Raw genomic sequence first — 72,089 nt, 5'->3', positions numbered from 1 at the left:
GTGTAATCGGGACACAAATACAGCCCTACGAGGTGGCACGGCAGTCACCTGCAAAGGAGTAGCGGATAGCGCACCAGAGAGCTGGGAAGGTGCGGCCGTTATAGCGTTGGTTATCGAGCCCGTACTATTTTTTTCAGGTACACTTGTATCGCTAGCAACAACCCCAGTATCGGTAACTGTTATTGTTGGAGCTAAAAATACCGGTGGAGGTGTAGGATGAATTGGGGAGTCCAGCGAAATCAACATTGGTGACGTAGAACAAACAGCCGCAAAGGTACCACTATTAGTTCGTGCATCGTTTAATTTGCCAGAGAACGTCTCACTGCAAGTCTCGACACAACCTTGTGGAGATTCTTGTGCAGATTTCTGAGCTGCATTGTTCATAACGTCTTTGGTTAGCCTGTTCGTATTAGTCAACGCGGTTGAAGGGACATTCGTAGGAGGACAGCTTTGCCCCTGACTCGAAGACAAGTTGGAGTCATTGTTGGGCATACATTTCTTTCGTTTTGGGGATTCAGATATCACTTTCAATTTTTTAAAGTGAGCCTCCATCGTTTTGAATCTTTCGTTAAGGTCACAAAACCCAATAAAAATGTTGTTGAACTCTTTCTGAGTTTGCCTCATAAAAGCTCGCATGTCATTTTCTACGGAACGACAATCATGACATGTCCAGTTCAGTCCAATTTTGCTGGATATTAGGTCAACCACCCGACCACCTATGTGAGAGAAACCGGCACAGATAACATGAGCCATATTATCACAGAGCCAACAACAAACATAAGGATCACCACGGGAAATTTTCTTTTGATTGGTGCACTTCTTGACACAGCAATCCAACATAATTGCAAAGTTAAACAAACCCAAAAGAAAAATAGGCAAAAGAAACTATAAGTATAAGATAAATTGAACAGCTGTTCAAAAATTATGGGCAAGAGTTATTTTGAAGCACTGGATGCAAATCGCAAGACAGCGTATAGCTAGCAGCGAACACAACACAAAGCAAAAAGGGCACACAATGACTTGCTAATAGCAGCTACCAACAAAAAGGTATGCAGTTATCAAAAATTTTTGTGAAAATCTATGATATATGAATACACAGACTGAATGTTTAAATTGCACAAAAAGCCACTATGTATATTGCACTGTGTAAAGATTTAATACGAAATTAAACTTTTAAACTATTTTCTATTCTATGAATAAATATTTATAAAAGATAAAACTTGTTTACAAAGTAAAAAGAATAACAATTCGAAGAGCGATCAAAACCACGTCCGCGCACGGCAAGGTTACCAGATCATGTCAGTACAAAGTAAAAATTGTACACTATTTTCATAGATAAAAAGTAACCAATGGGAGGGGCGAAATTTTGCCAAGAAAAATAACATTATGTCGCAAAAGAGCAATAAATTCGTTTATTTTAATATTAATAATAAATTCACCTCTTAACCACCGGCGACACATAATGTGGCTCGTGCCTATTGTATTTCGTTGACTAATTGCTACGAGCATTCATATATATATATGTCTGTAATACAGACTCTGTATACGCGGATTTACATTAATGCTTTGGTCGCTTTAAAACGTAGAAAGCGGCAAGTTTTTTTCTTGTTATCTTAAAGCTGTAGTCATTGGTGCCGTTTGTCGTATCGCTGTATTCGTATCCCTAACGTAATCAGCTTTTTATCGTTACGACGGTAAACCAAACACCAATTGGTTTGCTACGATACGGTTACGACCTTAAGCGCCAAGTATACGACACGAACATTTCCTCGAACATTCCCGTTATGTCATCTTTCTGCGACCTTTTCTGTTGTGTATGGTGGTGTTTGCCAGTTCGCGCAAATATTCGCCAAAAATAAAAATATTACACGAACAGTGTATGGCGAAATAGCTCATAATCGTATTAATTTCTGAACGGAACAGACGTGCGCGGAAAAGTAAAATGGACAATAAAAAATGTATAAATTTTTTTTACGCTTAATTGCCACAGCGAGCAGTATTGCTGCAGCACAATTGTTGTCCGTATTCATCACTGTCTGAAAGAGAACTAATGTTCGGCCAAAAGTGCGTATGGTGTATGACCAAAGCTGTGAACAAGATTGCGGAATGTTCGGGGGAATATTCATGTCGTGTATTTGGCGCTTTAGCGGCACCAATAATCGATTACATTGATTCTCATAAGGTTGGTCGAATCAGCTGTTATAAGGCTACGGATACGGTTACCGATAAAGCACCAATGTCTGCAGCTTAAGACGCTGCCAACGCATCAAAGCGACCAAAGTGTTTATGTATATCTGCCTTTACTTTGGAGTATTATTGAATATGTATGTATATTCATTACTTTGGTTCATATTTTCATACATATATATTCAATGATACAATACTCAACAGCTGACCGACAGGCACATGCTTCTGTGTAAATATGTACATACGTATTTAAAGGGGGAATTGATGCTAGTCAAGTGCATTTATCTTTGGCTTGGCTGATCAAACCTGCTTTTGAGAAATAGTTGCCCCCCGACCTTCCTACCCATAAAAAATAATAAATGTAAGGCGCGATAACCTCCGAAATGATTTATAGCAGAGCTTCTCTTCCAATTTGCGTCGTGCTCCTCTTGATTTTTCCTACAAATGGTCGGACGGGACCTACATGTTTTATGCCGACTCCGAACGGTATCTGCAAGGCAGATGAGTTTTCACTGAGAGCTTTTCATGGCAGAAATACACTCGGAGCGCTTGCCAAACACTGCCGAGGGCCGACCCGCTTAGAAAAATTGTCTTCTAATTGAAAAACCTTATTTCTAAAATTTTGATCTTTGGCTTGGCTGATCAAATCTGCCTTTGAGAAATACTTACCCCCCGATCTTCCTACCCATAAAAAATAATAAATGTAATGCGCGATAACCTCCGAAATAATTTATAGCAGAGCTTCTCTTCCAATTTGCGTCGTGCTCCTCTTGATTTTTCCTACAAATTGGCCGGACGGGACCTACATGTTTTATGCCGACTCCGAACGGTATCTGCAAGGCAGATGAGTTTTCACTGAGAGCTTTTCATGGCAGAAATACACTCGGACCACTTGCCAAACACTGCCGAGGGCCGACCAGCTTAGAAAAATTTTCTTCTAATTGAAAAACCTTATTTCTAAAATTTTGATGTTGCTTTGCCTGGGGTGCGAACCCAGGGCATACGGTATGACAGGCGGAGCGCGCTGTCATCACACCACGGGGCCTTCCTACCCATAGTCCAGATGAAAACCCAATACCTATTACATTATTTATTGAAGTGTTATCAAATTTCAATATTTGCTTTTATTTCTTCTGCAAAATCTTTAATTTCATTGAGAGTTGGTCATAACATTGAGCGAAAACCAAGCAATTTAAGTAAATTTGGTTTTTTCTTTTTAAAATACGTTTTAAATGGTTTTTGTTTTTCATGCGAAAAAAAATTTTTTTTTCGTCCACAGGTTTCGGAGATATCGCTAACGCATCTCAAAAAATCCAAGAACGCAGCAATTTGGAAGCACTAAAAGTACTTTTCCTATAACTACAAACGATAAAATTGATTGTAGTGAAATTCATTTTTTTGTAGTTTTTATAGTTACTCCGAAAGTATAATATATTTTGCGGAAACCAAGCAATTTAAGCAAATTTGGGTTTTTTCTTTTTGAAATACGTTTTAAATCGTTTGTAGTTTTTCATACAAAAAAATTTGTTTGGTTCACAGGTTTCGGAGATATCGCTAACGCATCTCAAAAAAACCAAGGACGCAGCAATTTGGAAGCACTAAAAGTACTTTTCCTATAACTACAAACCAGGAAATTGATTGTAGTGAAATTCATTTTTGGTAGTTTTTATAGTTACTCCTAAAGTATAATACATTTTGCGGAAACCAAGCAATTTAAGCAAATTTGGGTTTTTTCTTTTTGAAATACGTTTTAAATCGTTTGTAGTTTTTCATAAAAAAAAAAATTTTTTGGTTCACAGGTTTCGGAGATATCTCTAACGCATCTCCAAAAAACCAAGAACGCTGCAATTTGGAAGCACTAAAAGTACTTTTCCTATAACCACAAACGATGAAATTGATTGTAGTGAAATTAATTTTTTTGTAGTTTTTACAGTTACTCCGAAAATATAATAAATTTTGCGGAAACCAAGCAATTTAAGCAAATTTGGGTTTTTTCTTTTGAAATACGTTTTAAATCGTTTGTAGTTTTTCACACGAAAAAAAATTTCTTTTGGTCCACAGGTTTCGGAGATATCGCTAACTCATCTCAACAAAACCAAGAACGCAGCAATTTTGAAGCGCTAAAAGTACTTTTCCTATAACTACAAGCTATGAAATTGATTGTAGTGAAATTAATTTTTTTGTAGTTTTTATATTTACTCAAGTCGAGTTTTACCCGTTTCTGACCCGAATTAACACTGTGACGTCATATTGTATATGCTGACTTGTTTATCACATGTCAGTGCAAAGTAAGAATTTTACACTCTTTTCATAGATAAAAAGTAATAAATGGGAGGGGCGAAATAAATTAAAGAAATTTTGCCAAGAAAAAAAACATTATGTCACAAAAGAGCAATAAATTCGTTTATTTTAGTATTAAAAATAAATTCCCCTTTTAGCTGTGAGTTGATTAAAGCTACAAACGGATTTGGTGCTGTTATACAACCCATAACGAAAAAAAGGTTTGTCCCCGAAATTGTAGTGTAATTGGGAAGGCCCATACAAAGTTGTGAAACGGATCAACGATGTAGTGTACCGCATACATACCATTGGCAAACCACGAGCCAAAATGAAAGTGTTTCATTTGGAAAGGCTGGCAGCGTTTGGATCGAGAGAATTGTGTGATCGGGACGACCAGACTTAGGTGGAGGGCAGTGTAACGAATATTAGCAGCACTAAGGGATACTATCATCTCTAAGCTTAAGCTAAGCATTGACTGGTATGCACATCAATAATTCAATCATTATGTCTACACATATCTTATCTTATCTGAGATGCTCCCAAAAGTATGCAATTATAATTGTGGAAGTGTCGCTCACAAATACACGCGCATATGAGAGCTGTATACGTGCATCTGTAGTTATAATTATATAGCAGTAACTAAGTAAATTCTGGAAGAGCCTAGATGTATGCAAACGAAAAATCACAGAGTATAAAAGGCCGCAACATAAGAGGTACGACAATCAGTTTCATTTAAGCAAGCTATTGGTTGTGAAGTATCAGTGTTATTGTGAAGTACTTTAATAAAGGCCATTTTGCATTATTAAATATTGGAGTTATTTATTTAACAGTTTAGCGATACGAACGTTAGCAGAAGGTTGCAAATAAGAGGAATTGCAGTAAATTCGTTACAATATGTATGTTGTACATTCACATGTTCAAAAACAAAACAAATTTCTATTCAACCAACCACTTCCAACAAAAATTATTCTTAAGTACATGCATATGTACATACATACACACATATGTATATTCAAATGTAAATCACAAAATCCTGAAAACTAGCTTCCTCTTTTTTATTCATAATGCTTCTTCTTAAGTTGTCCAAATTGGTGATGCAATTTGGCAACATGGTATTTGATAAAATCTCCAAAAGAAAAATGTTTGTGATTTGATAAATTCCAACTTTGATGCATATTGAGGGCTTTCATTATAACGCACAGATATTGCCCAGTAAATGTCCAGTAACATATTAGCAATATAATCTAAAAATTGCATGCATTGTTCATATACATTTTTGCAAATAATTTTCCCATATGCCGAATTGCCGAGTTGACACAGCTTATGGCAATTTTAGTTTGCTATTTGAAAAACCTCATCTTACAGGCCAACCTAATATAAACGCACGCAAGTCATTTTCTGTCAAAAATGTCTCATGCACATACAACTTGTATGAGAGCAACCGAAATTGAATTTGCTGCGTGAAAACCTAACTCGATTTCCAATTTTTGTTCTGCGTGAAATTTCAGTTTGACGTTTGCACACATGCTTTACATTGTCGCAACGCATGCTTATTTCGGTTCGGGCAAAAAACGGCGGTTGTTTGCGTGCTCTAAAAAAACACAATGCGGTTTTATTAGGTTGGCTTGTTATTCTGTCGAAAAATTGTTCGCGCAGTCGAGCAACCAAGTTTTCAGCAGCTGTGTTGCATTTGATACATAAAAGTCGTGTTTTACCCGTTTCTGACCCGTCACTGTGTTCTGACCCTCACTGTGACGTCATATTGTATATGCTGACTTGTTTATCACATGTCAGTACAAAGTTAGAATTTTACACTATTTTCACAGATACAAAGTAATAAATTTGAGGGGCGAAATGAATTAAAGTAATTTTGCCAGAAAAATAACATTATGTTGCAAAAGAGCAATAAATTCGTTCATTTTAATAAATTCCCCTCTTAACTGTGAGTTGATTAAAGCTAAAAACGGCAACACTTTTAACAAACGACGACACTTAATTTGGCTCGTGCCTATTGTAGTTCGTTGGCTAACTGCTATAGCATTTATATGTATATATATGTCTGTATAAGCGGTTTTACATAAATGCTTTGGTTGGTTTAAAACTTAGCAAGCGGAAAGTTGTTTTCTTATTATCATAAGACGCTGCTACAGCATCAAATCGCCCAAGGTATTTATGGATATCTGCCTTTACTTTGGAGTATTATTGAATATGTATGTATATACATTTGTACTTTGGTTCATATTTTCATACATATATATTCAATAATGCAATGCTCAACAGCTGATCGACAGGCACATGCTTCTGTATACATATGTACATTCCTATTTAAGGGTGAAATTGATGCTAGTCATGTGCATTTATATTTGACTTGGCTGATCAAACCTGCCTTTGAGAAATACTTACCCCCCAACCCTCCTACCATTAAAAAATAGTAAATGTAAGGCGCGATAACCTCGGAAGAGATCTAAGACCGAGCTTATCTTCCAGTTTGCGTCGTGCTTCTCTTGATTTTTCCTACAAATTGGCCGGACGGGACATGTTTTATGTCCACCCGGACAAGAATCTGCAAGGCAAATGAGTTTTCACTGACAGCTTTTCATGGCAGAAATACATTCGGAGCGCTTGCCAAACACTGCCGAGGGGCGACCCCGCTTAGAAAAATTGTCTTCTAATCGAAAAACCTTATTTATAAAATTTTGATGTTGCTTTGCCAGGGGTGCGAACCCAGAGCATACGGTGTGGGAGGCGGAGCACGCTACCATCACACCACGGTGGCCCTCCTACACATAGTCCAGATGAAAACCCAATACCAATTACTTTATTTATTAAAGTGTTATCAAATTTCAATATTTGCTTTTATTTCTTCTACAAAATCTTTAATTTCATTGAGAGTTCGTCATAACATTGAGCGGAAACCAAAAAGTTTAAGTAAATTTGGTTTTTTTCTTTTTAAAATACCTTTTAAGTCGGTTGTAGTTTTTCATACGAAAAAAATTTTTTTTGCTCCACAGGTTTCGGAGATATCGCTAACGCATCTCAAAAAACCAAGAACGCAGCAAATTGGAAGCACTGAAGTAATTTTCCTATAACTACAAACGACGAAATTGATTGTAGTGAAATTTATTTTTTTGTAGTTTTTATAGTTACTCCGAAAATATAATACATTGTGCGGAAACCAAGCAATTTAAGCAAATTTGGGTTTTTCTTTTTGAAATACGTTTTAAATCGTTTTTAGTTTTTCATTCGAAACAAAATTTTTTAGTCCACAGGTTTCGGAGATATCGCTAACGCAAAACAAAAAACCAAGAACGCAGCAATTTGGAAGCACTAAAAGTAATTTTCCTATAGCTGCAAAGGATGAAATTGATTGTAGTGAAATAGATTTTTTTGTAGTTTTTATAGTTACTCCGAAAATATAATACATTTTTCGGAAACCAAGCAATTTAAGCTAATTTGGGTTTTTACTTTTGAAATACGTTTTAAATCGTTTATAGTTTTTCATACGAAAATAATTTTTTTTGTCAACAGGTTGCGGAGTTAAAGCTAACGCATCTAAAAAAAAAAACAAGAACGCAGCAATTTGGAAGCACTAAAAGTACTTTTCCTATAACTACAAACGATGAAATTGATGGTAGTGAAATTAATTTTTTTGCAGTTTTTATAGTTACTCCGAAAATATAAAACATTTTGCGGAAACCAAGCAATTTAAGTAGATTTGAGTTTTTTTCTTTTTGAAATATGTTTTAAATCGTTTGTAGTTTTCATACGAAAAAAAATTTTTTGCTCCACAGGTTTCGGAGATATCGCTAACGCATCTCAAAAAAACCAAGAACGCAGCAATTTGGAAGTAGTGAAAGTACTTTTCCTATAACTACAATCGATGAAATTGATTGTAGGGAAATACATTTTTTTGTAGTTTTTATAGTTACTCTGAAAATATAATACATTGTGCGGAAACCAAGCAATTTAAGCCAATTTCGGTTTTTTCTTTTTGAAATACGTTTTAAATTGTTTGTAGTTTTTCATACGAAAAAAACATAAAAACGATGAAATTGATTGTAGTGAAATTAATTTTTTTTTTTAGTTTTTATAGTTAGCCGAAAATATAATACATTGTGCGGAAACCAAGCAATTTAAGCCAATTTCGGTTTTTTCTTTTTGAAATACGTTTTAAATTGTTTGTAGTTTTTCATACGAAAAAAACATTTTTTTGGTCCACAGGTTTTGGAGATATCGCTAACGCATCTCAAAAAAAAAAAAACAAGAACGCAGCAATTTCGAAGCACTAAATGTACTTTTCCTATAGCTACAAACGATGAAATTGATTGTAGTAAAATTAATTTTTTTGTAGTTTTTATAGTTACTCCGAAAGTATAATACATTGTGCGGAAACCAAGCAATTTAAGCAAATTTGGGTTTTTTTTTTTTGAAATACTTTTTAAATCGTTTGTAGTTTTTCCTACAGAAAAAAAATTTTTTTGTTTGACAGGTTTCGGAGATATCGCTAACGCATCTCAAAAAAACAAGAACGCAGCAACCAAGCAATTCAAGTAAATTTGGGTTTTTTTTGAAATACGTTTTAAATCATTTGTAGTTTTTCATACAAAAAAAAATTTTTTTTGCTCCACATGTTTCGGAGATATCGCTAACGCATGTCAAAAAAACCAAGAACGCAGCAATTTGGAAGCACTAAAAGTACTTTTCCTATAGCTACAAACGATGAAATTGATTTTAGTAAAATTCATTTTTTTGTAGTTTTAATAGTTACTCCGAAAATATAATACATTGTGCGGAAACCAAGCAATTTAAGCAAATTTGGTTTTTTTCTTTTTGAAATACGTTTTAAATCATTTGTAGGTTTTGATACGAAAAAAAAAATTTTTTTGGTCCACAGGTTTCGGAGATATCGCTAACGCAAAACCAAAAAACCAAGAACGCAGCAATTTGGAAGCACTAAAAGTAATTTTCCTATAGCTACAAAGGATGAAATTGATTTTAGTGAAATACATTTTTTTGTAGTTTTTATAATTAACCGCAAATATAATACATTGTGCGGAAACAAAGCAATTCAAGTAAATTTGGTTTTTTTTTTTTTGAACTACGTTTTAAATCATTTGTAGTTTTTCATACGAAAACAATTTTTTTTGTCCACAGGCTTCGGAGATATCGCTAACGCATGTAAAAAAGACCAAGAACGCAGCAATGTGGAAGAACTAAAAGTACTTTTCCTATAACTACAAACGACGAAATTGATTGTAGTGAAATTCATTTTTTTATAGTTTTTATAGTTACTCCGAAAGTATAATACATTGTGCGGAACCCAAGCAATTTAAGCAAATTTGGGTTTTTTCTTTTTGAAATACATTTTAAATCGTTTGTACTTTTTCATAAAAAAAAATTTTTATAGTTCACCGGTTTCAGAGATATCGCTAACGCATCTCAAAAAAAACCAATAACGCAGCAATTTGGAAGCACTAAAAGTACTTTTCCTATAACTACAAACGATGAAATTGATGGTAGTGAAATTAATTTTTTTGTAGTTTTTATAGTTACTCCGAAAATATAATGCATTGTGCGGAAACCAAGCAATTTAAGCAAATTTGGGTTTTTTTCTTTTTGAAATACGTTTTAAATCGTTTGTAGTTTTTCATACAAAAAAATTTGTTTGGTTCACAGGTTTCGGAGATATCGCTAACGCATCTCAAAAAAACCAAGGACGCAGCAATTTGGAAGCACTAAAAGTACTTTTCCTATAACTGCAAGCTATGAAATTGATTGTAGTGAAATAAATTTTTTTGTAGTTTTTATATTTACTCAGGTCGAGTTTTACCCGTTTCTGACCCGAATTAACACTGTGACGTCATATTGTATATGCTGACTTGTTTATCACATGTCAGTGCAAAGTAAGAATTTTACACTATTTTCATAGACAAAAAGTAATCAATGGGTGCGGCCAAATTAATTAAAGTAATTTTGCCAAGAAAAATAATATTATGTCGCAAAAGAGCAGAAAATTCGTTTATTTTAGTATTAATAATAAATTCCCCTTTTAGCTGTGAGTTGATTAAAGCTACAAACGGATTTGGAGCTGTTATACAACCCACAACGAAAAAAAGGGTTCTCCCCGAAATTGTAGTGTAATCGGCAAGGCCCATACAAAGTTGTGAAACGTATCAACGATTTAGTGTACCGCATACAAACCATTGGCAAACCACGAACCAAAAAGAAAGTGTTTCATTTGGAAAGGCTGGCAGCGTTTAGATCGACAGATTTGTGTGATCGGGAGGACCAGACTTAGGTGGAGGGCAGTGTAACGAATATTAGCAGCACTAAGGGATACTATCATCTCTAAGCCTAAGTTAAGCATTGACTGGTATACACATCAATAATTCAATCATTATATCTACACATATGTATGTACACGCAGCGGAGAAGCAACGCACAAACACATGCAGATATCTTATCTGAGATGCTCCCAAATGTATGCAATTATAATTGTGGAAGTGTCGCTCACAAATACACGCGCATATTAGAGCTATATACGTGCATCTGTAGTTATAATTATTAGCAGTAACTAAGTAAATTCTGGAAGAGCCTAGATGTATGCAAACGAGAAATCACAGAGTATAAAAGGCCGCAACAGAAGAGGCACGACAATCAGTTTCATTTAAGCAAGCTATTGGTTGTGAAGTATCAGTGTTATTGTGAAGTACTTTAATAAAGGCCATTTTTCAGTATTAAATATTGGAGTTATTTATTCAACATTTTAGTGATACGAACGTTAGCAGAAGGTTGCAAATAAGAGGAATTGCAGTAAATTCGTTACAATATGTATGTTGTACATTCACATGTTCAAAAACAAAACAAACTTCTATTCAACCAACCACTTCCAACAAAAATTACTCTTAAGCACATGCATATGTACATACATACACACATATGTATGTTCAAATGTAAATCACAAAATCCTGAAAACTAGCTTCCTCTTTTTTATTAATAATGCTTTTTCTTAAGTTGTCCAAATTGGTGATGCAATTTGGCAACATGGCATTTGATAAAATCGCCAAAAGAAAAATGTTTGTGATTTTATAAATTCCAGCTTCGATGAATATTGAGGGCTTTCATTATAACGCACTGGTATTGCCCAGTAAATGTCTAGTAACATATTAGCAATATAATTTAAAAATTGGAAACATTGTTCATATACATTTTTGCAAATAATTTTCCAATATGCCGAATTGCAGAGTTGGCACAGCTTATGGCAATTTTAATTTGCTATTTGAAAAACCTCATCTTACAGTCCAACCTAATATAAACGCAAAAATGTCTCATGCACATACAACTTGTATGAGAGCAACCGAAATTGAATATGCTGCGTTAAAACCTAACTCGATTTGCAATTTTTGTTCTGCGTGACATTTCAGTTTGACGTTTGCACACATGCTTTACATTGTCGCAAAGCATTCTTATTTCGGTTCGGGCAAAAAACGGCGGTTGTTTGCGTGCTCTAAAAAAACACAATGCGGTTTTATTAGGTTGGCTTGTTATTCTGTCGAAAAATTGTTCGCGCAGTCGAGCAACCAAGTTTTCAGCAGCTGTGTTGCATTTGATACATAAATGTCGTGTTTTGTCCGTTTCTGACCCGAATTCTCACTGTGACGTCATATTGTATATGCTGACTTGTTTCTCACATGTCAGTAAAAAGATAGAATTTTACACTATTTTCATAGATAAAAAGTAATAAATTGGAGGGGCGAAATGAATTAAAGTAATTTTGCCAAGAAAAATAACATTATGTCGCAAATAGCAATAAATTTGTTTATTTTAGTATTAATAATAAATTCCCCTTTTAGCTGTGAGTTGATTAAAGCTACAAACGGCAACACTTTTAGCCTCCGACGAGGCATAATTTGGCTCGTGCCTATTGTATTTCGTTGGCTAATTGCTACGAGCATTCATATGTTTATATATGTCTGTATACGCGGATTTACATAAATGCTTTGGTCGCTTTAAAACGTAGCAAGCGGCAAGCAGTTTTCTTATTATCTAAAATCTGCCGCGCAACGCACAAATTTGCTTGGTGGTTACCATAGCAACGGGTAGTTGTGTGCGTATCGGGCGATGTCGTGCTGACACGTATTTGTTGTCGGCTTCGCGTTGATGAAAATCAAAATTTTTAGATTTTTTCTCTGGTCTATTTGATCGTGGCCGACGTGGTTGAAAAGCATTAATGTGATAGTTTTGTGAGAACGTGCAATGAGCAACTTCGCGGAAGAAAAAGATTTTACATTGCGGTTAGTTGAAACCTACGAATGCAAAGGTCGGATGGAAAAAAAAATTGCCAAAAATCAGATAATTTTCTTAGTGGCTTAAGATAAGCATCTTATTATATTAAAATTGATTACGGTACAAAACTTCATACCCGAAAAAATTCTACAAATTCTTAGAAAAAAGTTGAAATATGTTTATGAAAATTCGCAAAATTTATAAGCAATAAAAAATCGTCATCAGGTGACATGTATATGTCCGCACGCTACGAATTTTCAATGCAAGTGGCGCTTGATGCTTTATGCTTGTGTGGTGGCCGGGCAAGCGACAATCACCCGATACGCACACAACTACCCGTTGCTATGATAACCATCAAGCAAATTTTGTGCGTTGCCCGGCAGCTTAAGACGCTGCCACAGCATCAAAGCGACCAAAGTGTTTATGTATATCTGCCTTTACTTTGGAGTATTATTGAATATGTATGTACATATATACATTTGTACTTTGATTCATATTTTCATACATATATATTTAATAATGCAATGCTCAACAGCTGATCGACAGGCACATGCTTCTGTGTACATATGTACATACGTATTTAAGGGTGGAATTGATGCTAGTCATGTGCATTTTATATTTGACTTGGCTGATCAAACCTGCCTTTGAGAAATACTTACCCCCCAACCCTCCTACTCATAAAAAATAACAAATGGAAGATATCTAAGACAGAGCTTCTCTTCCAATTTGCGTCGTGCTCCTCTTAATTTTTCCTACAAATTGGCCGGACGGGATATGTTTTATGCCGACTCCGACCGGCATCTGCAAGGCAGATGAGTTTTCACTGAGAGCTTTTCATGGCAGAAATACACTCGGAGCGATTGCCAAACACTGCCGAGGGGCGACCACGCTTAGAAAAATTTTCTTCTAATTGAAAAACCTTATCTCTAAAAAGTTGATGTTGCTTTGCCCGGGGTGCGAACCCAGGGCATACAGTGTGGGAGGCGGAGCACGCTACCGTCACATCACGGTGGCCCTCCTACCCATAGTCCAGATGAAAACCCAATACCAATTACTTTATTTATTGAAGTGTTATCAAATTTCAATATTTGCATTTATTTCTTCTACAAAATCTTTAATTTTTTGAGAGTTGGTCATAATATTGAGCGGAAACCAAGCAGTTTAAGTCAATTTGGTTTTTTTTTTTTGAAATACGTTTTAAGTCGTTTGTAGTTTTTCATAAGAAAAAAATTTTTTTTTTGCTCCACAGGTTTCGGAGATATCGCTAACGCATCTCAAAAAACCAAGAACGCAGCAAATTGGAAGCACTTAAAGTACTTTTCCTATAACTACAAACGACGAAATTGATTGTAGTGAAATTCATTTTTTGTAGTTTTTATAGTTACTCCGAAAATATAATACAATGTGCGGAAACCAAGCAATTTAAGTAAATTTGGGTTTTTTCTTTTTGAAATATGTTTTAAATCGTTTGTAGTTTTTCATACGAAAAAAATTTTTTTTGCTCCACATGTTTTGGAGATATCGCTAACGCATCTCAAAAAAATCAAGAACGCAGCAATTTGGAAGCACTAAAAGTACTTCTCCTATAACTACAAACGATGAAATTGATTGTAGTGAAATTTGTTTTTCTGTAGTTTTTATAGTTACTCCGAAAATATAATACATTGCGCGGAAACCAAGCAATTTAAGCAAATTTCGGTTTTTTCTTTTTGAAATACGTTTTAAATCATTTGAACAAGAACGCAGCAATTTGGAAGCACTAAAAGTAATTTTCCTATAGCTACAAAGGATGAAATTGATTGTAGTGAAATTAATTTTTGTGTAGTTTTTATAGTTACTCAAGTCGAGTTTTACCCGTTTCTGACCCGAATTCGCACTTGACGTCATATTGTATATGGTGACTTGTTTATCACATGTCAGTACAAAGTAAGAATTTTACACTATTTTCATAGATAAAAAGTAAAAAATGGGTGGGGCGAAATGAATTGATGTAATTTTGCCAAGAAAAATAACATTATGTCGCAAAAGAGCAATAAATTCGTTTATTTTAGTATTAATAATAAATTCCCCTTTTAGCTGTGAGTTGATTAAAGCTACAAACGGCAACACTTTTAACCACCGACGACACATAATTTGGCTCGTTCCTATTGTATTTCGTTGGCTAATTGCTACGAGCATTCATATGTATATATATGTCTGTATACGCGGATTTACATAAATGCTTTGGTCGCTTTAAAACGTAGCAAGCGGCAAGTAGTTTTCTTATTATCTTAAAGCTGCCGCGCAACGCACAAATTTGCTTGATGGTTACCATAGCAACAGGTAGTTGTGTGTGTATCAGGCGATTTCGTGCTCACACATATTTGTTGTCGGTTTCGCGTTGATGAAAATCAAAATTTTTAGATTTTTTCGCTTCACATCTGGTCTGTTTGATCGTGGCCGACGTGGTTGAAAAGCATTAATGTGATAGTTTTGTGAGAACGTGCAATGAGCAACTTCGCGGAAGAAAAAGATTTTACATTGCAGTTAATTGAAACCTACGAATGCAAAGATCGGATGGAAAACAAATTGCCAAAAATCAGGTAATTTTCTTAGTGGCTTAAGATTAGCATCTTATTATATTAAAATTGAATAAGGTACAAAACTTCATACTCGAAAAATATCTACATTTTCTTAGAAAAAAGTTGAAATATGTTTATGATAATTCGCAAAATTTATAAGCAATAAAAAATCGTTATCCGATGACATGTATATGTCCGCACTCTACTGTAAGGTTCCATTTCGCAACCTCCAGAAAAGTTGTACATATGTGCACACCCTACTGCACACTCCGCAAGCAATACCAAAAAACACGTACTTTTAGTTTAGTTTCTTTATTTAGGTTAACTTTAGTTACTGTATTATATTTAATATACTAATTTATTTAGTAATATCCTTAGTTTGTAGTTTTAGTTGATTTTATTTAATAATAATTGTTCCGCACACACTTGCTGGCTTAGTTCAACATTTACGATTTGTCTAGGACATTTTTTATGTCAGTGATGTGGGCCGCAGTTGCATTTGACATGCGCGTTGCCACCTGTACGCGCCTGTCAAATACAACTTAAGGACCAACCACATAGAATACCTTATAATATTTTGGTGTAAGGCTTATGTTCCTTATATCACCCTTCCTTTTCAAAAGAAGAATTTGGCAAATTAAACACGTGTGCCATATTCTTCTTTTGTATTCTATTAATTGGTTCGGATGAACGAAAATATTAGGGTGTACCTTCCTTTTTGAAATTCGTTCATCCGGAGCAATTTTATGACTATTTAAAATATGTTTATTAAAATTGTGGTATTTTGAATCTTTGTTTATGCAATATTTACATTTTATATATTCAACTTAAGGTTTTTTTTTTGTTTGTAAAATATTAATTTGTTTTGTGTTTTTTTTTTGCTTGTACTATACTCTGAAAAATTTTAAATTACATTTTTCCGTTTTGATATACAAAATTTTGTGTTCTATATATATTCTTGTTTTGTTTTTATATATTTTTTGTTGCCTTCGTGGCTATTTAAAAATGACGAGTATGAAATTACTTCTAAAAATTTTGGATTTTGTTCAATTAAGGTATTACGGTAATGTTAATTTACTTTACTAAGGCGGTTTTTATGTACCACTTTTTCTTTGCTTTTAACTTCATCGAAAATAGTTATATTGGGTTCGTTAATTTTGGTTATTGTAAACGGACCTTGCTAAATATTTTCATGTTTTGATGTGGTTCTTTCTGTAAAAGTACTTTATCTTATTTTTTCAACTAAAGGACGTGCCGTTTTATCATACAGGTTTTTAGTTTGTAACTTATTTTTATTAATTAGATTTTGTGCGTTTTCTGCATCCTAAACTTAACTTCTTTGGCATAGTTTTCGACATTATAGATCGGGTCAATTTTTTCTTTTGTTAATTCATTAGGCAAATTTGCCTTTTTCCCAAAGACCAACTCGTAAGGCGAAAATTTGTTGTCGAAAACTGTGCTACTCGTAGTATTGTGTAGGAAAGTAAAGTATTTTAAATAAACATCCCAATCAGCAAAAGTGTCTTTTATATATGCACGTAAGTATTCATTAAAAACTCTATGATTACGTTCAATCGTGCAGTTGAAAAATTATGTTGAATATTTAAGAGCTTTGTTAATTCTTCGAATAATTAATTTTTAAATTCAGTACCTAAATCTGATTTTATGGCATTCATTGTGCCGTAAGTTAAAATGAATCCTTCAAAAATAGCTCAAGCGATTGTTTTTGCCGATTTGTATGGTACAGCGACTGTTAACAGGTATTTAGTCATGTCGCAAATCATGGCAAGTGCGAACTTGTTACCATATTTGGACTCAGGTAGGGGTCCTATCGTGTCAATTACTAGTATATCGAATGGTTTACAAGGAGTTGGTGTTAAAACAAGTTTTTCTTTTGTTTTAGGTTTAACCTTGTTTAAAAGACAATCTTTACAATTTTTGATAAATTTCGATATATCACGAGTCATGTTCTTCCAATAAAATTTTGTTCGCAATTTTGCGATCTGTCTTTTCATTCCGCAATGTCCATCAGAAATGGGATCATTATGGTAAATTTTCATAAGTTTAAATTTTGTATCTTCATCTGTTACTGTCTCCACTGGATCTGTTAAAATAATTTCTAATGATTTTAAAATTTTATTTCCAATATTTTTGAAATTTGTAATAGTATAATGTTCGAACATAATATCGTTTTTAGGCCATTCAGTTTTCTTAATTTTGTGTTTGCCGGCTTCTGATTCAAGCCTCGAAAGTAATTTCTCTAAAGTCATTATTTCGTTAACAAGCTCAAAACTAAGTAACTCGAGTTTCTTATGTTTAATATGCGCAAAAATTCTTAAATTTGTTGTTTTATTATTTTTATCGTACGTACTTGCGGATCTTATTCGTGGGACTTTTTTCGAAAAATTAAATGAAAATTTGTCGTAGACATGTACAGTAATTTGTATTTCGTCGTTTTTGTCTGTTTTCCTATGTAAATTTTTGTCGTTTGCCTTTTTTGTAATGGCTCTTGTCTGTACTGCCAAAATTTGTTTGTTAGTTTCTTTAATCTCATCTATTGTTATACGCGATAGTGCATCAGCACAAACGTTTGATTTACCTTTTATATATACAATGGTAAAGTTATATTCAGACAGTTCCAGTCTTATTCTTGAAAGTTTTGAAGATGGGTCTTTCATATTGAATAAGTATACTAGAGGTCTATGGTCTGATTTTACAATGAAATGGGTGCCATAAACGTATGGTCGAAATTGCTTGATTGCAAAGTAAATAGCTAAAAGCTCTAATTCTATAATGGGTTTTTTTTGTTCGGCTTTATTAAATGCTTTAGAAGCGAAACAAATTGGTAAATCACTACTTTGTTGTTCTGGACTCAAAATAGCGCCACATCCAGTTGTGGAAGCATCAACTGTAATAATGAATTGTTTAGTAAAATCTGGATATTGAAGTAATTTTGGTGAAAGTAACGCTGCTTTTAAAGACAAAAATGCTCTTTCGCACTCTACATCCCATACAATTTCAACTCTTTTTCTGCTTAATCGGGTATAAACCACCTGTAATAGTTTGCAAACGCGACGAATCGTCGTACCGCGTCTTTGTCAGTCGGTTTTGTATACTTTTTAATTGCGTTTATTTTATAGTCGTCTGGCAACAAACCTTTGGCTGAACATTTGTGACCTAAAAATGTAACTTTTGGTCGTAAAAAGTTGCATTTATTTGGGTTAAGTTTGAGATTAAAAGACCTACAAGTATCGAAAACTTTTGAAAGATTTTTAATATGGTGTGCTTCGCTACAACCTATGACGTTAATATCGTCGACGTATAAAAATGCGACATTGAGTGGTATACCCGAAAAAGCTATTGTCATCATTCGTGAGAATGAATTTGGTGCTATATTTTAGCCGAATGGAAGCACTTTCCATCTAAATGCGCCACGGTCAGTACTGAAAGAAGTAATGTCACGTGAGTCAGGATGCAAGGGGATTTGATGAAATCCTGAAAAAAGATCTAATGTGGTAAAATACTTTGCTCTACCGAGATTATCTAAAATATCGTCAACTCTAGCTAGTGGGAATTTATCAGCAATGAGTTTTTTGTTTACTGCGCGAAAATCTACGCACATACAATAAGCTTTTTGACCAATTGTATCTTTCTTTGGGACTACAATCAAAGGACTATTGTAATTCGAATAACTGGGTTCAATCAAATCATTGTCTAACAATTTATTTACTTGGCGATTTATTTTTGCGCGTTGAGAGTATGGCAATCTATAGTTTTTAACATATACCGGTTCGTTGTCTGTCAGTCTTAATTTTTGCTCGTAAAAGTTATTAAAAGTCATTTTGTCCGTGTCAAGAGCGAAAATGTCGGCATAATCTATGTAAAGATCAAGTAATTTACTATGAGAATGTTAAGGTATTTGATTTTTTAAAATTGAAATTAGTTTTTTCGTACGTTTGTATTCTGTTTCTGTCTTGTTAATTGTATAAACATTGTAGTTTGAAAGATTTTCTGTCCGAATACTTTTTTTCTTCACGTACTTTATATCATCCGTGGTATTTATAACTTTAATTATAGGGTTCCTGGAATTAACAATGCACTTAGCTGTGAAAACACCTTTTTCAATTTCCTGCGAGTCCACGAAAAGTGGTTCGGGTGAATCTCCTAAATCAAAAAGTCTGAATATTTCGCATCTTGGAGGAATGATACAACTGTCGCCTTCCTTGTAGGATTGGTATCGCAACTTTTTCATTACCTAGCCAAAAGGAAATACTATTTCTTTCATAATTAATAATACATTTGTTAATTTTCAGAAAATCTTTACCCAGTATGCCATCGGATGGGATATTAAAGTCTTCATTTACTACATGTAAAGTATGTTTAATAGAAAAGTTAGAAAAATTTAAATTTGCTGTAATTTTACCTAAAGTAGAAACTGAATTAGAAGTGACGCCGGTAATGTTAATAATTTTGTATTTAATGAAATATTTCTGTCTAAACATGATATCTTTATTAAAGAAATGTCCGCTTGAGTGTCTACTAGAAAAGAACAACTTTTTTGTGACTCGTTAAGTTGTAATTCTATGAAATCAGAGTAATTTAAATTTAAACAATAGATGCCTATTGGTGAGGGAAGTTCGCTTACTGGCTTAGTTCGTCCTCCCTCAGTGTTCGCTCCTGAGGGGCACTGGCGTTTAAAGCAGGAACGTTTGCGTTTCTACCTCTACCGTTGGATGATCTAGAATTGTTACCTCTATTGTTACCGCTGTTTGTATTTGCATTGGAATTTGGACGTATATTATTATTGTTGTTATTTTGGTATCTATTTCTGTTATCATAGCGATATCTCTGATTATTGTTACCGTTATAGTTACTATTACATGAAAATGAACTATTATTTCTATAACCAGTATAGCCGCGGTTTGGGTAAAAACCTCGATAACTACCACGTGAATTTCTGAATGTGTTGTTACCACGTGATCGAAAAGCTAAAACCTGTCGTTCAGTTACTTCGTTGTTTTGTTCTACAATTAATTTTGCTACTACGTCTTTCGGATCTGTAAATGCCGTTGAGGCTAAAATGGTTTTTACTAAATTTGATTTTGCGTTTAATCGACACACGTTAACAGTTTGTTCGACTGTCATTTCGTGAGATTTTGCTTGAGTGATCCCTTCAATAATAAGAGACCGCTCAAGTGAGTCAGCTAAATCTTCAACTTTTTTCGCAAAATCTGTATAATTATTGTTATTAACGTGCAACGCTGCAATTTTTCCTGCCACAACTTTCGAGTTGTCCGGTTTGATCCTATTTCGTAGAGCTGTTTTAATTTCATTAACTGAATTTACTTGTCTTGGTATTGCTTCACGGGCTTTACCCTCTAATTTTGATTTTAAGAACGCTATAAAAGTATCATTTAAATCTGCAGTAGCGAATTGTTCAAGTAATGCAATTTTGTCTATAAAAGAATCAAGTGCTAGAGGATCACCACTGTACTTTTCTCTAATAGAATTAGCACATGTGTTAATAAAAATTCTCTTATCCTCTGGTATTACCATGATTTGATCGTTAAGATCTGATTTTAAAGTAAAAGAAAGGGAAGTTAGTTTTGCACTATTTGAATCGTTAAGATTTGAATCTAAATTACTAGTTAAATTTTTAATGGAAAAATTTTCGAAGCCTGGAAAATCTGCTGACAACGATAATTTGTTTTCCTGTTTGGTGACTTTATCGGTCGAAGATGAAGTTAAACTTTCGTAGGTTGAGTCTGATTTATCTGAATCGGATTCTGAATCTGAAGTTTTTTGCACTTGCTTACCACTGCTAAGGTTGTACATATGAAATTATCAGAATAGCACAGATAATTCAGTTCAAACTATGAAATTAATGAAGTACTTATTTGAATGTCTGAAAATTTTTTGCACTTGAAATGTTGAGAAAAAGAAAAAGGAAATTTTGTATAAGAGAACTGATTTGCACGTGAATAGTCACTAAGGTGTATTTAACTATTTATTGGAAGAATTAATTAAAACTGCAGTATACTTTTATAGAAAAATCTTAAAGTAATTGAATTTAAACTTTGCACAAAAGTATATAGGTATAAGTTGGTAAAAATCTCAAAATTGTTGTAACTTGTTCAAAAGATTCATTTATATTCACGCTTTGTTAAAAAAATTTGTATATTTTCACGGACGCACCGCTTTATAAATAAATCTCACTTGGCTTTTCACGGGACCACCGTTTATATCAAAAAAAATTGTAATTGGTTTTTAACGGAACCACCGCATATTTCAAAAAAAAAATTTAATTAGTTTTTCGCAAACCACCGTTTATATCAAAAAAATCAATTGGTTTTTCGCAACCAATTCATCAAATTTATAGCGTGCCTGGAGACTGCTTATCTAGTTCACCCAGTCTTATATGGTGATATTTTTTTGGAAAATGTAGGTATTAAAAACTGAAGTAGAATGAAAATTTGAAAAATGGAAATTCAGGCATGTGAAACTTTAAATAGAAGATTTGTGAAATGCTTTGAAATTTTGAAAAAATGGGAGTTTGAAAGTATGAGAATTTGTAAAATGAGTTGAAAGTATGAAAAATTTGAAGAAAATGTAAATTTGTAAAATGAATTCAAACTTGAGAAAAAAATTAAATGTGGATTTGCAAATATTAAGATGTATAAAATGGTTCGAAAAAATTTTAAAATTATTGAAAACTTAGGTAGTTAAATTTAGACGCACGCACCGTTTTAGTAAAAAAATCCAAGTGTTCTATATAATCCAAATCCAAAATGTTTTACATAAACGGACGCACCGTTGTAATCAAAAAAAAAAAAAGATTTATCATATTTAAAGTGAACACACCGCACTTAATAAAAATTGTTAATTTTTGTATACAGATATGTAAAAAAACCCTTAGGAAAAATTTTATTAATACATACATACATATATCATATACTTATTTTTCTGCTTCATTCCTGCTATGATGATGGCTGCCGCTGATGTTAATGCTGGTCTTCGCTGCCGACGGCGGTTGCTGCTGCTGGGCTTTGCTGTTGATGGTGTTCGTTGCTGTTGACGTTCGCTGCCGCTGGCGGTGGTACAGTTTATGGTTCCGTTATCTGAGTGGCGTGGATTTTCGCATGCCGTTATTATGTATATTATAATTAAAGGATTTATGTTATCTCTGATCTTTTTACTTTAAAAATTTGTAGTTCGTAGAATTTAGTTGTTTATGTTACTTCCGTAGTGTTTAGTTTTTAGATAATTTGTTGAATTCGGAAATAGTATTTTGTAGCTTTTTGTTATTTCGCATTTTGTTGTAATTTTATTATATTTGTTAAGTTAATTTTATTATGTTCGGATCACACGCACTCAACTCACCTGTACCACCGCCACGAGGCTACAGCCTCACGGTCGCCATGTAAGGTTCCATTTCGGAACCTCCGAAAAAGTTGTACATATGTGCTCACCCTACTGCACAATCCGCAAGCAATACCAAAAAACACGTACTTTTAGTTTAGTTTCTTTATTTAGGTTAACTTTAGTTACTGTATTATATTTAATATATTAATTTATTTATTAATATCCTTAGTTTGTAGTTTTAGTTGATTTTATTTCGTAATAATTGTTCCGCACACACTTGCTGGTTTAGTTAAACATTTACAATTTGTCCAGAACATTTTTTTGTCAGCGATGTGGGCCGCAGTTGCATTTGACATGCGCGTTGCCACCAGTACGCGCCTGTCAAATACAACTTAAGGACCAACCACATAGAATACCTTATTATAGTTTGGTGTAAGGCTTATGTTCCTTATACTACGAATTTTCAATGCAAATGGCGCTTGATGCTTTATGCTTGTGTGGTGGCCGGGCAAGCGAAAATCACCCGATACGCACACAACTACCCGTTGCTATGATAACCATCAAGCAAATTTTGTGCGTTGCCCGGCAGCTTAAGACGCTGACACAGCATCAAAGCGACCAAAGTGTTTATGTATATCTGCCTTTACGTTGGAATATTATTGAATATGTATGTATATACATTTGTACTTTGGTTCATATTTTCATACATTCATATATTCACTAATGCAATACTCAAGAGATGATCGACAGGCACATGCTTCTGTGTACATATATACATACGTATTTTAGGGTGGAATTGATGCTAGTCATGTGCATTTATATTTGACTTGGCTGATCAAACCTGCATTTGAGAAATACTTACCCCCCAACCCTCCTACCCATAAAAAATAACAAATGTAAGGTGCGATAACCTCGGAAGATATCTAAGACCGAGCTTTTCTTCCAATTTGCGTCGTGCTCCTCTTGATTTTTCCTACAAGTTGGCCGGACGGGACATGTTTTATGCCGACCCCGAACGGCATCTGCGAGGCAAATGAGTTTTCACTGAGAGCTTTTCATGGCAGAAATACACTCGAAGCGCTTGCCAAACACTTCCGAGGGGCGACCCCGCATAGAAAAATTGTCTTCTAATTGAAAAACCTTATTTCTAAAATTTTAATGTTGCTTTGCCCGGGGTGCGAACCCAGGGCATACGGTGTGGGAGGCGGAGCACGCTACCATCACACCACGGTGGCCCTCCTACCCATAGTCCAGATGAAAACCCAATACCAATCACTTTATTTATTGAAATGTTAGCAAATTTAAATTGTTGCTTTTATTTCTTCTACAAAATCTTTTGGTTTTTTTCTTTTTGAAATACGTATTAAGTTGTTTGTAGTTTATCATACGAAAAAAAAATTTTTTTTTTCTCCACAGGTTTCTCAAAAAACCAAGAACGCAGCAAATTGGAAGCACGGAAAGTACGTTTCCTATAACTACAAACGACGAAATTGATTGTAGTGAAATTAATTTTTTTGTAGTTTTTATAGTTACTCTGAAAATATAATACATTGTGCGGAAACCAAGCAATTTAAGTAAATTTGGGTTTTTATATTTTTGATATATGTTTTAAATCGTTTGTAGTTTTTCATACGAAAAAAAATTTTTTTTTGCTCCACAGGTTTCGGAGATATCGCTATCGCATCTCAAAAAAACCAAGAACACAGCAATTTGGAAGCACTAAGTGTACTTTTCCTATAACTACAAACGATGAAATTGTTTGTAGTGAAACTTATTTTTTTGTAGTTTTTATAGTTACTCCGAAAATATAATACATTGTGCGGATACCAAGCAATTTAAGCAAATTTGGGGTTTTTCTTTTTGAAATACGTTTTAAATGGTTTGTCGTTTTTCATACGAAAACAAAATTTTTTTGGTCTACAGGTTTCGGAGAACGCAGCAATTTGGAAGCACTAAAATACTTTTCCTATAACTACAAAATATGAAATTGATTGTAGTGAAATTAATTTTTTTGTAGTTTTTATAGTTACTCCGAAAATATAATAAATTTTGCGGAAACCAAGCAATTTAAGCAAATTTGGGTTTTTTCTTTTTCGCTAACGCAAAACAAAAAAACCAAGAACGCAGCAATTTGGAAGCACTAAAAGTAATTTTCCTATAGCTACAAAGGATGAAATTGATTGTAGTGAAATTCATTTTTTTTTTTAGTTTTTATAGTTGCCGAAAAATAATACATTGTGCGGAAACCAAGCAATTCAAATAAATTTGGTTTTTTGAAATAAGTTTTAAATCATTTGTAGTTTTTCATACGAAAAAAATTTTTTGTTCCACAGGTTTCGGAGATATCGCTAACGCATGTCAAAAAACCAAGAACGCAGCAATTTGGAAGCGTTAAGAGTACTTTTCCTATAACTACAAACGATGAAATTCATTGCAGTGAAATTCATTTTTTTATAGTTTTTATAGTTACTCCGAAAGTATAATACATTATGCGGAAAACAAGCAATTTAAGCAAATTTAGGTTTTTTCTTTTTGAAATACGTTTTAAATCGTTTGTAGTTTTTCACCCAAAAAATTTTTTTTTGGTTCACAGCTTTCGGAGATATCGCTAACGCATCTCAAACAAACCAAGAACGCAGCAATTTGGAAGCTCTAAAAGTACTTTTCCTATAACTACAAACGTTGAAATTGATTGTAGTGAAATTAATTTTATTGTGGTTTTTATAGTTACTCAGGTCGAGTTTTGCCCGTTTCTGACCCGAATTCGCACTGTGACGTCATATTGTATATGCTGACTTGTTTATCACATGTCAGTACAAAGTAAGAATTTTACACTATTTTCATAGATAAAAAGTAATAAGTGGGTGGGGCGAAATGAATTAAAGTAATTTTGCCAAGAAAAATATCATTATGTCGCAAAAGAGCAATAAATTCGTTTACTTTAGTATTAATAATAAATTTCCCTTTCAGCTGTGAGTTGATTAAAGCTACATACGGCAACACTTTTACCCACCGACGACACATAATTTGGCTCGTGCCTATTGTATTTCGTTGACTAATTGCTACGAGCATTCATATGTATATATATGTCTGTACACGCAGATTTACATAAATGCTTTGGTCGCTTTAAAACGTAGCAAGCGGCAAGTAATTTTCTTATTAGGGGGACTCATGTAACCGTATAAATGCCTTATAAAGGCTGTAAACGAGCTGTCAAATTTTGTATGAAAAATCATTTACATAATTTGTATAAATTTACGCGCACATTTCATTGTGTAAACGCGGTAAACTCAAAGGAATGCAAGTTTGCAGACACTACATCAGGCATTTTCATCAGAAATCTCCAACAACAGCAAGTAAATGCGTTTTAGTTTTGATTTTTTACTTAATCTTAGCATTTTTTAATTTGTGTAACAACAAAAAAAATTTTGTTCGGCAATAATACAGCTGATAGTTTATCAAGAGTATTAATAGGTGCGTTCATATAACAGCGTGTGTAAATGGATATAATTTTACAACTTATAAGTTTATATGCTTTCATGAGTCCCCCTATTATCTTAAAGCTGCCGCGCAATGCACAAATTTGCTTGATGGTTACCATAGCAACGGGTAGTTGTGTGCGTATCGGGCGATGTCATGCTCACACGTATTTGTTGTCGGCTTCGCGTTGATGAAAATCAAAATTTTTAGATTTTTTCGCTTGAAAGCTGGTCTATTTGATCATGGCCGACGTGGTTTAAAACCATTAATGTGATAGTTTTGTGAGAACGTGCAATGATCAACTTCTCGGAAGAAAAAGATTTTACATTGCGGTTAATTGAAACATACGAATGCAAAGGTCGGGTGGAAAAAAAAATTGCCCAAAATCAGGTAATTTTCTTAGTGGCTCAAAATAAGCATCTTATTATATTAAAATTGATTACGGTACAAAATTTCATACCCGAAAAAATTCTACAAATTTTTAGAAAAAAGTTGAAATATATTTATGAAAATTCGCAAAATTTATAAGCAATAAAAAATCGTCATCCGATGACATGTATATGTCCGCACGCTACGAATTTTCAATGCAATTGGCGCTTGATGTTTTATGCTTGTGTGGTGGTCGGGCAAGCGACAATCACCCGATACGCTGCTATGATAACCTTCAAGCAAATCTTGTGCGTTACCCGGCAGCTTAAGACGCTGCCACAGCATCAAAGCGACCAAAGTGTTTATGTATATCTGCCTTTACTTTGGAGTATTATTGAATATGTATGTATATACATTTGTACTTTCGTTCATATTTTCATACATATATATTCAATGATAAAATGCTCAACAGCTTTTCGACAGGTACATGCTTCTGTGTACATATGTACATACAGTGCACTCGCGATAATATTAACACCCTATTATATGAACACCCCAAAATATGAACACTTTTTCACTTCCAATGAGTACTCTAAAATATGAACTTTTGGGAAAGGCTCTAAAATATGATCGTTATTGATTTTCAAATGTCTATCGAATTACAAGAGCCTCATAAATTGGGGACTCTCCTAGTTATTTAAATTTAAAATGTACATAACCGTCGCTGAGAAATACTCGCGTTCACTCGTATACACATGCTTACATGCTATGCTTTCTCTAACGTTCAGTCGTCAGTACAAATTTTCAAAGTCGTTAGTTGGTCATTTCATGCGCGTATGATTGGTATTTTGTTTTCTTGCAAAAAATTCTAATATCGATCAGTTTAAAAAATGCACACAAAAAAGGACAAGCTTTTGACTTTAAGAGAAAAATCAGATATTCTGGAATATTTACCGAAGGGTGAAAGTGTTATTAATTTAGCTCGTAAATATGGAGTGACAAAGTCTACAATATGCCGAATTAATAAAAATAAAAATGCTATCTCTAAATGTGTCAACAATACCTTTTTCGGTCCTGGAAAGAGGAAAACTTTGCGTCATTCACAGTACCCAAAGAGTGAAAAATCTCTGTATCGATGGTTTTTGAATATGAGAGACAAAAAGCTCCCGGTTAGCGGGCTTATGTTAAAAGAAAAAGCAAATGATCTTCATTTTAAAATTAAAGAAAATTGATTTGAATTCAATGCCAGTGATGGATGGCTTCAAAATTTTAAAAAGAGATATGGCGTTCCTTTGCTCCAAGTTTCTTGAGAAAAACTATCTTCACAGCCTCAGTTTGTTGACCAATTCAAAAAAGCGTTAAAGGCGAAAACGGAGGAGCTTGGATTAAGTCGTGAGCAACTATACAACGCCGATGAGTCCGCTTTATACTGGAAACTTTTGCCAAAAAAGACGTATGTGTCATCCTTAGAAAAAGCTGCTCCAGGTGCAAAGATGGAAAAGCAAAGAGTAACTTTCTTGTGCTGTTCAAATGCGTCAGGATCTCATCAACTCAAGCTTCTTGTAGTCGGAAAGGCTAAAAACCTCCGTTGTTTTAAAGTTTTCGACTGCCCAGCGTATTATCGACATTCTAAATCCGCTTGAATGACTGCGGCTATTTTTAAATATTGGTTCCACCCTTCATTTATATGTAATTCTGTCTCAGTAGCTTAAAGCTCATAAAATTTGTTTAGGTTACAAAGTTTTTGATGGAAAAGGGATTACCAGTAAAAGCTATCCTTCTAATTGATAACGCTCCATCGCATCCACCCGAGGATGAACTAAAAAGTGAAGACGGCTACATATTAGCAATGTTTATGCCACCAAATGTCACCCCTCTTATACAACCTATGGATCCAAACGCAATCAGGATTACGAAACTTTACTATAGAAACAGTCTTTTGGCTTCTGTTACTGTAAAGGGGTTTAATTTGCTTGAGGCTATAAAGCAAATTACACTTAAGGACGCAATTGTTACTTTAGAATCTGCATGGAGTAAGGCAGATGCTGTTGTACTATCCAAATGTTGGAGCAATATTTTAAGTATGGTAGAAAATAAAGAGGATCCTGAAGATGACATTCCTTTGAGTGTTCTTCGAAGCAACTTAATTATGAATGTAAGAGATTTGGAGGAAGGTGCAGCCAATCTTTTGTCATACTTGAGACCTGAGGTTTGCGTTTTAGAACCGTTAGTCAAAGAAGTTTTATTTTTTTAATTTTATTAAATTTCATTTTAGGACGAATTCATTGCTTTCAACGTTAGAGAATGGGACGATGATGCTATTGAATGTAATGACAATGAAATAGAAGAAACTTCCGACGATGAACGTAATGACAATGAAATAGAGGAAATTTCCGACGATGATGGTGACTGTTCTGTAGAGGCAGAAAAGACGACTACATCAAAGGAAGCTATTGACCTGTTTAATAAAACTTTGGAATGAGTTGAAAATGAAATAGTTGATAAATCTGATTTAAATGTGTTGAAGAAGCTCAGGGAAAAGGCAGTTTTTAAGATACTTGAACAAAAGAAACAACAAAAGAGAATTACTGATATTTTTTCGACATGATTTTTTCCAAAAATTTAACTAAATATGAATTTATGCATAACTAACTTTTAAACTGTAACTGATTTTTTATTTGTGTAATGTGAAAAAAATGAATAAGTAACGTTTCTTTTGCGGTTTTAAATAAAAAATATATGTCTTAAAACTAATTAAATATAATATTTTTCAATTTAGTTGCCTTTCGTAAATATGAAGAATCTCGCAAAACTGAACCAGGCCTGGTTTTAATTAGCTCATATTTTCACGAGTGCATTGTACGTATTTGAGGGTGGAATTGATGCTAGTCAAGTGCATTTGAGAAATACTTACCCCCCCCCCCCCCCCCCCCAACCATCCTACCCGTAAAAAATAATAAATGTAAGGCGCGATAACCTCCGAAGAGATCTAAGGCCGAGCTTCTCTTCCAATTTGCGTCGTGCTCCTCTTGATTTTTCCTACAAATTGGCCGGACGTGACCTACATGTTTTATGCCGACTCCGAACGGCATCTGCAAGGCAGATGAGTTTTCAATGAGAGCTTTTCATGGCAGAAATACACTCGGACCGCTTGAAAAACACTGCCGAGGGGTGACCCCGCTTAGAAAAATGTTCTTCTAATTGAAAAACCTTATTTCTAAAATTTTGATGTTGCTTTGCCCGGGGTGCGAACCCAGGGCATACGGTGTGGCAGACGGAGCACGCTACTATCACACCACGGTGGCCATCCTACCCATAGTCCAGATGAAAACACAATACCTATTACTTTATTTATTGAAGTGTTATCAAATTTCAATATTTGCTTTTATTTCTTCTGTTTCTTCGTTTTTTCTTTTTGAAATACGTTTTAAATCGTTTGTAGTTTTTCATACGAAAAAAGATTTTTTTTTTGGTCCACAGGCTTCGGATATATCGCTAACGCATCTCAAAAAAACCAAGAAAGGAGCAATTTGGAAGCATTAAAAGTACTTTTCCTATAACTACAAACGAGGAAATTGATTTTAGTGAAATTAATTTTTTGTAGTTTTTATAGTTACTGCGAAAGTATAATATATTTTGCGGAAACCAAGCAATTTAAGCAAGTTTGGGTTTTTTCTTTTTTTTTACTTGTTGAAATTTTACTTTTTATTAAAAATTTAATTTTTTTCACATACACATATTTTTTCAATCATGAAGCTAAGAAATATATAAAAATTTTATTATTTATGCAAAAGATATTCTTCAAGACAAAAATAATGTAATGCTTCTCGTGAACGAAGATTTCCACAACCATTTCTCACCTTCAGCTTCCCAGAAAATACATAATGATTGGTCAATACATAGGTTGTGAGCTATTTGAACCGCAGGTTAGTGAAACTGTCTTGACATACCTGGATACGGCTTCAACATCCTTTGAAATACGTTTTAAATCGTTTGTAGTTTCTCATACAAAAAATTTTTTTTGGTTCACAGGTTTCGCAGATATCGCTAACGCATCTCAAAAAAACCAAGAACGCAGCAATTTGGAAGCACTAAAAGTACTTTTCGTATAACTACAAACCATGAAATTGATTGTAGTGAAATTCATTTTTTGTAGTTTTTATAGTTACTCCGAAAGTATAATACATTTTGCGGAAACCAAGCAATTTAAGCAAATTTGGGTTTTTTCTTTTTGAAATACGTTTTAAATCGTTTGTAGTTTTTCATACAAAAAAAAAATTTTTGGTTCACAGGTTTCGGAGATATCTCTAACGCATCTCAAAAAAACCAAGAACGCAGCAATTTGGAAGCACTAAAAGTACTTTTCCTATAACTACAAACCAGGAAATTGATTGTAGTGAAATTCATTTTTTTGTAGTTTTTATAGTTACTCCGAAAGTATAAAATATTTTGCGGAAACCAAGCAATTTAAGCAAATTTGGGTTTTTTCTTTTTGAAATACGTTTTAAATCGTTTGTAGTTTTTCATACAACAAAAAATTTTTGGTTCACAGGTTTCGGAGATATCTCTAACGCATCTCAAAAAAACCAAGAACGCAGCAATTTGGAAGCACTAAAAGTACTTTTCCTATAACCACAAACGATGAAATTGATTGTAGTGAAATTAATTTTTTTGTAGTTTTTACAGTTACTCCGAAAATATAATAAATTTTGCGGAAACCAAGCAATTTAAGCAAATTTGGGTTTTTTATTTTGAAATACGTTTTAAATCGTTTGTAGTTTTTCACACGAAAAAAAATTTCTTTTGGTCCACAGGTTTCGGAGATATCGCTAACTCATCTCAACATAACCAAGAACGCAGCGATTTTGAAGCACTAAAAGTACTTTTCCTATAACAACAAACGATGAAATTGATTGTAGTGAAATTCGTTTTTCTCTAGTTTTTATTGTTTCTCCGAAAATATAATACATTGTGCGGAAACCAAGCAATTTAAACAAATGTGTGTTTTTTCTTTTTGAAATACGTTTTAAATCGTTTGTAGTTTTTCATAAAAAAAAAAAAATTTTGGTTCACAGGTTTCGGAGATATCGCAAACGCATCTCAAAAAAACCAAGAACGAAGCAATTTGGAAGCACTAAAAGTACTTTTCCTATAACTGCAAGCTATGAAATTGATTGTAGTGAAATTAATTTTTTTGTAGTTTTTATATTTACTCAAGTAGAGTTTTACCCGTTTCTGACCCGAATTAACACTGTGACGTCATATTGTATATGCTGACTTGTTTATCACATGTCAGTGCAAAGTAAGAATTTTACACTCTTTTCATAGATAAAAAGTAATAAATGGGAGGGGCGAAATAAATTAAAGAAATTTTGCCAAGAAAAATAACATTATGTCGCAAAAGAGCAATAAATTCGTTTATTTTAGTATTAATAATAAATTCCCCTTCTGCATCTGTAGTTATAATTATATAGCAGTAACTAAGTAAATTCTGGAAGAGCCTAGATGTATGCAAACGAAAACTCACAGAGTATAAAAGGCCGCAACATAAGAGGCACGACAATCAGTTTCATTTAAGCAAGCTATTGGTTGTGAAGTATCAGTGTTATTGTGAAGTACTTTAATAAAGGCCATTTTTCAGTATTAAATATTGGAGTTATTTATTCAACAGTTTAGCGATACGAACGTTAGCAGAAGGTTGCAAATAAGAGGAATTGCAGTAAATTCGTTACAATATGTATGTTGTACATTCACATGTTCAAAAACAAAACAAACTTCTATTCAACCAACCACTTCCAACAAAAATTATTCTTAAGTACATGCATATGTACATACATACACACATATGTATATTCAAATGTAAATCACAAAATCCTGAAAACTAGCTTCCTCTTTTTTATTCATAATGCTTCTTCTTAAGTTGTCCAAATTGGTGATGCAATTTGGCAACATGGCATCTGATAAAATCTCCAAAAGAAAAATGTTTGTGATTTGATAAATTCCAACTTCGATGCATATTGAGGGCTTTCATTATAACGCACAGATATTGCCCAGTAAATGTCCAGTAACATATTAGCAATATAATCTAAAAATTGCATGCATTGTTCATATACATTTTTGCAAATAATTTTCCCATATGCCGAATTGCCGAGTTGACACAGCTTATGGCAATTTTAGTTTGCTATTTGAAAAACCTCATCTTACAGGCCAACCTAATATAAACGCACGCAAGTCATTTTCTGTCAAAAATGTCTCATGCACATACAACTTGTATGAGAGCAACCGAAATTGAATTTGCTGCGTGAAAACCTAACTCGATTTCCAATTTTTGTTCTGCGTGACATTTCAGTTTGACGTTTGCACACATGCTTTACATTGTCGCAACGCATGCTTATTTCGGTTCGGGCAAAAAACGGCGGTTGTTTGCGTGCTCTAAAAAAACGCACTGCGGTTTTATTAGGTTGGCTTGTTATTCTGTCGAAAAATTGTTCGCGCAGTCGAACAACCAAGTTTTCAGTAGCTGTGTTGCATTTGATACCTAAAAGTCGAGTTTTACCCGTTTCTGACCCGAGTTCGCACTGTCACGTCATATTTTATATGCTGACTTGTTTATCACATGTCAGTACAAAGTTAGAATTCTACACTATTTTCATAGATAAGAAGTAATAAATTGGAGGGGCAAAATGAATTAAAGTAATGTTGCCAAGAAAAATAACATTATGTCGCAAAAGAGCAATAAATTCGTTTATTTTAGTATTAGCTGTGAGTTGATTAAAGGTACAAACGGCAACACTTTTAACCACCGACGACACATAATTTGGCTCGTGCCTATTGTATTTCGTTGGCTAATTGCTACGAGCATTCATATGTATATATATGTCTGTATACGCGGATTTACATAAATGCTTTGGTCGCTTTAAAACGTAGCAAGCGGCAAGTAGTTTTCTTATTATCTTAAAGCTGCCGCGCAATGCACAAATTTGCTTGATGGTTACCATAGCAACGGGTAGTTGTGTGCGTATCGGGCGATGTCGTGCTCACACGTATTTGTTGTCGGCTTCGCGTTGATGAAAATCAAAATTTTTAGTTTTTTTCGCTTGACAGCTGGTCTATTTGATCGTCGCCGACGTGGTTGAAAAGCATTAATGTGATAGTTTTGTGAGAACGTGCAATGATCAACTTCGCGGAAGAAAAAGATTTTACATTGCGGTTAATTGAAACCTACGAATGCAAAGGTCGGGTGGAAAAAAAAATTGCCAAAAATCAGGTAATTTTCTTAGTGGCTCAAGATAAGCATCTTATTATATTAAAATTGATTACGGTACAAAATTTCATACCCGAAAAAATTCTACAAATTTTTAGAAAAAATTTTAAATATATTTATGAAAATTCGCAAAATTTATAAGCAATAAAAAATCGTCATCCGATGACATGTATATGTCCGCACGCTACGAATTTTCAAGGCAAATGGCGCTTGATGATTTATGCTTGTGTGGTGGCCGGGCAAGCTTCAATCACACAATACGCACACAACTACCCGCTGCTATGATAACCATCAAGCAAATTTTGTGCATTGCCCGGCAGCTTGAGCCGCTGCCACAGCATCAAAGCGACCAAATTGTTTATGTATATCTGCCTTTACTTTGGAGTATTATTGAATATATATGTATATACATTTGTACTTTGGTTCATATATTCATACATATATATTCAATAAAGCAATGCTCAGCAGCTGATCGACAGGCACATGCTTCTGTGCACATATGTACAAACGTATTTAAGGGTGGAACTGATGCTAGTCAAGTGCATTTATGTTTGATTTGGCTGATCAAACCTGCCTTTGAGAAATACTTACCCCCAACCCTCCTACCCATAATCCAGATGAAAACCCAATACCTATTGCTTTATTTATTGAAGTGTTATCAAATTTCAATATTTGCATTTATTTCTTCTGCAAAATCTTTAATTTCTTTGAGAGTTGGTCATAATATTGAGCGGAAACCAAGCAGTTTAAGTCAATTTGGTTTTTTCTTTTTGAAATACGTATATGTCTGTATACGCGGATTTACATAAATGCTTTGGTCGCTTTAAAACGTAGCAAGCGGCAAGTAGTTTTCTTATTATCTTAAAGCTGCCGCGCAACGAACAAATTTGCTTGATGGTTACCATAGCAACGGGTAGTTGTGTGCGTATCGGGCGATATCGTGCTCGAACGCATTTGTTGTCGGCTTCGCGTTGATGAAAATCAAAATTTTTAGATTTTTCGCTTGACAGCTGGTCTATTTGATCGTGGCCAACGTGGTTGAAAAGCATTAATGTGATAGTTTTGTGAGAACGTGCAATGAGCAACTTCGCGGAAGAAAAAGATTTTACATTGCGGTTAATTGAAACATAAAAATGCAAAGGTCGGATGGAAAAAAAAATTGCCAAAAATCAGGTAATTTTCTTAGTGGCTTAAGATTAGCATCATATTATATTAAAATTGAATAAGGTACAAAACTTCATACTCGAAAAAATTCTTAGAAAAAAGTTGAAATATGTTTATGAAAATTCGCAAAATTTATAAGCAATACAAAATCGTCATCCGATAACATGTATATGTCCGCACGCTATGAATTTTCAATGCAAATGGCGCTTGATGGTTTATGCTTGTGTGGTGGCCGGGCAAGCGACGATCACCCGATACGCACACAACTACCCGTTGCTATGATAACCATCAAGCAAATTTTGTGCGTTGCCCGGCAGCTTAAGACGCTGCCACAGCATCAAATCGATCAAAGTGTTTATGTATATCTGCCTTTACTTTGGAGTATTATTGAATATGTATGTAGGTATATACATTTGTACTTTGGTTCATATTTTCATACATATATATTCAATAATGCAATGCTCAACAGCTGATCAACAGGCACATGCTTCTGTGTACATATGTACATACGTATTTAAGGGTGGAATTGATGCTAGTCATGTGTATTTATATTTGACTTGGCTGATCAAACCTGCCTTTGAGAAATACTTACACCCAATCCTCCTACCCATAAAAAATAATAAATGTAAGGTGCGATAACCTCGGAAGATATCTAAGACCGAGCTTCTCTTCCAATTTGCGTCGTTCTCCTCTTGATTTTTCCTACAAATTGGCCGGACGGGGCATGTTTTATGCCGACCCCGAACGGCATCTGCAAGGCAGATGAGTTTTCACTCAGAGCTTTTCATGGCAGAAATACACTCGGAGCGCTTGCCAAACACTGCCGAGGTGCGACCCCGCTTAGAAAAATTTTCTTCTAATTGAAAAACCTTATTTCTAAAATTTTGATGTTGCTTTGCCCGGGGTGCGCACCCAGGGCATACGGTGTGGGAGGCGAAGCAGGCTACCATCACACCACGGTGGCCCTCCTACCATTAGTGCAGATGAAATCCCAATACCAATTACTTTATTTATTGAAGTGTTAGCAAATTTCAATATTTTCTTTTATTTCTTCTACAAAATTTTTAATTTCATTGAGAGTTGGTCATAACATTGAGCGGAAACCAAACAGTTTAAGTAAATTTGGTTTTTTTCTTTTTAAAATACGTTTTAAGTAGTTTGTATTTTTTCATACGAAAAAAATTTTTTTTGCTCCACAGGTTCCGGAGATATCGCTAATGCATCTCAAAAAACCAAGAACGCAGCAAACTGGAAGCACTGAAAGTACTTTTCCTATAACTACAAGCAACGAATTTGATTGTAGTGAAATTCATTTTTTTGTATTTGTATAGTTACTCCGAAAATAGAATACATTGTGCGAAAACCAAGCAATTTAAGTGAATTTGGGTTTTATTATTTTTGAAATATGTTTTAAATCGTTTGTAGTTTTTCATACGAAAAAAAAATTTTTTTGCTCCACAGGTTTCGGAGATAACGCTAACGCATCTGAAAACAACCAATAACGCAGCAATTTGGAAGCACTAAAAGTACTTTTCCTATAACTACAAACGATGAAATTGATTGTAGTGAAATTAATTTTTTTATAGTTTTTATAGTTACTCCGTAAATATAATAAATTTTGCGGAAACCAAGCAATTTATGCAAATTTGGGCTTTTTCATTTTGAAATACGTTTTAAATCGTTTGTAGTTTTTCATACGAAAAAAAATTTCTTTTGGTCCACATGTTTCGGAGATATCGCTAACGCATCTCAAAAAAACCAAGAACACAGCAATTTGGAAGCACTAAATGTACTTTTCCTATAACTACAAACGATGAAATTGATTGTAGTGAAATTTATTTTTTTGTAGTTTTTATAGTTACTCCGAAAATATAATTCATTGTGCGGAAACCAAGCAATTTAAGCAAATTTGGGTTTTTTCTTTTTGAAATGCGTTTTAAATGGTTTGTAGTTTTTCATACGAAAAAAAAATTTTTGGTCCACAGGTTTCGGAGATAACACAAAACAAAAAAACCAAGAACGCATCAATTTGGAAGCACTAAAATTAATTTTCCTATAGCTACAAAGGATGAAATTGATTGTAGTGAAATTAATTTTTTTGTAGTTTTTATAGTTAGCCGAAAATATAATACATTGTGCGGAAACCAAGCAATTCAAGTAAATTTGTTTTTTTTTTTTGTTTGAAATACGTTTTAAATCATTTATAGTTTTTCATACGAAAACAATTTTTTTGCTCCACAGTTTTCGGAGATATCGCCAACGCATGACAAAAAAACCAAGAACGCAGCAATTTGGAAGCACTAAAAGTACTTTTCCTATAACTACAAACGATGAAATTGATTGTAGTGAAATTCATTTTTTTTGTAGTTTTTATAGTTACTCCGAAAGTATAATACATTGTGCGGAAAACAAGCAATTTAAGCAAGCTTTGGGTTTTTACTTTTGAAATACGTTTTAAAGCGTTTGTAGTTTTTCATACAAAAAAAATTGGTTTGGTTCACAGGTTTCGGAGATATCGCTTACGCATCTCAAAAAAAAAAACCAAGAACGCAGCAATTTGGAAGCACTAAAAGTACTTTTCCTATAAAGATAAACGATGAAATTGATTGTAGTGAAATACATTTTTTTGTAGTTTTTATAATTACTCAAGTCGAGTAATTCGCACTGTGACGTCATATTGTATATGCTGGCTTGTTTATCACATGTCAGTACAAAGTAAGAATTTTACACTATTTTCATAGATAAAAAGTAATACATGGGTGGGGCGAAATTAATTAAAGTAATTTTGCCAAGAAAAATAACATTATGTCGCAAAAGAGCAAACTAATTAAAGTAATTTTGCCAAGAAAAATAACATTATGTCGCAAAAGAGCAATAAATTCGTTCATTTTAGTATTAATAATAAATTCCCCTTTTAGCTGTGAGTTGATTAAAGCTACAAACGGCAACACTTTTAACCACCGAAGACACATAATTTGGCTCGTGCCTATTGTATTTCGTTGGCTAATTGCTACGAGCATTCATATGTATATATATGTCTGTATACGCGGATTTACATAAATGCTTTGGTCGTTTTAAAACGTAGCAAGCGGCAAGTTGTTTTCTTATTATCTTAAGACGCTGCCACAGCATCAAAGCGCAAAGGGATTACCACCCGAGGATGAACTAAAAAGTGAAGACGGCTGCATATTAGCAATGTTTATGCCACCAAATGTCACCCCTCTTATACAACCTATGGATCAAAACGCAATCAGGATTACGAAACTCTACTATAGAAACAGTATTTTGGCTTCTGTTGCTGCAAAGGGGTTTAATTTGCTTGAGGCTCTAAAGCAAATTACACTTAAGGACGCCATTGTTACTTTAGAATCTGTATAGAGTAAGGTAGATGCTTTTGTGCTATCCAAATGTTGGAGCAATATTTTAAATATGGTAGAAAATCAAGAGGATCCTGAAGATGACATTCCTTTGAGTGTTCTTCGAAGCAACTTAATTATGAATTTAAGAGATTTGGAGGAAGTTGCAGCCAATATTTTTTCATACTTGAGACCTGAGATTTGTTTTTAGAACCGTTAGTCAAAGAAGATTTATTTTTTATTTTTATTAAATTTAATTTTAGGACGAACTCACTGCTTTCAACGTTAGAAAATGGAACGATGATGCTACTGAATGTAATGACAATGAAATAGAGGAAATTTCCGACGATTATGGTGACTGTTCTGTGGAGGCATAAAAGACGATTACATCAAAGGAAGCTATTGACCTGTTTAATAAAACTTTGGAATGGGCTGAAATTGAAATAGTTGATAAATCGGATTTAAATGTGTTGAAGAAGCTCAGGGAAAAGGCAGTTTTTAAGATGCTTGAACAAAAGAAACAACAAAAGAGGATTACTGATATTTTTTCGACATGAATTTTTCCAAAAATTTAACTAAATATGAATTTATGCATAACTAACTTTTTGACTGTAACTGATTTTTTATTTGTGTAATGTGAAAAAATGAATAAGTAACGTTTCTTTTGCGGTTTTAAATAAAAAATATATGTCTTAAAACTAATTAAATATACTATTTTTCAATTTAGTTGCCTTTCGTAAATATGAAGAATCTCGCAAAACTGAACAGGCCTGGTTTTAATTAGCTCATATTATCGCGAGTGCACTGTACGTATTTACGGGTGGAATTGATGCTAGTCAAATGCATTTATCTTTGACTTGGCTGATCAAACCTCCCTTTGAGAAATACTTACCCCCCAACCCTCCTACCCATAAAAAATAATAAATGTAAGGCGCGATAACCTCCGAAGAGATCTAAGGCCGAGCTTCTCTTCCAATTTGCGTCGTGCTCCTCCTGATTTTTCCTACAAATTGGCCGGACGTGACCTACATGTTTTATGCCGACCCCGAACGGCATCTGCAAGGCAGATGAGTTTCAATGAGAGCTTTTCATGGCAGAAATACACTCGAACCACTTGAAAAACACTGCCGAGGGGCGACCCCGCTTAGAAAAATTTTCTTCTAATTGAAAAACCTTATTTCTAAAATTTTGATGTTGCTTTGCCCGGGGTGCGAACCCAGGGCACACGGTGTGGCAGGCGGAGCACGCTACCATCACACCACGGTGGCCCTCCTATCCATAGTCCAGATGTATTTATTGAAGTGTTATCAAATTTCAGTATTTGCTTTTATTTCTTCTGTTTCTTCGGTTTTTTCTTTTTGAAATACGTTTTAAATCGTTTGTAGTTTTTCATACGAAAAAAATTTTTTTTTTGGTCCACAGGTTTCGGAGATATCGCTAACGCATATCAAAAAAACCAAAAACGCGGCAATTTGGAAGAACTAAAAGTAATTTTCCTATAACTACAAACGATGAAATTGATTGTAGTTAAATTTATTTTTTTGTAGTTTTATAGTTAGCCAGAAAATATAAAACATTGTGCGGAAACCAAGTAATTTAAGCAAATTTCGGTTTTTTCTTTTTGAAATACGTTTTAAAACGTTTGTAGTTTTTCATACGAAAAAAAAATTTTTTTTTGGTCCACAAGTTTCGGAGATATCGCTGACGCATCTCAAAAAAACAAAGAACGCAGCAATTTGGAAGCGCTAAAAGTAATTTTCCTATAACTACAAACGATGAAATTGATTGTAGTGAAATTCATTTCTTTGTAGTTTTTATAGTTACTCCGAAAATATAATACATTGTGCGGAAACCAAGCAATTTAAGCAAATTTGGGCTTTTCTTTTTGAAATACGTTTTAGATCGTTTGTAGTTTTTCATACGAAAAATAAATTTTTTTTGGTCCACAGGTTTCGGAAATATCGCTAACGCATCTCAAAAAAACCAAGAACACAGCAATTTGGAAGCACTAAAAGTACTTTTCCTATAGCTACAAACGATGAAATTGATTGTAGTGAGATACATTTTTTTGTAGTTTTTATAGTTACTCCGAAAATATAATACATTGTGCGGACACCAAGCAATTTAAGAAAATTTGGGTTTTTACTTTTTGAAATATGTTTTAAATCGTTTGTAGTTTTTCTTACGAAACAAATTTTTTTTTTGGTCCACAGGTTTCGGAGGTATCGCTAACGCATCTCAAAAAAACCAAGTACGCAGCAATTTGGAAGCACTAAAAGTACTTTTCCTATAACTACAAACGATGAGATTGATTGTAGCGAAATTAATTTTTTTGTAGTTTTTATAGTTACTCGTTTGTAGTTTTTCATAGGAAAACATTTTTTTTTGTGCTCCACAGCTCCGGTTTCGGTTGACGATACTACATAATCCATAAGCGCCTTTGTACCATTAGTAAAATTAGGAAATTCGAAGACACCCGTTTGGCTATTCCAAACAATGATTTTTGCACAGCAAATGGGTTCTTTGAATAATTCTCTCGATTTAAATTACAAGCACATTAAAGTTGTGGAATGTACAAGTAAATATTGTTGCTTACAATTCATATTTTCAAAAATAAAACAAACTTCATTTCAGCAAACCACTTCTAACAAAAATTATTCTTACGCTCAAGCAAATGTACGTACATACATATGGGGTATTCCATCCCATTTCGACCAATTTTGAACCCAACCCATTTAGAATTGGCAGAAAGATTTTCTTCTTTTTCTAGCTTACGAAAGACGTTTTTCAGAAGTTTTTCAAATTTTTTCATCCAACTCAAAAAAAGTTGTGAATTTTAAAAAAACACCGTTTTTGTTTTCAAAATGCTATAACTTTTTCAAAAATTGACCGTTTGGGATCTTTTTTTAAATTTGTTTTTAAATTTACTTTTCGGAAAAATATTCAAAAAAATTTTTAGAGTTTTTTTTTTGTAATTTTTCAGTTTTTCGAGATTTTTCGAATTTCGCCCTTTTTTTCTCATAAAAAACTTCAGTCAATTCTGCAATCATCCCCACTAATCCCGGAGTGGGCCAAGAACGAAAAAAAACTTTAAAATTTTTTTTGTATTTTTTCCGAAAAGTATCTACATTTAAAAAATTATAAAAAAAATGATCCCAAACGGTACATTTTTGAAAAAGTTATAGCATTTTGAAAAAAACACCGTTTTCCAACTCAAAATAAGTTGTAACACCGTTTTTTTTCAAAATGCTATAACTTTTTAAAAAATTGACCTTTTGCTATAATTTTTTTTTAAATTTTTTTTAATGCACTTTTCGGAAAAAATACAAAAAAAAATTTTAAGTTTTTTTTCAATTAAATATAAAAAAAATCTCGGCCCACTCCGGGATTAGTGGGGATGATTGCAGAATTGATTGAAGTTTTTTATGAGAAAAAAGGGCGAAATTCGAAAAATTTTTTTTTGAATTTGTTTAGGCCCAATGCCTAACTTTTATCTGATTGACGGCGCCCCTCCCTAACGTGTTAATAATATTTCCAGCCACCCACACTCACGCCGCATTTGTGTGCATGCATGCACATGCATGCGTTTCATACGCATGCACGTGTGTGTGCGGGTTGTCAGCACCCATGCACGTATATGTGGGGGTTGTTGTGTGTGTGGCTTTTTTTCCCCTCCTTAATACCAGAGGACTTTTTCGCGGCTTAGCGGTTGTCCTCAACGGGATAACCGGCCTCTTACTCGATTAACCGCCAAGCAGTTCACATCGCCCAGGATCATCACCACCACCATTTTGTACGTTAAGGTAACATTATACCTATTGTATATTTTTCTTTTCACTTTGGAATTAAACATTATTTTATAACGAGGAATTCCTCTTTTGCGTTCTTCTTTATTTATTCTGAGTGACCCATCCATTCCGAGATCGATCCGTGTGCGCCTACCCACTGCCGGTTTCAGACGCACCCAGGCCGAACATTGGTCCTCCTCACCAGGAACTAAAAGCGCCTTTTGTTATACAGTCCACAACACAGCACATTTGCGTACTATCAAATTTGCCAATTTTGCCTACAAAAAATTTATTGGCCGAAGCATATCCCAGCAGAACATAACAAAGAAGTTGGGAAGTTACATATTATACAACACGATATTAGCAGCCGAAAATTGACAAGGAAAAAGTTGGAGTTTATTGTACATAGGTGACCAGAGCCACAGCATATTCGCCAACCACAGCACAGCACAATCAAATTTTCTGGCACAAAAACCAATAAGAAGTAAGTGTTATATTTCTTGCCACTTTTTTTTGAGTGTTATTTTTTTGCAAAATAAATAAAAAAAAAAAGACCCGTGTAGTGCGCGAAAAAATTAAAATCAAAAAAGAAGTGAAAAAGTGAAGTTATTTAGTGAGCACCAATTTTTTCTTTCCAATTTCAAAAATTAAATCACTTGGTTTATTAAATTTATTTCGATCCTTGTGATTATCTGGTCTATCCCCCCACCAGTGGTAAGGTTTTCCAGACACAACACAAGGAAGAGGTTAACCTAACCTCACTTTCCGCACAATACCGAATAAGTTTGTTGTTGTTTTTTTGGCACATCACAAACACATTAATTCCAATTAAATTAATTCAGGCGCTCACTTCTTGTAAAAAATTTATTTCTTTCTTCACTTTTTTCTGGTTATTTTTCGATTTTCATTAGCAATATCGCACGCACTTTGTCATTTGTTCACAATACACTCATTTATCTGGCGAGTGGTCCCCCCTTTTGTTGTTGCCGCTGAGACAAAAAGTTTGTACATAATATCGTTTGCTATTTTTCACTGCTGTGACAAAAAGTCCAAAAAATAAACCCTTTTCCGTTGTCGCTACACTGACAAAGTCTGAAATAAAAGTAATAAATATAAAACGTCGAAATTCAAAGTTTTTTAATTCACTGCTAGGCCAGGTATCTTAATTCAGGAGACTCTCATTATTTCTAATCGGCAATTTTCTCTTTAATAAACGTAACCAAGACCATGGAAACCTACGTCAGACTGGTAGAATTAATCGCAGAGTTTGATACAGATTACAGCCTTATTCCGGAAAGCGACCATAGCAAACACACCCTTGCGATACAGCAGGAAGAGTTGCGGTCCTTGTGGAAGAAGGTAAAGTCTGCGTTTGATTCGCTACTAGGATCTGAGGAGGTGTCAGGGGATGACGTTATGGCGGTAAGAAAAAGCAAAAAGCAGCATACGCAATCTACATGCGATGCCTAGCGTCTATATCTGCTGAGGCAGAAAAATACAAGAAAGCGGACAAGAACGTCAACCCTGAGCAAGAACCTCATGCGCATAAAATTCGCCTCCCTGCTTGCGACACGGAAGTTTTTAAAGGGGATTATCTGTCTTGGCCAACTTTTCGCGACCTTTTCACGGCTATTTATATAAACAATTCTAGCTTGAAAGGGGTGGAAAAGTTATTCCATCTCAACAACAAAACGCAGGGCGAAGCAAAAGATATCGTTAAAAAATGCCCTCTCACAAACGAAGATTTCGAGATGGCCTGGAAAAACTTGTGTGAAAGATACGAAAACAAACGTATCTTAGTTAACACACAACTACAAATTTTATTTAACTTAAAAAAGATAGAGAGTGAGTGTGGCAGTTCAATAAAAAAGCTGCAAAATGATATAAATAATTGTATTTCGTCCCTCAAATGCCACAAAATTGACACATCCAATTGGGATGCAATCCTGACCTACCTATGCTCAACCATGTTACCAGAGAGCACGCTGGCTCTTTGGGAGCAAAGTATAGACCATAAAATGGACATATCCAAGTGGGAGGATATGGATAAATTCCTGTCTAATCGGTTTCAGACACTTGAAACAGTGTCTGGTTTTACAGGGCATGCCACTTCGAAAGTGCAAAAACAAAACGCGTCGCGACAATCGTCAGAAACCCCTACGAAAAGACTTGGTGCTTTTCAAACGAAAGTATCCAAACAAACAATAAAATCAATTTGTAAAATGTGTAAATCCCCTGAACACAGATTACGCAACTGTTCACGCTTTTGCGAGTTAACCCCTCCAGAAAGGATTAAATTCATAAAATCTACAAGTGGTTGTATGAATTGTCTATCCCCAGGACACACAGTGACCAGATGCACCAGTTCCTACAACTGCAATACGTGCCACTCTCGTCACCATACGCTCCTGCATGCGGATACCCTACAGAAAAACACCACCTACAACCCGCCCCAACACTCCTACGATAATAGGCCCTCTACTTCTAGACAGGCATTAGCGAAACAGGAATCAGAAAAACCAGGTTCCAACGGGAACAAAAATGTGACATCCTGTCATACGAATTCCAGCACAGGTGTGCTATTAGGAACTGCTCGCGTACACATTCGCCATAATGGTACCGACTTCTCTGCACGGGCATTAATTGATTCAGGGTGTGAATGTTCCTTTATAACTGAAAGACTGAAACGCAGAATCAATTTGCCAGCGAGAAAAATGCATGCCCAAGTTTCAGGCATCACAAATGCGGTGTCAGCTCAGGTGAAAGAGGCATCCAAAATTGAATTACGTTCACCAGTGGATGCATGCTTCAGCCTGCATCCTAGCCAAACTCACTGGGAATCTTCCATCCTGCCATATCAACGCCATGACTATGCAGGCATTCCCAGACTTGGTTTTGGCAGATAAAAGGTTCTACATCAACGAAGACGTAGACCTCATACTTGGAGGAGACATATATCCCCAAATTATACTGAGCGGTCTGAAAAAGAATGTACTAAATACACTTTTGGCCCAAGAGACAGTGTTCGGTTGGATACTAACCGGTCGCATCGAAGCACCGAGTCCAACGAAGAGCATCATGTCATTCTACAACGAGGTTGCGTTAGACAATCAATTAAAAGCTTTCTGGGAGGTAGAAAATGTGCCCAAAAATAAAATGCTTAATGGAGAAGAAAGGTATTGTGAACAATTATTTAAGGACACAACAAAACGTGATGAAAATGGAAGATATACCGTTTCGTTACCATTCAGGCAGGATTACCCTGAGAATATTAAATTAGGACCGTCCCTAAAGCGCGCATGTTCACAATTCTTCAGAAATGAGGGGCGATTACTGAAAAACCAAGAGTTAGGGAAAGAATATGTTCGGGTGTTATCCGAATACGAAACGCTTGGACATATGAGAAAAATCAAAAACAACATTCCATCCGACGATTCCGATAGTTATTTCCTGCCCCACCACGCCGTGGTAAAAGCGGAAAGTACCACTACCAAAGTGCGCGTCGTCTTCAACGCGTCAAGTCCGACAGCAAATGGCATTAGTCTAAACGACATACTCCACCCAGGTCCAGTACTCCAAGCAGACTTGCCTATTTTAATTCTACGTTGGAGACTGTACCGCTTTGTCTTTAATAGTGACATAGAAAAGATGTATAGGCAAATTTGGGTGACCGATAATCACGCAAAGTTTCAAAGAATTGTCCATCGAACATCCCCCAACGAACCCATCAGTCTTTACGAACTAAAGACTGTCACCTTTGGTGTAAACTGCGCCCCCTACCTCGCGATACGGTCACTTCTACAATTGGCTGATGATGTAGAAAATACCCACCCAATAGCATCGGGTATATTACGCGAAAGTATGTATGTCGACGACGTTTTATCTGGAGGGCATACAATAGCGTCAACCATCAGAGCAAGAAACGAGATTCGCGAAGCATTACACTCAGCTGGCTTTCCATTGCGCAAGTCGACATCAAATTGTGAGGAAATCCTTCAGGACATACCCAAAACGGATTTGCTCAGCGAGGACTTCCTAGCGTTTGAAGAGGCTAGCTCGGTGAAGGCACTCGGAATACGATGGAACGCGCACTCAGACATGTTTTACTTTACAGCAGGAGCTTTAGGGAATGGCGAGAATACCACCAAACGCGCAATCCTATCCGCTATAGCCAAAATTTTCGACCCTTTAGGTTGGCTTGCACCAATGGTCATAGTAGCAAAAATACTAATGCAGAACATCTGGTTAGAGGGCACCGGGTGGGATGAACCTGTCTCCCCAACTACCTTAGAACGGTGGGAAAATTTCACCCAACACTATAGCCAAATAGATAACATTAGGATACCGCGGTAGGTAAATTTTTCACCGGAAGACGACATAGAAATCCACGGCCTCTGTGACGCTTCCGAGAAAGCATATGCGGCAGCGATATACATGCGCGTGAAAAGAAACGATAAGGTTTTCATACACTTACTTTTAGCGAAAACCAGAGTAGCTCCAGTGAAAACCATCTCGCTACCACGTTTAGAACTATGCGGCGCCGTGCTGCTTGCAGAGATCATGGAATCAACATTCAGAAACATTCATCTGGGACCAGCAAAAGTTCACCTCTGGACGGATTCAACCATCGTACTCGCATGGATAAGAAAGCCGCCCTGTTCCTGGTCAACCTTCGTCGCACACCGAATCACTAAGATCATCGATATGGTCGGTAGCAAGGACTGGCTTCACGTGGACTCGGAATCTAATCCAGCGGATCTAGGAAGCAGAGGACTACTTGCATCAGAGTTGACCAACAATTCGTTGTGGTGGCAGGGACCTTCTTGGCTGCAAGAAGACAATTCCCACTGGCCAGCACAAGAGACCGAATACAAAACGTCCGTTGAGGAGAAGAGGGCACAAACATATGCCACGACAAGGGTAGATCATGTATTCTCGACCGTTTTTCAAATTTACCCAGGGCTTTGAAGGTTCTATCCTATGTTAGGAGATTTTATAAACGAACTCACCCAAAAACTAAAGCAATGTTCCACGAAAGGTCGTGTATAATCTCAGCCGATGAGATTAAGGCAACGACTCAAGCATTAATACGAGTCTGCCAGAAACAATTTTACGGGACAGAATATTTAAAATTCAAAAATAGGGAACCTATCGATCGAAAGAGTGAAATACTGTCACTCAACCCATATATCGACAAAGAAGATATTATTAGAACAGGGGGGCGTCTAGGGGCTTCAAAGGACATGTCATACAATGAGCGTCATCCGATCATCTTGCCGTACAATTGTAGGCTGTCTCGCCTTACCGTTATGATGGCTCATCATGACTCCCTTCGTGGCGAGAACCAGCTCATGCTCCGTCTTATCCGAACCCTATACTGGATACCGAATGTCAAGACCATGATCAGAGCCATCATCCACAATTGCAAACCTGCATAATTCACCGAAAGCAGGCACAGTCCCAACTTATGGGGACCCTTCCATGCGAACGGACTACCTTTACCCGTGCATTCACCAATACCGGGGTAGACTTTGCGGGGCCTTTCGACATCAAAAGCTACCGCGGTAGGGTTGTCGACTGTCAAAAGGCTACGTATGCCTTTTCGTCTGTTTTTCCACTAAGGCCATCCACTTAGAAGCCACTAGTGACCTTAGTACCCCAGGCTTCCTCGCGGCTTTTTCGCGTTTTATCGCGAGAAGAGGATGCCCGAAGAACATCTACTCCGACAATGGTACGAACTTTGTCGGAGCTTCCAGATCTCTACGATCGGAATTCAAAGCCTTCCTGGCAGAAAGCCCAGACAAAACAGTCTCCAAATATAGCCATCAAGCATTAACTTGGCATTTTATTCCCGCTGGCGCTCCACATATGGGCGGCTTGTGGGAGGCGGGAGTGAAGAGCTTCAAAAGCCACTTAAAAAAGATCGCATCTCCCCATAAGTACACCATGGAGGAGTTCCAAACCATTTTGTGCAGGATTGAGGCGTGCCTCAACTCGCGCCCACTCAGTCCAGGGTGGAATGACCCAACGGATCTGGAACCACTAACCCCAGGACATTTCCTAACGGGCAGCCACCTGCTGGCTCCGCCAGAACCAGATGCTAGTGAGAGCTCTGCCTCGATGATAAATCGGTGGCAGAAACTCAAAGCCCTCCATCATACTTTCTGCAAGCGATGGAAGGTGGAATATCTATCCGAACTTCAAAAACGAGTGAAGTGGAAGCATCCCAAAGAAAACATACAAGTGGGAGATCTCGCCGTCCTCAAAGAGGACAACTTATCTCCCAACGAATGGAGGTTAGGTAGAGTCGTCAACGTACACCCCGGCGAAGATAACCGAGTACGTGTAGTCGACCTCATAACCGAGAAGGGTCAAGTCAGACGACCTTTGGTCAAACTGATCCTTCTCCCTAAGGAGATCGAGTGTGGGAGGACCACGAGTTCCTCCTAACAATCCGTCCGTTCCTCCACATACCCCCTGTCAGAAAATTCAACCCCAGCTCTCGTTCACCCGGAACGAGGCCAACCAACAACCCTAATACTGATCCGCATCTGCCACAAAATACTTATTTTCAATTTCCAAAATCAAACCCCAATTCACTCACTCCCCAGAGCGAGGACACCAGAATCCTAACGCAGATCCATGATCTGCCACATAATGCATATGCACTCGTTCAAAGGCACTCGGCCAACAGAATTTATGAAAATTCATCCCATCACCCAAAACCTTTTGTTAAAAAAAAAAAAAAAAAAAAAAACAGAATTTCTTCTACTCATAAATTTTGAGTTTTCCAATGAAAAAATCGAGAAATTGGCAAAAACAAAAACTTTTGTGAAAGAAGGACTGACAACAAATTATAAAACAAGTTAAAATGCAAACCTAGATGCTTATACATATCATCTACATTAGTAGCAAGTCAAGTTCTAAACTCACCCTCTTTGTGTTCGTTGATTGATAGTTGCGTGCTGTGACTGGATGTGTAACTCGTTCCACCACCAGATAAGTTCGGTACTTCCTGATCCATAATTTCATCAGGTTCACTGGTTTCATAACGTCCGCTATGAATTGTGGATGCATATAAGCGTCACGTCTTTTATTGTGAAGCACACGACAGCTAAATTTATGGAAAAGGAAATATGAGGTTTTCCATCACACATATTCATTGATATAAACACGGTTCATATCGTCTATGAAAGCTCAAACCACATATAAAAGTTTTCTACCATAGATGGGCCTTAATAACAAAAAAGTGGAAATAATCCCATAGCCCGGTAGTAAGCCGACAGTCTTGGAGGCGATTTGATATAATCACTTCAAAAACTCAAAGAATACAACAACAAGAACAGTTGGTCGGAACTTTCACCGACGATATATATTTTAGATTACAAATTCTACTAACCGTAAGCTATTGTACTCTCGGTCAGGTCTACACTCAAGTTCTCTGTACGCTCAAGTTCAAAATCTTGTAATATTAAATAAACTAATAGGCAATAATTTATGTTGTGCTAGGTTTACTACTTATTTAAGCGGCCGTTTCTATTAAAGGAATATCCAATACAACTTAATATAAGGCTATGAAAAAAGAAAAAAAAATCATTTCTTTGCCGTCAAAGGAAATGTATAGAAAACTTTACCAATCGATTATTTTATCTTGTAAAATGGAATACAAAAGCCTGTGCCAAATAAATCTCATCGCAGGCGTCGGTATTGAGGACATAAATAATATGAATATTGCATTCCCAAATTGGTCATAGTGTGCATAACACTTATGATGTTCCAAACGTTTATGTTTGCCACAATCATAGCCAGAACACATTGGTCAATTTCAAAATGCTCTGGTAAATTCCGAGCCATGCACCGTTCCACATTCTGTAGTTGAGTTGCAACTAAAAAATACGCTATGTGCCATAGCACGCAACTCATGAAGACTTGGAACTGCTCCACATGTTACACATATCACATTTGTTGGAGCCAATGGAATTGGTATAAATCTATATGCTAGCATTGCATCTCGTTTCGGCAAATAAACTGGAACATCATTTTGTAATGTAAGTGACGAATTCAATGGTAACAGAAGTAATTCCCGGTATATGGGATCCAAATCCCACCAACCTTCGGTACCAACCGCAACACTATTACCAACAACGAAACGAACAAAAAGCAAAAGGTGGAAAGCTACGTGTCTTCGGAAAAAAAAAATTCTATTAAAACTTAACATTTTCCATCAAAATTAATATATTTTTGGAGTCAATCAGCCTGTTGGCTGTGCGTGCTACCAACAACGGCGAAATGCAATATGTCTGGCGTTGACGAGCGTCGTGATTGGAATAGCTCAACTTATTTCAAATAACTTCTAGTTTTCTTCTTACACAAAAGATTTAACAATCCTAGGACGGAAGGGAATTTTGGTACTTGAGTTTTAACTGACACTGTACAATTTAACATTTGCTTAAAATAATTGTGCGTCCTTTACGTGAGCTACATTTAGTTTATGATCGTAAAACGACCATGTCGCGACGTAGAAGTCTTGATTTTCATTGCATTTTATATTGCGGCACCAATATGCACCATAGCAAATACCTTTATGTGCAAAATATTCGCCAACAATGGTGGGAACAATCAATTCCTCGTTGGAAAGTTGCACGATACTAAAATTATGATACATGCAATCTGCTAAAATGCGATCACCCTGGAAAGGATCGGCCTTCAAACGCCAAATACCACCGCCAAGATTCAATTGTTCTAGTGGTGCTTTCATTGAGCGCGTATCGAATATGCGTAGATGTTCATCATAAGATCCAGTTAGTAATAAATGTTCTCGCATTGAATGACTAAGCAATGAAGTAACGCCGGCATTATGCGATTTGTTTGTGAAAATTCGGGAGGATGATCGTAGATCGTATGCTTGCAGGAGTATATCATCGCCACCGCTGTAAATGCGGTTAATATCCCATTTATAAAAGGCACATGTCCATGCTTCGAAGCCATGTGCTGAGAATGTGTAAAATTTTTTGAGACCCAGCTCTGGTTTGTAATCGATTAGGTTTAAGCCACCTTTCGAATCTGAGATTAGTATTTGAAATTGCTGACTTGTTGAACATCCCAAACGTCGCCAATCCAATGATAATGCTAATATATCATCATAAATAGGATTTAATTCCAAGTTACTTATCATTCTCAATATATCATCTTTCATTTCATATAATTCGACTTGACCAAATGAATTGACAGCTGCCAATAAAGGATTATCCTCAGATTGAGTATGTAACCACTTCATACCGAGAATAGCAGCTGTTTCCATAGGATAAATTTCCTGTAGTTGTTTTGTAGTCGAACAAAATCTATAAAGATATATACGACCTTTTTAAATGCAAAAATATGCTTATTTAGCTATCAAAGTGTGTCTACATGTATACATACAAATATGTATATTCAATATCTACCTACCTACTACAAATTTAAATTTAATTTTTTTTTTTGAATTCTCAACGCTTTTAAATAGCCAAGCGTGTATGTGATTTGTTTTATATTGGAGGCTGGAACTTCCGTCGGTTGCGCATATCAAATCAACAAATTAAATAAAAAGCCTATAACAAAATAGCGACTTTGAAAGAATTTACCAAAACACTACAAAATAAAAAAAAATTCTTTGAATTAAGATATAAGCAGCTGGATATAGCAACAGGAATTTTGAATCAACTACAATCCGTGTGGCAAGTATTTTGAAAGTTCGGCTGATTACATACGGTCTCAGCACCAGCAGCCGCAACATCAGCCACTGCAATTAAAGACCACAAAACAGAATAATTATTAGAGCCAAAGCAAGTGGAACAAAGACCCCGGCAGATTTTTACGTTAGCACCGCCAGTGAACTGGCAAACGCAAAGTTTTCATATTTCTTACGTAAAAACAAACGTCAATTTGATTGCAACAACAATACCGTTAATAACAACAAATTGGACAAACTGCAGAACGATTTAAATTATAGCAACAGTAGTTATAGTAACAACAACAACATTTGCTTCTAGAACAACAATACCTCAATCAGTTACATCATTTGCAACATTTACGCCAACAACACTACGATTATTATCAACAACAACGCTATCGCTTGTCCGCGCCGTCAGCAACGTTGCTGGCAGTGTTGCCGCGTCTACAGTTGCAAGTGCAACACGAACCACAACAACAACAGCTAGTACAACCTGTGCAGGCGTTACAGCAGAAACAACAACAAACAGCAACAACATCTATAACGCTGGTGCCGTCACAGCAGCAACAACAACAGCATCAACGACAACACCAACGCCGCCGCCGCCGCTGCCGCCATCAACCACAACATCCTTAACATTGTTGTGCCAGGAAAACGACAACAACATTGCTGCTGCTTCCAACAACAGCCTCACAAGCCAAATATGATTGGTACCACAAGCCAAATATGATTGGAAATGTGGATGTGGGCACCATTCCACCGAATCGGCAGAATATTCCGTATCGACTGACTTCAAAGTGATGAAGTTAAGCTTTTGCATTGCGTATCCTTTATTTTAATTTACGGTGGGAAATATATATTTTGTTTATTCGAAAGAAGGCTACACATTAATAGAATATACCGGTACTGAACACTTCACTTAAGTTCTCTAGAAATTAACACGCTTTTGTTTTGCTACCCAACGAACAAGAAAATTGTATTCGTGGGACTTGTGGCAAACGGTATAGTTGTCAGCATATTTCCTCTATACTTACGCGTTTAACTCAATCTTATGTTATGATATTTTCATTGATTTTGTAATTATTTTCAATAGCGACAATATTTGTCAAGCGAGTCGCTACCAGCCGAATCGTCATTCTTGGCGTCCATTCTAACCGGCGCCGTTGCGTTTTACCCAAATACACTTGTTGTTTGGGACAAATACAAATATTACACTGTACAGATATGTGGTGGATTGTGAAGCGATTCTTGTTACCAATCTGCAGGATACCCTGCTTTGTCTAGTCTACGGCCGTGTGAATGGTCGGTCGCCGCATGTAATACCTCAATATTTGCAAATGTTCTTTCGCCAATGCGCGGCTCTTTGAACTCTACAAACAAGCACACTAGTAGCGATATTTCGTTGAACTTTCATGTAGTTTTACACGTAGTTAGCGTTTTTGGCCGAATTTTTTCCTTTATTCATGTAAAAGGTGAAATTTTGTTTAAAAATGTTTTTTGACGTCTAAGAGCAAATTCGCAAATGATTGTACTACGGCCACGCACCGTAGTAAAAAGAATGAAACAACGGAAAAAATCTTTCGATTAGTCCCGTTTGCTTCAATTCTGAGAAATTTGCATTCTATACCCGGCGTGTATGAATGTTCGCAATTTTTTTTGTCTTTGCTGCCGGTAAATATCTACCAGTAAACGGACTTTTTAAGAGGAAAATGTTGGTAGACACAAAAAAATTAAAATAGTAGTAGTTGGTAGATTTTTTACCAATAAAACAACAGCTATAGTTCTTATTTGTCCCAAACACTTAATAATTTATTGTAAAACAAATAACGCGCATTTCAGAAAATGACACTTTAAAACTCGTAAACAAGACAAAATTATATGTACATTTGTATATACCTATGTACATTGCTTATGCCTATACGATACTCACTTTTTTCCTGTATCGTGAGTGAGAAATACCGACAAACATGCACCAAAACGTCTAATCACAACAACAATATTCCAAAGTACCAAAGGTACCGCCACAAAATAACCGATCTCGGTAGGTAATCGTTTCCGTTCAAATCATTCAAAAATTTCTCTACTCAAAAATTTATTTCCTGTTTAAGTTCTTCAGAAATTTTTCAACATTGACTGAGTTGGTCAGTATCGCCTCCTAATGTTAGTTGGGTGGGCTCTGCAATCCAATACTTTAAAATTATCGCAGTATACGTTTTCAGTGCGAAAATACTGAAATATTGGTAGAATCTAAGTTTTGGTAGCAGAAGTAGTAGAAAATGAAAAATGGGTCAAAAAGGTCGGTCAAACTACCAATGCGGTAAAGTCCGTGCACTGACTGCCCATATACTTATACCAACGTATGTACATATATATGCCGAGTTAAATGTACATTATGTTAGGGATGCATAAAATGATGCAAACGGGTACCCAAAAACCCGTTTCCGGAAAAATCGGTACCGGAGCCAAATACCCTTCGGGAACCGTGTCGTTTGCTAAACGCCATCAATGAAACGGGACTACAAGCGTACTTGGGAAAGATTGAATAAATAACCGAAAGGTAATACAAAAAGAGAAAAATGATACATTCTACAAATGATTCTCCTCATCCAAAACGAATATTTTTTTTATTTTTTCTTTACATCGCATACAATTTTGCTGTCCAAACATTTTTTTTGTGGCGGGCTGGGAAGTTGTTGGGTTTTAGCACCAACAACACAAATAACAGCGAATCAAAAGAACCCACGCTATACACTTTCTACCCGGTCCGGCACCAGAATGTGCGAACCGAAAAATCGTAAATGCTCATTTTCTGCAGCACTAGTGTGGCCGTGGCCAACTAAAACGCTACCGGGTGACACAAAATAAACAAAATAAGGCACTAAAGACCCAGGCACATAACGTGCGGGGAAAGAGGCCATGCATAATGCACGCCACATATGAATATTTTTGTTTATGCAGCGACAGATGTTTCCCCTTATGCGCGCGCTAATAAAATTTCCCAAATCCCCAATAATACAACTAGGGACCACTCGCCCCCGCATTTTCGAGAATGACTCGACCCAGTCAAACATATTGCATTTCTTTCAGAAAAATGGGTCGCTTTGCCGCTATGCAACGAAGCGCTGCCAAGAACGTCATGCGTTATACGTCGGAATGCCGCGCTTGTTTTAAGCAACATCCCATACGCCTGTGCCCCATCTTTCGGGCCAAAAAACCCGAGGAGCGTCTTTACTTAGCGATCCGCGGGAGCTGCTGTGGAAATTGCTTGGCTCTATACCACCGCTCGAACGCGTGCCCAAGCCAAGGCCGATGTAAAAAATGCGGCGAAAAACATCACACGATGCTTCACATCTCCTCGATTGATGAAGAGGAACAGCTACTCCACGAAGCCCGCTCCAAACAAGTTGAGGGGGAGCTGGAATCACCCCGTGAGCGGATTTACGACTCCATCTCGTTATATGCGTCCGATGCTGGAACGGAGACTGGGCCTCTTCGTCCAGCTCGAATCCACCGAACCGGAGCGGAGACTCGGTCTCTTCGCCCGAACACAACACCAGCAGCCAAATCGTATCGACCGCTTTTGCAGCACGAAAGGAAGCGGGGACAGCACAACCCATCTACAGTCCAGCGCCATGTTCGTGACGGCTGAGCGGAGACTCGGTCTCTTCGCCGGCAAACTAAGGACCCTCAACGAAGACAACCACCGCGCGATCGCAGAGCGGAGACAAGGCCTCTTCGCCTGCAACAACGACATCACACCCATCATCAACCACGAGATCGCAGTCACGGATCCAACTCGCTGCAGCTCACCACCGTGTCCGCCTTCCGTGCAGGGCTCCTAGCCCCGCATTCAGCTGCCACCGCCACCATGATACCAACGGTAGCGATCACACCTACCGCGGTCGTGAAGATAGAAGCTGGGGGGCGGCTACACCTCGTCCGGGCCTTAATTGACGGATGCTCCCCCACCACCGTGATAGCATATGAGCTCGCCCAGGAGCTCCAACTCCCTGCCAGCAACATTGGCGGGCAAGCAGGATGCCTACTACGCATACGAGGAAGACACGGCCAAAATAAACGAATTGCAACCCATGCGGCGGTCGTGTCCAATTTTCGGCGAATGGCCCCCACGACCAGCGTCGACAGCGCCATCGCATCCCTGTACGCACATCTCCGTCTGGCGGACCCACAGTTTTATTCATCCGCCCCGATCCGCCTCGTACTAGGGACAGACGTATATGCCGAAATAATGCTACCAGGGATTCTGCCCACAACGTTTGGCCCTTTGCTGGCTCAGAGTACCATCTTCGGTTGGGTACTCTCGGGCACAACCAAGGCCTAACATGAAAATGTTCGGTAACGACCGAAATCCATGAATTTTTACACTTTTTTATTTTTATTGAATTTCTGCTGTACACCGTCGCAAGAGGTGTGCATTGTGATTTCGTACAAGGGAAAAATCTTTCTATCCCTCCATTGCCATACCTACGTGTCAAATCATAGCTGACAGGGAGAACGGCTATCGCGAAGGGTCAGAGAATGGAAGAAAGGTTTCTTTTTCTTGTGTTCGCCGTTATTAAATTGAAGTGCCATGAATTGCACATTTGTTTCAAATCAGCTTTTCCTTTAAATTTGTATACAGAAAATCAGACTACATATTAATACTCACTCGCTGTTCACTATTGTGAACGTTTTATCGAAAACTCGCCACTTGTATGAATTCACAATGGAGGTGTGCGTTTTAAAAGCTTGTATCATTACAATAAGTTATTTTTTATTGAATTTTCTTCATACCAAATTCACAAGCATAGAATTTCCAATGAATTTGTAATAAACGGCAAGAAATATGAACACGTATATCTTCTTACTTCTTTTCGCAATCCCTAGCTCTAGGCGAACCTGGCTCACGCCTTACACCATAATGGGAAAATTGGTGAATGACCGAGGCAGCAGCAACCAAGCTCCCACACTGCGCAAACCATTTTGCGTGCCGCCAAGCCGGCGGACTGGCCGGCATTATGTTAAGTTAGATATAATTAATTATAAGTTTTTTATTTTTTTTCTCTTCTTCACGGTCGGTGATCCTTGGCGGACTGTGATGTTGCGTACCGCAAGGGGGGAGGCATGTTTAGGCCCAATTCCTAACTTTTATCTGATTGACGGCGCCCCTCCCTAACGTGTTAATAATATTTCCAGCCACCCACCCTCACGCCGCATTTGTGTGCATGCATGCACATGCATGCGTTTCATACGCATGCACGTGTGTGTGCGGGTTGTCAGCACCCATGCACGTATATGTGGGGCTTGTTGTGTGTGTGGCTTTTTTTCCCCTCCTTAATACCAGAGGACTTTTTCGCGGCTTAGCGTTTGTCCTCAACGGGATAACCGGCCTCTTACTCGATTAACCGCCAAGCAGTTCACATCGCCCAGGATCATCACCGCCAGCATTTTGTACGTTAAGGTAACATTATACCTATTGTATATTTTTCTTTTCACTTTGGAATTAAACATTATTTTATAACGAGGAATTCCTCTTTTGCGTTCTTCTTTATTTATTCCGAGTGACCCATCCATTTCGAGATCGACCCGTGTGCGCCTACCCACTGCCGGTTTCAGACGCACCCAGGCCGAACAGAATTTTTTCCGAAAAGTACATTTAAAAACAAATTTAAAAAAAAAGATCCCAAACGGTCAAATTTTGAAAAACTTATAGCATTTTGAAAACAAAAACGGTGTTTTTTTAAAAATTCATAACTTTTTTTGAGTTGGATGAAAAAATTTGAAAAACTTCTGAAAAACGTCTTTCGTAAGCTAGAAAAAGAAGAAAAACTTTCAGCCAATTCTAAAGGGGTCGGGTTCAAAATTGGTCGAAATGGGATGGAATACCCCATATGTATGTTCATATGTAAGCTAAGAAATGTATGAACATGGCAATGTATCTGCCATGACGATCGTAGCTTATAAACAAACATATGCAAACACATACATATATTCCTAAACTAAAGATCAACCAACACCCCCACTTCACACCCACAACATTGATACCAATATAACCAAGCATAAGCTGACATATGTATGTTGTACATTCACATATTCAAAAACAAAACAAACTTCTATTCAACCAACCACTTCCAACAAAAATTATTCTTACGCACAAGCATATGTACATACATACATACATATGTAAGTTAACACGAGCTTTGTTGATTTTCACCCAACAATAGCTGACTTGACACTTGTATTGATTTTAGACTAAAGTCAATAATCGCCGCATCAACAAAAGCTAAACCTAGTAAACAGGAAATTGCGTTCCAATTAGTTAACCCGAGCTTTATTAATTTTTACGGAATAATTGCTGTTTTAACACATGCAACTATTGTGACCGAAGTCAATTATCGTCGCATCAACAGTAATAGCCAAAATCTAGTAAACAGGAAATAATTGCAAAGCACTTTAACTATTGCGTCTGCTACATGAAATAAAAAACATTCTTAAGTAAACAATTTAATATTACGCATTTTTGTTAAGTGAGCAATTTATAACTATAAAAACCAGCTACTTGTAATCACTAGTTCATGTTTATACTTGATTTTAATAAATGCGGACATGCTGTCCTACTAAAAACATTTATTTTTTTGTTACCTTAATCCGAGGTAACATAACTGGCGGCCGAGCCAAAAGTCGCGTAAAAATCCTGAAAGTACAAAGTAAGGATACGTGAATATATAAAACCCGAGCCAAAAGTCGTGTAAATATCCTGAAAGTAAAAAGTAAGGATACGTGAATATATAAAACCCGAGTTAAAAAGTCGCGTAAAAATCCTGAAAGTAAAAAGTAAGGATACGTGAATATATAAAACCCGAGCCAAAAGTCTCTCCTGAAAAGAAAAAGTAAGGATTCGCGTCGAGCAAAGGAAAAAGTCCTATAAAAATAAGGACTCACGGTAGTGGTACTCGCGATTATAGTAACGGCCCCCAGTAGTGAACACGAACCGGTGGTACCATGTACCAGCCCGAGCTATAAGAAAACACAAAAATATGGAAGTGTCAGTGATAGTGATTGATTTTGTGAAAATTAAATACCTCCCTAAAACAGTGGAACAAAGACTGTGGAATATTTTTACGATAGTACCGCCAGTGAACTGCCAAACGCAAAGTTAACATATCCAGAGTGGCATAAAAGAAGTAGAATCCGTACGCAAAACAGCAACACATTTTGGATCGCTAATATTTTTCGCAACAACAACAACATTTTCATACCTTAATCAGTTTCGTCATTTGCAACATTTACGCCAAATAAAACGAGCGAAGGTGAGCAATGAAAGCATAATTTTTTTATCATACCTAAACTTAGAATAAGCTTATACAGCTAGTTTTATATAATAATAGGAAAGAAAAACATATTTAACTAGAAAGAAGGATTAATAAATAAAAAGTAATAGCAATCATTAATATCGGAATGGCAAACCCTAATAACTTAATCCGTCCTCAAGTCCTTTCCCAAAATCCTACCACCCCTCAGGCATCAAATGATAGACAACAATTAAGCATAGATGACCTAAGGGCCCTAATAACTAATATTGCAGCAAATGTTTTGCAACAACAAGGGCCAAGTGTAGTACAGGCCACTCTCAATCCCAACGCATTTCTCAGTTCGGCAATAGACCAAACAATTGAAGATAGGCATCGGGGTAACTTGGGAGATTTAGATAAGATTCCGGACGTGGTTAAGTGCCTAAAAGATTTTCCCGGTCTTCCTGGTGAGTTCAATTCATGGAAAAAAAGTGTAGATCGGATATTAAGTATTTATGAACCGCTAAAGGGAATTCCGAGGTATTACGGAATCCTTAGCGTGATTAGGAATAAAATAACGGGAAATGCTGATACGGCATTGGAATCGTATACGCCATTGCATTGGTCAGCAATTACCAAATGCCTAGCAATGCATTATGCAGATAAAAGAGATATCTCCACTTTGGAATATCAATTAACCACTCTAGTGCAGGGTAACAGGAGCATTGCCGACTTCTACCAACAGGTTTACAAATACCTGTCGTTAATTCTCAATAAATTAGGATGTATGGAAATGAGTGGCGAATCTCTGCGCATGATGACGCAATTATATAGGAATAAGACACTTGACACCTTCATTAGGGGACTACATGGTGACTTACCAAGATTACTGGGCATCCGAGAACCCGCTGACCTTCCACAGACTCTTCACCTATGTATGAAATTAGAAAATCAGAACTATAGAACAAATATGCAGAAAATGTTAAAAAAGGGTATCCAAATTCGGGAAAGTATCCCTCCCAACAGCAGTCTTTCTATCCACAACTACCTCACGAACCACAAACCAATCAACCAAGATGGAGGTCCAAACCACAGTTCTCCAACAAAATTCAGGCTACGAGTACTCCTCCAAGGCCACCGAAACCTCAACCAAAACCGGAGCCAATGGTGGTAGACCAGAGCCGGCATTCACGGCGAATTAATTATATGAACAAACCACCTCAGAATCAATTTCAGGGTAAAAGACCACCACAAACGGTCAACAACCAGCCACCCACCAAAAACCATAAACGTTTCATATAGATACGTCAAGTGAAGATAACCAATACAAAGACGACGTCGAAGATGAAGTTGCTGAATACAATGATGTCCATTTTTTAGCATAATTAGCTCTTCGCTTCCATACATTTAAGTAAAGACGGAGAGCGGAAGTATCCTAAAATTTCTGCTAGACACAGGCTCCAGCAAAAATTACGCAAAACCGAATGTAGCAAGAAAGCGAATTCAAAACAAAAAACCATTTCATGCAAAATCAATTGTAAGAGATGTTAAGATAAAGGAACGCACTTATGTGAATCTCTTTAACACAGGGGGAAAAATTAAATTCTACCTAATGCCCTTATTAATATCATTCGATGCCATTCTGGGAAACGACACACTTAGGGCACTAGGAGTAGTAATATATACCGCAGAAAACAATATGATTTTAAAAAATGACCGTATGGTTAGACTTAAGCAGCAGGCTTCGTACAGCGTTAACGCAATAAATATAAACGAGGATGGCTTATCTCCCAAACAAAAAAATATTATGAAGGATATTGTGAATACATATCCCAATCTTTTCTCCCAACCCGACGAAAAGCTTACTTACACTACGAAGGTCATGGGACAGATCAGAACACAAACTGACTCTCCTGTATATTCAAAATTCTATCCGTATCCAGCATCGCTAAAAGGCGAGATAAAATCACAAGTAAAGAAATTACTAAATGATGATATCATAAGGCAATCCCGATCCCCCTATAAATCACCCGTGTGGGTCGTACCTAAAAAACCAGACTCAGAAGGTAATAAACAATATCGCATGGTCGTAGACTATAGAAAATTGATAAATACCCGAAATATCGGAAGTAATTTCAAACCTTGGAGAAAGTAAATTTTTCTCCGTTTTAGACTTGAAAAGCGGATTTCACCACATTCCTTTAAAGGAATCTGGCATCGAAAAACCGCATTCTCAATAAAAGGTGGCAAATACGAATTTACTCGTTTACCGTTCGGGCTTAAAAACGCTCCCTCTATTTTCCAACGAGCTTTAGACGACATACTTCGCTAGCATATAGCAAAGTACTGCTACGTCTATATCGATGACATAATCATCTTCAGTAGAACTGAGAATGAACACCTCAATCGCATTAAGAAAATATTTGCAATCCTAGAAAAGGCCAACATGAAAGTCCAGTTGGACAAGTGTAATTTTTTTAAGAAAGAAGTTGAGTTCCTGGGATATGTTATATCTCCAAATGGTATTAGAACAAATCCCGCGAAGGTCGAAGCAATTACTAATTTTCCGCAACCCACAACTTTAAAAGAGCTTCGAAGTTTCCTTGGCATGTCAGGGTATTATCGTAGATTCATAAAAGACTACGCAAAGTTAGCAAAACCCCTAATATCTCTTCTAAGAGGGGAAGATGGTAGAATATCCAAAAATAAATCTTCGAAAGTCAATATAATTTTGAATGAAGACGCCATAAGAGCCTTCACTTACTTCCGAGAATATCGTACTTGCATATCCCGATTACAATAAAAGCTTTCAGCTAGTAACAGACGCCTCCAAATTTGCTCTCGGAGCTGTTATATCCCAAGATTCTAAGCCATTTGTTTTCATTTCAAGAACCTTAAATAAGGCTGAGGAACATTACGCAGCTAAGGAAAAATGTTAGCCACAATATGGGCCTTAAACTCATTTAGAAATTTTTTGTATGAATCGGTCAAGGTGGACATTTTTACCGACCACCAGCCGCTCACATAGGCACTTAGCAATAAAAATAACAACACAAAAATGAAAAGTAATGAAAGAAATGTAGTGGCCTACGCCCTATTAAGAATACCCCATAATGAAACACAGGTTAACGCTTTGTCTATGACAACAAATTCAGATGACAGTTCATCTTATAATTAAATATATAGTGTCGAAGTTCCTACTAACGCTTTCAAAAATCAAATATTTCTTAAAAACGACGAAGTTTCCTCTTACCAATTTAAAATAATATTTCCAACATACCATCAGCATATAATTAAAGAACCAGAATTCTCCCATCAAACGTTTATCTCAATCCTCAAGAGATACCTCAACCCATCAGTAATAAACTGCATTAAAACGCAGAAGCCCATAAAATGCAAAATAAAAACTTTATTTCATCTTTCTACCCGACGTTTCGCTAGTCTCTCTAGCTTCTTCAGGGGGATATCTGTTTATTTAGGAAAAACAACAAAAAACATTAAAGCATGTGGTAAAAACTGAAATGAAAGCTAATATTACATCACATTTTTATATACACATGAATACATTATAAATCACAAATCACAAATAAACACGTAACACCCTAATAAAACATTTATCACACTTACATATTTATATTGTTTTAAATATTAAATTATTCTAAAAAATATTGTTTGTACCATTCTTTAGTGGTATCATTGTCATACTAAACTAATAAATTTGACTATAGACATAAAGTGTAGACCGCGGCGACGTCATCGGTATCTTCCTTTTTATTTATTGTTTTGTCTCTATTTTGTAAAATTCTTAAGCTTTCGAATGTTAGTCTGGTTTTTCCTTGTTTGTTTTTATCAAGTATTCGTATATTCTCTAAATCAGCTGTATGGTCGTTTTCTGTCGTGTGCTGTGATAATGCTGTGCTTTGCTTCTTTTTCTTTGTATCAGCTGTATGTTCGGTTAGTCGAACTTGTAACGCCCGTTTCGTCTGACCGATGTATATTTTGTTGCAGTCTTCGTTTTCATTGCCTTTGCATGTTATTTCGTAGATTACATTGCTTTGCTGTAGTTTTTCAATAGGGCTTTTTGTTCTTGTGAATATCGTCGATAATGTTTGGTTTGATTTGTAGGCTAGTGATATTTTCAGTTTGTTGTTGGTTAGTGCTTTGCTAAAGTTTTCTGTGAGTTTCGGTATGTATGTTACACTGAAATTTTGTTTTGTTTCTGCCTCTTCTCGTGTTGATTTACTTTGTTGGCTGTTTATTTCAATTACTTTTTGTTCAGTCAGGCTTTTTATTAGGGTGCTCGGATAATTGTTATTTCTTAAAATTTCGTTCAGTATACTCAGTTGAGCAGAGCTCACAGAGTATATTAAGTTTGATTGGATAACGGTTGGTTGTACATATATAAAGGAATCGAGATAGATATAGACTTCCATATATCAAAATAATCACGATCGAAATGAGATATCTTGATGAAATTTGGTATATAGGTTCCTGAGCACTCATCTCAGATCGCTATTTAAAATGAACGATATCGGACTATAACCACGACCACTTTTTCGATATCGAAAATTTCGAAAAACCGAAAAAGTGCGATAATTCATTACAAAAGACAGCTAAAGCGACGAAACTTGGTAGATGAGTTGAACTTATGACGCCGAATATAAAATTAGTAAAATTTTGGACAATGGGCGTGGCACCGCCCACTCTTAAAAGGAGGTAATTTAAAATTTTTGCAAGCTGTAATTTGGCAGTCGTTGAAGATATTATGATGAAATTTGGCAGGAACGTTACTCCTATTACTATATATACGCTTAATAAAACTTAGAAAAATCGGAGAAGGACCACGCCCACTTTAAAAAAAAATGTTTTAAGTAAAATTTGAACAAAAAATTTAATATCTTTACAGTATATAAGTAAATTATGTCAATATTCAACTCCAGTAATGATATGGTGCAACAAAATACATAAATAAAAGAAAATTTCAAAATGGGCGTGGCTCCGCCCTTTTTCATTTAATTTGTCTAGGATACTTTTAACGCCATAAGTCGAACAAAAATTAACCACTCCTTTTGAGATTTGGTAGGGGCATAGATTTTATGACGTTAACTGTTTTCTGTGAAAATGGGCGAAATTGGTTGATGCCACGCCCAGTTTTTATACACAGTCTTCCGTCTGTCCTTCCGCATGGCCGTTAACACCATAACTTGAGCAAAAATCGACATATCTTTAATGAACTTAGTTCACGTGCTTACTTGAACTCACTTTATCTTGGTACGAAAAATAAACGAAATCCGACTATGACCACGCCCACTTTTTCGATATCGAAAATTAGGAAAAATGAAAAAATGCCATAATTCTATACCAAATACGAAAAAAGGGATGAAAAAAAAATTTTTTTTGGTCCACAGGTTTCGGAAATATCGCTAACGCATCTCAAAAAAACCAAGAACACAGTAATTTGGAAGCACTAAAAGTACTTTTCCTATAGCTACAAACGATGAAATTGATTGTAGTGAAATAAATTTTTTTGTAGTTTTTATAGTTACTCCGAAAATATAATACATTGTGCGGACACCAAGCAATTTAAGAAAATTTGGGTTTTTACTTTTTGAAATATGTTTTAAATCGTTTGTAGTTTTTCTTTCGAAACAAATTTCTTTTTTGGTCCACAGGTTTCGGAGGTATCGCTAACGCATCTCAAAAAAACCAAGTACGCAGCAATTTGGAAGCACTAAAAGTACTTTTCCTATAACTACAAACGATGAAATTGATTGCAGCGATATTAATTTTTTTGTAGTTTTTATAGTTACTCCGAAAATAAAATACATTGTGCGGAAACCAAGCAATTTAAGAAAATTTAATTTTATTTTCTTTTTGAAATACGTTTTAAATCGTTTGTAGTTTTTCATAGGAAAACATTTTTTTTTTGTGCTCCACAGCTCCGGTTTCGGTTGACGATACTACATAATCCATAAGCGCCTTTGTACCATTAGTAAAATTAGGAAATTCGAAGACACCCGTTTGGCTATTCCAAACAATGATTTTTGCACAGCAAATGGGTTCTTTGAATAATTCTCTCGATTTAAATTACAAGCACATTAAAGTTGTTGAATGTACAAGTAAATATTGTTGCTTACAATTCATATTTTCAAAAATAAAACAAAATTCATTTCAGCAAACCACTTCTAACAAAAATTATTCTTACGCTCAAGCAAATGTACGTACATACATATGGGGTATTCCATCCCATTTCGACCAATTTTGAACCCAACCCATTTAGAATTGGCAGAAAGATTTTCTTCTTTTTCTAGCTTACGAAAGACGTTTTTCAAAAGTTTTTCAAATTTTTTCATCCAACTCAAAAAAAGTTGTGAATTTTAAAAAAACACCGTTTTTGTTTTCAAAATGCTATAACTTTTTCAAAAATTGACCGTTTGGGATCTTTTTTTTAAATTTGTTTTTAAATTTACTTTTCGGAAAAAAATTAAAAAAAATTTTTAGAGTTTTTTTTTGTAATTTTTCAGTTTTTCGAGATTTTTCGAATTTCGCCCTATTTTTCTCATAAAAAACAATCAATTCTGCAATCATCCCCACTAATCCCGGAGTGGGCCAAGAACGAAAAAAAACTTTAAAATTTTTTTTGTATTTTTTCCGAAAAGTATCTACATTTAAAAAATTATAAAAAAAATGATCCCAAACGGTACATTTTTGAAAAAGTTATAGCATTTTGAAAAAAACACCGTTTTCCAACTCAAAATAAGTTTTAACACCGTTTTTTTTCAAAATGCTATAACTTTTTAAAAAATTGACCTTTTGCTATAATTTTTTTTAAATTTTTTTTAATGCACTTTTCGGAAAAAATACAAAAAAAAAATTTTAAGTTTTTTTTCAATTAAATAAAAAAAAAATATCGGCCCACTCCGGGATTAGTGGGGATGATTGCAGAATTGATTGAAGTTTTTTATGAGAAAAAAGGGCGAAATTCGAAAAATTTCCAAAAACTGAAAAAATTACAAAAAAAACTTGAAATTTTTTTTTGAATTTGTTTAGGCCCAATGCCTAACTTTTATCTGATTGACGGCGCCCCTCCCTAACGTGTTAATAATATTTCCAGCCACCCACACTCACGCCGCATTTGTGTGCATGCATGCACATGCATGCGTTTCATACGCATGCACGTGTGTGTGCGGGTTGTCAGCACCCATGCACGTATATGTGGGGGTTGTTGTGTGTGTGGCTTTTTTTCCCCTCCTTAATACCAGAGGACTTTTTCGCGGCTTAGCGGTTGTCCTCAACGGGATAACCGGCCTCTTACTCGATTAACCGCCAAGCAGTTCACATCGCCCAGGATCATCACCGCCAGCATTTTGTACGTTAAGGTAACATTATACCTATTGTATATTTTTCTTTTCACTTTGGAATTAAACATTATTTTATTACGAGGAATTCCTCTTTTGTGTTCTTCTTTATTTATTCTGAGTGACCCATCCATTCCGAGATCGATCCGTGTGCGCCTACCCACTGCCGGTTTCAGACGCACCCAGGCCGAACATTGGTCCTCCTCACCAGGAACTAAAAGCGCCTTTTGTTATACAGTCCACAACACAGCACATTTGCGTACTATCAAATTTGCCAATTTTGCCTACAAAAAATTTATTGGCCGAAGCATATCCCAGCAGAACATAACAAAGAAGTTGGGAAGTGACATATTATACAACACGATATTAGCAGCCGAAAATTGACAAGGAAAAAGTTGGAGTTTATTGTACGTAGGTGACCAGAGCCACAGCATATTCGCCAACCACAGCACAGCACAATCAAATTTTCTGGCACAAAAACCAATAAGAAGTAAGTGTTATATTTCTTGCCACTTTTTTTTGAGTGTTATTTTTTTGCAAAATAAATAAAAAAAAAGACCCGTGTAGTGCGCGAAAAAATTAAAATCAAAAAAGAAGTGAAAAAGTGAAGTTATTTAGTGAGCACCAATTTTTTCTTTCCAATTTCAAAAATTAAATCACTTGGTTTATTAAATTTATTTCGATCCTTGTGATTATCTGGTCTATCCCCCCACCAGTGGTAAGGTTTTCCAGACACAACACAAGGAAGAGGTTAACCTAACCTCACTTTCCGCACAATACCGAATAAGTTTGTTGTTGTTTTTTTGGCACATCACAAACACATTAATTCCAATTAAATTAATTCAGGCGCTCACTTCTTGTAAAAAATTTATTTCTTTCTTCACTTTTTTCTGGTTATTTTTCGATTTTCATTAGCAATATCGCACGCACTTTGTCATTTGTTCACAATACACTCATTTATCTGGCGAGTGGTCCCCCCTTTTGTTGCTGCCGCTGAGACAAAAAGTTTGTACATAATATCGTTTGCTATTTTTCACTGCTGTGACAAAAAGTCCAAAAAATAAACCCTTTTCCGTTGTCGCTACACTGACAAAGTCTGAAATAAAAGTAATAAATATAAAACGTCGAAATTCAAAGTTTTTTAATTCACTGCTAGGCCAGGTATCTTAATTCAGGAGACTCTCATTATTTCTAATCGGCAATTTTCTCTTTAATAAACGTAACCAAGACCATGGAAACCTACGTCAGACTGGTAGAATTAATCGCAGAGTTTGATACAGATTACAGCCTTATTCCGGAAAGCGACCATAGCAAACACACCCTTGCGATACAGCAGGAAGAGTTGCGGTCCTTGTGGAAGAAGGTAAAGTCTGCGTTTGATTCGCTACTAGGATCTGAGGAGGTGTCAGGGGATGACGTTATGGCGGTAAGAAAAAGCAAAAAGCAGCATACGCAATCTACATGCGATGCCTAGCGTCTATATCTGCTGAGGCAGAAAAATACAAGAAAGCGGACAAGAACGTCAACCCTGAGCAAGAACCTCATGCGCATAAAATTCGCCTCCCTTCTTGCGACACGGAAGTTTTTAAAGGGGATTATCTGTCTTGGCCAACTTTTCGCGACCTTTTCACGGCTATTTATATAAACAAAATTCTAGCTTGAAAGGGGTGGAAAAGTTATTCCATCTCAACAACAAAACGCAGGGCGAAGCAAAAGATATCGTTAAAAAATGCCCTCTCACAAACGAAGATTTCGAGATGGCCTGGAAAAACTTGTGTGAAAGATACGAAAACAAACGTATCTTAGTTAACACACAACTACAAATTTTATTTAACTTAAAAAAGGTAGAGAGTGAGTGTGGCAGTTCAATAAAAAAGCTGCAAAATGATATAAATAATTGTATTTCGTCCCTCAAATGCCACAAAATTGACACATCCAATTGGGATGCAATCCTGACCTACCTATGCTCAACCAAGTTACCAGAGAGCACGCTGGCTCTTTGGGAGCAAAGTATAGACCATAAAATGGACATATCCAAGTAGGAGGATATGGATAAATTCCTGTCTAATCGGTTTCAGACACTTGAAACAGTGTCTGGTTTTACAGGGCATGCCACTTCGAAAGTGCAAAAACAAAACGCGTCGCGACAATCGTCAGAAACCCCTACGAAAAGACTTGGTGCTTTTCAAACGAAAGTATCCAAACAAACAATAAAATCAATTTGTAAAATGTGTAAATCCCCTGAACACAGATTACGCAACTGTTCACGCTTTTGCGAGTTAACCCCTCCAGAAAGGATTAAATTCATAAAATCTACAAGTGGTTGTATGAATTGTCTATCCCCAGGACACACAGTGACCAGATGCACCAGTTCCTACAACTGCAATACGTGCCACTCTCGTCACCATACGCTCCTGCATGCGGATACCCTACAGAAAAATACCACCTACAACCCGCCCCAACACTCCTACGATAATAGGCCCTCTACTTCTAGACAGGCATTAGCGAGACAGGAATCAGAAAAACCAGGTTCCAACGGGAACAAAAATGTGACATCCTGTCATACGAATTCCAGCACAGGTGTGCTATTAGGAACTGCTCGCGTACACATTCGCCATAATGGTACCGACTTCTCTGCACGGGCATTAATTGATTCAGGGTGTGAATGTTCCTTTATAACTGAAAGACTGAAACGCAGAATCAATTTGCCAGCGAGAAAAATGCATGCCCAAGTTTCAGGCATCACAAATGCGGTGTCAGCTCAGGTGAAAGAGGCATCCAAAATTGAATTACGTTCACCAGTGGATGCATGCTTCAGCCTGACTACACCCGTTCTAGTCCTAGCCAAACTCACTGGGAATCTTCCATCCTGCCATATCAACGCCATGACTATGCAGGCATTCCCAGACTTGGTTTTGGCAGATAAAAGGTTCTACATCAACGAAGACGTAGACCTCATACTTGGAGGAGACATATATCCCCAAATTATACTGAGCGGTCTGAAAAAGAATGTACTAAATACAATTTGGCCCAAGAGACAGTGTTCGGTTGGATACTAACCGGTCGCATCGAAGCACCGAGTCCAACGAAGAGCATCATGTCATTCTACAACGAGGTTGCGTTAGACAATCAATTAAAAGCTTTCTGGGAGGTAGAAAATGTGCCCAAAAATAAAATGCTTAATGGAGAAGAAAGGTATTGTGAACAATTATTTAAGGACACAACAAAACGTGATGAAAATGGAAGATATACCGTTTCGTTACCATTCAGGCAGGATTACCCTGAGAATATTAAATTAGGACCGTCCCTAAAGCGCGCATGTTCACAATTCTTCAGAAATGAGGGGCGATTACTGAAAAACCAATAGTTAGGGAAAGAATATGTTCGGGTGTTATCCGAATACGAAACGCTTGGACATATGAGAAAAATCAAAAACAACATTCCATCCGATGATTCCGATAGTTATTTCTTGCCCCACCACGCCGTGGTAAAAGCGGAAAGTACCACTACCAAAGTGCGCGTCGCCTTCAACGCGTCAAGTCCGACAGCAAATGGCATTAGTCTAAACGACATACTCCACCCAGGTCCAGTACTCCAAGCAGACTTGCCTATTTTAATTCTACGTTGGAGACTGTACCGCTTTGTCTTTAATAGTGACATAGAAAAGATGTATAGGCAAATTTGGGTGACCGATAATCACGCCAAGTTTCAAAGAATTGTCCATCGAACATCCCCCAACGAACCCATCAGTCTTTACGAACTAAAGACTGTCACCTTTGGTGTAAACTGCGCCCCCTACCTCGCGTCACTTCTACAATTGGCTGATGATGTAGAAAATACCCACCCAATAGCATCGGGTATATTACGCGAAAGTATGTATGTCGACGACGTTTTATCTGGAGGGCATACAATAGCGTCAACCATCAGAGCAAGAAACGAGATTCGCGAAGCATTACACTCAGCTGGCTTTCCATTGCGCAAGTGGACATCAAATTGTGAGGAAATCCTTCAGGACATCCCCAAAACGGATTTGCTCAGCGAGGACTTCCTAGCGTTTGAAGAGGCTAGCTCGGTGAAGGCACTCGGAACACGATGGAACGCGCACTCAGACATGTTTTACTTTACAGCAGGAGCTTTAGGGAATGGCGCGAATACCACCAAACGCGCAATCCTATCCGCTATAGCCAAACTTTTCGACCCTTTAGGCTGGCTTGCACCAATGGTCATAGTAGCAAAAATACTAATGCAGAACATCTGGTTAGAGGGCACCGGGTGGGATGAACCTGTCAGGAGAAGAGGGCACAAACATATGCCACGACAAGGGTAGATCATGTAGATATTCTCGACCGTTTTTCAAATTTACCCAGGGCTTTGAAGGTTCTATCCTATGTTAGGAGATTTTATAAACGAACTCACCCAAAAACTAAAGCAATGTTCCACGAAAGGTCGGGTATAGTCTCAGCCGATGAGATTAAGGCAACGACTCAAGCATTAATACGAGTCTGCCAGAAACAATTTTACGGGACAGAATATTTAAAATTGAAAAATAGGGAACCTATCGATCGAAAGAGTGAAATACTGTCACTCAACCCATATATCGACAAAGATGATATTATTAGAACAGGGGGGCGTCTAGGGGCTTCAAAGGACATGTCATACAATGAGCGTCATCCGATCATCTTGCCGTACAATTGTAGGCTGTCTCGCCTTACCGTTATGATGGCTCATCATGACTCCCTTCATGGCGAGAACCGGCTCAAGCTCCGTCTTATCCGAACCCTATACTGGATACCGAATGTCAAGACCATGATCAGAGCCATCATCCACAATTGCAAAACCTGCATTATTCACCGAAAGCAGGCACAGTCCCAACTTATGGGGACCCTTCCATGCGAACGGACTACTTTTACCCGCGCATTCACCAATACCGGGGTAGACTTTGCGGGGCCTTTCGACATCAAAAGCTACCGCGGTAGGGGATGTCGACTGTCAAAAGGCTACGTATGCCTTTTCGTCTGTTTTTCCACTAAGGCCATCCACTTAGAAGCCACTAGTGACCTTAGTACCCCAGGCTTCCTAGCGGCTTTTTCGCGTTTTATCGCGAGAAGAGGATGCCCGAAGAACATCTACTCCGACAATGGTACGAACTTTGTCGGAGCTTCCAGATCTCTACGATCGGAATTCAAAGCCTTCCTGGCAGAAAGCCGAGACAAAACAGTCTCCAAGTATAGCCATCAAGCATTAACTTGGCATTTTATTCCCGCTGGCGCTCCACATATGGGCGGCTTGTGGGAGGCGGGAGTGAAGAGCTTCAAAAGCCACTTAAAAAAAAACGCATCTCCCCATAAGTACACCATGGAGGAGTTCCAAACCATTTTGTGCAGGATTGAGGCGTGCCTCAACTCGCGCCCACTCAGTCCAGGGTCGAATGACCCAACGGATCTGGAACCACTAACCCCAGGACATTTCCTAACGGGCAGCCACCTACTGGCTCCGCCAGAACCAGATGCTAGTGAGAGCTCTGCCTCGATAATAAATCGGTGGCAGAAACTCAAAGCCCTCCATCATACTTTCTGCAAGCGATGGAAGGTGGAATATCTATCCGAACTTCAAAAACGAGTGAAGTGGAAGCA

General features: G+C 36.4%; 1 protein-coding gene and 1 pseudogene across 1 annotated transcript; one reads left to right on the top strand and one right to left on the bottom strand.

The window, feature by feature from the left end:
• Window positions 1-27,938: 27,938 nt before the first annotated feature.
• On the top strand, window positions 27,939-29,007 carry LOC137234999 (jerky protein homolog-like; annotated as a pseudogene).
• Window positions 29,008-50,546: 21,539 nt separating this feature from the next.
• On the bottom strand, window positions 50,547-52,626 carry LOC137234998 (diphthine methyltransferase-like). The gene is made up of 4 exons (XM_067758264.1): window positions 52,360-52,626; window positions 52,150-52,299; window positions 51,718-51,724; window positions 50,547-51,457 (listed from the first exon to the last, which is right to left on the bottom strand). Exons 1-4 carry the CDS (start codon window positions 52,624-52,626, stop codon window positions 50,547-50,549), a joined length of 1,335 nt encoding a protein of 444 aa, XP_067614365.1.
• Window positions 52,627-72,089: the final 19,463 nt, after the last annotated feature.

Source organism: Eurosta solidaginis, chromosome X (genome assembly GCF_040869045.1).
Source record: "Eurosta solidaginis isolate ZX-2024a chromosome X, ASM4086904v1, whole genome shotgun sequence".
Classification (NCBI taxonomy): domain Eukaryota; kingdom Metazoa; phylum Arthropoda; class Insecta; order Diptera; family Tephritidae; genus Eurosta; species Eurosta solidaginis.
This window is presented reverse-complemented; position numbering and strand designations above follow the sequence as displayed.

Excerpts from the sequence above, each read along its gene's own strand:
- LOC137234998 (XM_067758264.1), bottom strand. The coding sequence starts at position 52,626 with ATGCAAAAGCTTAACTTCATCACTTTGAAGTCAGTCGATACGGAATAT. Across the intron at positions 52,300-52,359 it reads TTGTTGTTGCTGCTGTGACG|GTTGTACTAGCTGTTGTTGT; the intron begins GCACCAGCGTTA and ends ACGCCTGCACAG.